General features: G+C 37.9%; 1 long non-coding RNA gene across 1 annotated transcript; it reads left to right on the top strand.

Moving 5' to 3' along the window:
* The first annotated feature begins 12,268 nt into the window (after positions 1-12,268).
* LOC130251144 (uncharacterized) lies at positions 12,269-70,552 on the top strand. The gene is made up of 3 exons (XR_008840106.1): positions 12,269-12,348; positions 12,867-12,965; positions 69,336-70,552. It is a non-coding gene; the product is annotated as an uncharacterized LOC130251144 (long non-coding RNA).
* The last annotated feature ends 1,537 nt before the right edge of the window (positions 70,553-72,089 follow it).

Here is a 72,089-nt window from a genome sequence, read left to right as displayed (position 1 = left end):
ATTGTTAGCATTTTGTCATTAGGATGAGTAAGTTTTCAGTTCAGGCAACTCCAGCTATCCTTATGTTGCCTCCAAATGACAACCTATGCTTGCACTGGTGATGCTTACAAGGTGAGGCAGTGTGTTTTCTGTAAGGTGGGATTTTTTCAAAGAGAATGTCCATCCAAATTTTAAGTTTCCCAAAGGGAAAACTGCAACAAAGAGAGCAGCTCTTGGGGTATTATTGCTTTAAACTGAAGCCATCTCTGTTGGTTGAAACAACTGACTCACCTTCACACATCTTTAAATGTTTATTTCAAGGTAACAAGGAGATCTTTCGTGGTGTTTGAGAGCCATGTTTGGTTATTTGTGTCTGACAATTAAATGGGCTGTGGGCTGATATGTCTTAATTAAGTCTGATTTTTTTATATCTTCTTGCCTGTTAGCCAGATGTGCTTCATCATCATATTTACTAACCAATTTTGTAAAGATAGTGCAATGGAATTGATTTTTCTAGCAAGAATCTATTTATACTGTGAAAGATACGTTTGGTCTTCCTTCATTGGCTCTCATTTTGCAAGGTGCTTCAGGTGTTTAGAAGCCTTGAGAGCTGAGCCTCTAATGATTTCAAGGCACCCCTAGAATTCACCTAAGTGAGTATTCTATGCACATCAAGGCATCAGACAAAATCCCTCTTGCTGCTTCCCAGTGGTAATAGAGCTCTGAAGCTTCAAAACTGGCTCTGCCAGGAGGAACTGGGTGCCTGGCCCTTTGGGTGATGGTGAGGCAAAGGTCAGTCTGCATCCAGTGGATTCCTCAGAGTTTTGACTGACTTCAGTGTGCTGCCAGAGTTCAGCACAGGTTTTCCAGGGCTGGTCAATGCACATTTTGAGCTGCCCACCCTCTGCACTGTGCACACAGCAGTCCCTGGAGCTCTATAACATGATAATCTACTGCTCTAACAATCTTTTGGGGTGTGAAAAATCTTTATGTTTAAGAAAAAAAAATTCAGGAGACTTTTTGCCATAACCAGAAGCAAAAAGGCCTTTTCTAAGGTCTCTCCTCAAAAAAGTATGTCCCTTTTTATTTTGTTAGATAAGAATATATCATATTTGATTAGAACAAATGAATGAATTTTATAGGATTTAATAACTGAGCCAGTGAGTCAAATACAAATTTTTTTTGACCCAAGGAGAAAAGAAGTTCCAGAGGAGCAATAACAATAAAACCAAAACAGCAGTAACACTACCTCTACCAATAACAACAGAAAATAAATAGGTAATAACTTTTACCTAAACCATATTAAAGATCATAAATATATTTGAACATTTTGTGCTCAATTTAATATTTAGTCTTACACAAAAGCATAAATTTCAATTGCTGGAATACACACCTTAGCAATATACTTTACCAGGGCATATGTTTGTTTTTCCACTCTGACATTTTTATTGGAAAGGTGGGTTTCTACTATTAGTCTGTAAACACAGGTGAGCAATTTGTCTACTTCTTACCCCTCAGTAATCGGTCAGTGTGGGACCAGCACAGCATTTTCTGTTTGCAGAATCACCTTGAGGTATTATCAATCAAGCATAATCAATCAATCATCAGGCAATACTTTCAAATTTTTACACAACCTCACTTTGTTCTTGTCTTCCTCCTGTGCTCACAGCAAACAAAACATAGTCAACAAGGGCCTTTTTGCAGAATAAACTGAAAGCTGGAAACTTTGCTTCTTTCAACCTTTCTAATCAGGGCAGAGCAGTGTGTTTATTAATAGCTGTTGACTTTTGAAGATAAGAAGCAGAAAACATTTTTCTGTGTGTCAATCTCTAATTGTCACTAAACCTTCAATAATTTCTGAAAAGCAATATAGCTTTCAAGTGTTCCCTTTTAAAATCTGAAAGAAAAGATTGCTTAACTTGGAAAAACACCCAGTAAATCCAGACTGACTCCCCCATTGTTTCTTGGCTTTATCTCTCCTGCTCTTTTAGATTTTACAGCAGAATGAGTAAAATTCTTCTCTTTCCAGGACTCTCATTAATTTTAGCTGCAGCTAGGGTCCATTTTCCAATGCTCTGCTTTTTGCAGAGAGGTAGTTTATGTGCTGATGCTTTATGCTAGACAGGATGTGTTCATGGCCACTCATGAGGTTTATCTTCTCCTTTCCAGGAACCTGATATGAGCCTGAGGCTGGTCTTGACAGTGTCTGTACCCATAGGAAAAAGTGCTTCCAGCTCTAAATGGGTGTATTTTTGGATGTCAAGTAAATGGCACATGTGGCACAAGGCAATAATCAGCCTTTCTTGGAACCTAGCTGTCTCCATTGGCTACTCTGCTACTTTTCCACAGAGCTTCATTTCACTTAGATTTAAGACCTTTATCTCTTTACTGTGTGCGTAACTTGAAAATTGTATAGTCACTTGTCTGGTCATGTCCACCAGTTTTCTCAAAATCAGAAAAAATGTTCACTAGGTGCTTCGTGCAGGGTTCTCATTGTTGGGTGTGCTGGATGTCTGCAAGTGAGAGTAGGTAATGTGCTGTCCCCTCCTCCAGTTTTCTCTGCTGTTCTTTGATGCTGCTACCATGGAGAGAAAGGGGGGCCAAAGTTTGCCTGGAAGCCTGCCCTGTGCCAGGGAGCCTCTGTCTCACAGGGAAATGCAGGCTCCAGACACAGGGACAGCATTTTTCTGGGTCTCTGCTGGTGCTTGAGGACACTGTCAAATCCAGACATGGGGAGAAGATGATGTGAAGCTTAATGTTTAGGGTGTTTTCCTGGGAGGAAAGTGACCCAAAGTTCCCATTTCTGTGTTTTATTTTTAGCTCAGTAGTGGATTAATGTTAAGTGTATGCAAATCTCAGGGAATGGGATGTGAAACCCCAGCTCCATCCCCTGTAATTGCTGTCCTCCTCACTGCATAATTTCTGCTCTCTTTGGATTCACAAAGACCTGTCAACAGCACAAAGAGCTGAGAACAACCATCCTCTTCCCTTTTCCCTATTTTCCTCTGTGTTCTTCCCCTTATACCTGCCAAAGTCCTGTTCAGAGTGCTTTTCTAGATGCATTTTCTAGATGCCCCTCATATATTTTCTTTTTTAACTCATCATTTATTTAAAGGGTTTTAATTTTTTTTTTTTGTTCACATGAACAAGTGGAAAGCTCAGTTAAGATCTTTGTAAGTCTTAATTCCTGGAAAGAAATGCTACTGCTAATTGAGGTTGCATCAGAATTCAGGCTGGGGATGCTTAGCCACAAAGCTGAGGAAAGACAAGTAACCTTCTGCACTACACATCACATGTGAAACTGAAGTTGTGTCTCTGTCTGCAAGGTTATGCCTACACTTATTAAAACCTGATGTTACACAACATTTCTACTTTTTGTACTTTTAACACAGGTGAGGAAATGGCACTTGAGGAAGAGTTTGAAAGGTCTCTTATTTAAACAACAAGTCACATAATAATGGAAGGGTTTGAGTTGAAGGGGAGTTTTAAAGATCACATAATTCCAGCCAACCTGCCACAGGCAGCAACACCTTCCACTGGACCAGATTGTTCAAAGCCCAATCCAGCTTGACCTTGAACCTTTCCAGGGGTGGGGCATCCACCACTTCTCTGGGCAACATTTTCCAGTGTCTTACCAGACTCATTGTATAAAATTTCTTCCTTGTGCCCTGTCTAAATCTACAATCTTTCAGTTTAGAAATGCTTCCAGTACAGAGGCACTAAGTATTTTTCTTGCAAAGTCTGAGTGAGTACTGTCCTTGTGGTATGACTTAATGCATGGTAGGAAGCCAGGTCCTCCTGGCTGGAGTGAGACATTTGTTCTGAGATGACTTTGACACTCTCTGGAAATGCCATCAACAATCCATAAAGAGTGGGGCATGGTGGTGGTGAGGAAGCCCTGGTGTGCCATGAGCTCTTGGCTGCTGAGCAGATGGCAGGGGCAAGGTTAGACACATGTGATGGTCGTAGAAGGAGCAAGATAGGTTTTTAGTTAGGGTATTAAGAGGGCTGGGCGAGGGTTTCAGAGAAGTTATGAGGTGGAAAGATATCTAAACCAAGGAACTTAAAGGTGAGCATTTCATCTGTCTCACTCAGAAAGGTCCCTACACCAGTGCATGCAGACAGAAAAACACAGATTAAAGCAAGATACTGGGGAAATTCTTGAGTGCATTCACCTTCCAAGGAGAGGCTTCTGAGCACTGAAGTTGGAAATACTTTTATAGAAATATGTTTAAGTTTTTCATCAGCTCTCTGTACAAAACTGAGTGTTGTGCACCAGTAAGTATGTTACACTTGTGCAGTGCCTTCTAAAGCAAAGGACCCTACATTTATTTGAAAACTGCATATAGAATGACTTTTAACTACCACTTAAAAAAGCTCAAGCTGTATCTGAAGTGTATTTTCAGTGAAGCTTTTCTGTACCTAAAAGAAATGCAGCAAGTATTGCCATATAAGCTTAATGATCTGTGCATTTAATGATAATATCCTGTAAATTTATAGTTGGCTACACATTGATTATGTTCTGTTTGATATCTAGAATTTATTGGCTAGCAGCAGAGGGTATGAAACAGAGTTACTGTGGTCTCGAGTCCAACTATTAAAGTCTTCTTAGTGTCTCAGATTACATCCCTACAGGAATGAAGAACATGACAGTGACTGCAATCACATTCTATCAACCAGTTAGGTACATGCCCTCAAAAGAAGAAAAGCTTTGCATTTTCTGTCATGAGTGGAAAAAGGATTTTACATGGACCAGTAAAGGTAGCAACAGTTGCCATAGGGTTTAAGTGATTTTTGCATAGGTTTTTCAATTGTTTGTGTTGGACTGTCAGGTGGAAGTCAATGTGTAACAATAATTCTAGCTCAGCTCCTAAGAACAAAACTCTTGAAGCACTTTAGCCAATAACAAATGCCCAGATACATTAAATGACAAAGTGACTTTTGCAGAAACATCAACTGCAGTAAAGGTGCTTGCTGAATTAGACAACCAGACTTTATCAGGTGTAGTCAGTGGAAGAGATCACTTGATTTTATCAACAAATTGAATAGTAATTTGTTCCAAGATAATGTATCCTAGTAGTTCAGAACTTTCATGCATTGTCAAAAATTTCTTGTCCACTGTACTAGCAGGGAAAAAAGATACAACTTTTATTTTCACATGATCTGTGATGTTTATACATTGCATGAAAACTTGCTGGAGATAATTTTTAAGTTCTTGAAAGATGATAAAGATAGGGATCATAGAGAGTCACTTTCAGTGTCTGAAGGCTAGTTATATTTCTTTCATAATCTGCTTTGTGGTACAGACTTGAAATTAAAACACTCTGATTTTCTATGAACTGAAATTTATTACATAATACATTAACTTAAGGGTCAGTGTCAATAAAAAAATGATGAAAAATCTGTAAAATGTAATCCTTATTTACCTAAAAAGATATCATGAACATGCAGAAAAGGTACTATTATGTTTCTCAGTAGTATACATCAGCTTCACTGTCTTGGTTTTGCTTTAACTGAAGAAGATTTGCTTCACTTGATTCAAACACTTCCCTGTTGACTTTTCAGGAAATTGCAAGCATTTTCAGTGATCAACAAGCTGGATATGGTGCTCTTTGGTAAGAATTAGTGTTTGCTAAGAGACTCAGGACAGAGTCTGCACTTGCTTCAGAAGTATAAGTAGTGTAATGGTCTATCTTCAAATCTTAGTTTTTATAGTCCTTTTAAAACTCACAGAATTTATTAAGTCCTTTCTTACCTTGTAATGGGCACTGTGAAAAATTTCTTCCTTTTCTAAACACAGTACAATCTGCCAAGCTTTCCAAGTATTGATTTTATTGAAGATAAGCTTCAAATTAAAGTTTGTCGGTTTTACACGTTAAGAGCTTCAAAACAGATTTCGAAAGAAAGACTGCCTCCTTCATCCTATTATGTTCTTACAGTCTTTACTTTCAGAGGTTTCTCAACTCCCTTTCAATGAATAAGTGTTGACAATGTCAAAATCTTTACAAAATTGGACCCTGAAAGGGCTTTGAGCTTTTTATTTTTATTTTTATTTTTAATTTTTTTTTGTCAGGTCCTAGATTTGCAGAGCCTATGGCATAGTGGAGACAGAATGACTCCTGGTGCTCTCTCTAAGGTGAAATAGCTTTGCCTCTCAAAATAATACTTTATAATAGCTCGATTGAAGTGATGTTGTTCAAGATACATCTAAACTGCTCAGAAGAGCTGACTTGCCTCCAGACCTTATTCTGACCCCAGGTGCCTGGAAGAGGTCACTAAGGACTTTTCCATCTTTGCAGTGCCCAGTGAAAAGCAGTTTTCTGCTACACAGATATTTCTGTGTGCATCCCAGACTCACAATGTGCAGGAGCTGGTCTCACAGTACAGCACTGCACCACAAAGGTAAAACAAAATCTTAATTTTAAGTTTTAGCTTTGTTGGGTTTCTACTGGCTAGTGTATAGGTGACAATTACTCATTATGCCCTTTTTATCTCAACTGTTCTTATGCCCTGAAGATTCATGTTAGATTTACTGCAGCCAAAGTATCAGATGCAGCTGAACCCTTATGAAAAGGGTTTGCTCTTTAAAAAACATTCTTTTTTAGACCATAAATTTTTCCCCTGCCACATTTTTCAAAATCCTTATGTTTCTTTTCTCTGGTTTTGTTTGGAGTAGTGTTTTGGTGCAGGATTTTAAAACAGATTTTGATCCCTGGCAAGACAAACTTTGACTCCTTTGGACCTGCTTCACCAAACAGAACAAATCCTGGTATTTACTGAACAGCTCTGCTTTGTACCTCTCTGGTGTATGCACTTTGCATTGCCAGGAAGACAATGCTTATTTAAATATTTAAATAATGTTTTATTCCCTTTTCAGCTAGGCAGTCAGTGTTATCTAAGACACTGCCATACACCTCCTGTCCTCCCTGTCTCTGTCTTACCCTACTATAGCAGCTAAAGCAGATATTTGATAAGTTTTTCAGAGAGTCTTGGAAATGCCTCTCTTTCTGTTTCTCTCCCTGATTACCATTAGTTGGAATAAAATTCTGGCCTCACTGGCTGCATCTGTGCTAAGTACCATTAGGCCAGGGAGCATTTCTTGGCTGTCAGGCCAAATGTCAGAAGCTGCATCCAAACTCTAAGGCACTTGACCTTCTGCCTCCACTGGGCCCCTTGTGGCTGCAGGGCAAAATTGTTATTTGTGTTTCTTTTCAGTTTAAAGGATTTGAAATAGTGTGGGGATTATGTAGCAGCCTTTTAGAATGGTGTTTTTATAGCAGGAACCTGAAATTATGCTGCATGCCTCTGGGTGTTGCACGAAGGCAACCAGAGAATGTGAAGGTGCAAAGCCAAAGAGTGTTGGAATTGTGCTCGGCTGGGATTTCATCCTGGTTAATGCAGGGAGTATTCTAAGGGAAACTGCAGCTGGACAAGTCTTGGAGATATTTTCAAAATGTGACTACCAGTTTAGCAGAAGCAAAAAAGACAGTCGTGCATTGAGCACAGACTGAAATACACTGATTTCAATTCCTAATCAAGGCTCAAAAGGATGCCAAACAATGAGAAAGAAATTGGAAGATATTTCTGGATGTGTTTCTAGCTTAGGATTTTGTTTGTTTGTTTGGTTTTGTGTTTGTTTGTTTTTTGTTTGTTTTTTGGTTTTGGGGTTTTTTTCTGCAGCCTACTGCCCTCAAAAATTTCCAGGGACTTGGAGAAAAGTCTGTCTATTCAACAATCAACATTAATAGGTACAGTTGACCTTTATTCATTTATTCCTTCTGCCCTAGACAGGGTGTAGTCTTTCTTAATAAGTTTGCATCTTTAATCTTCACCTGTAGACTACCTCCAGCCTGAGCTGTGAGGCCACAGATCTCATGATCCTTCACAGGTTACATTTCATTTTAGTATGAGCCATAAACCTTAATCGGGGCTAGGGAGAAATCTAAAACATTTGGATTGCCTCTGCACAAATCTGAATTTCATTTTTTTTGTCTTAATGAAGCTGAAAGCTTTATATCCCTGTATTTTTCCAGTCTCCTGAAAGCAAGTTCTAACGTTCCTCACATCTGTGCAGCTCAGTTAATTTCAGTGGAGTTGCAGGGTTTTTTTTTACAGTTATTCTTGCTTTCTTCTCCTTGGCTGTTTAATACCACAAAACAATCTGATCCATAACCCTCAGCTATAGGCTGGTCTGAAACAAAAAAATGGAGAACAGAACAAAAGGGAATGTCAGCCTGGAATGACACTAATTGCATTCTTTTCACTGGACTTTACTTGCAGCTCATTTTAACAACAACAAAAGTTTCTGCATTCAACATACTGAGCCTGACCCCTGTCTCTTACAGTACCCTAATGAAAATCAAGAGGAATTCTATTGATTCTGGTGCTGTTAAATCAACATAAGAGAAATTTAAATTAGGTCCATTGTAGGCAAGATATCAGGCTGCAACCAGCCAAGCATTTAGTCCAACAGCTTTCTGTATGGTAGTACAGAATAAATAAATGCAGAAGATTCCCTATCCCAACCTGTCAAAGCAGCTGCTCAGAAATTAGCATTGAAGAAATTCCTCATAGCCTGGAATCATTCAGAAACTGTACTGGGCTGAAGAAAAGATTACATGTATTGTTAACTCAGAGTACATTATCCCCAGTGTGGAAAGCCAAGACTACTTGTTATATTAGTCCAGAAAATGTGGTTTAAAATGAGTAATGAAATGCCTACAAAGAAATACATTTGAGATGAAACAGCGACTATGATTTTTATATTTTTCCCTTGTAACTACTCACTCTTTCATGTCAGTGAATTCTCACCATCCCTTGCTAGCAGGTAGAAATTAGATTAACATCTGGAAGGAAGAAAGCCTTGAAGGTGTCTCCTTCTGTCTGATACTGCTAATGAGATTCCTGGATTCAGCCATAGTGCTGGGGACTGCATGTATGGGGTGGAGGATGGTCTCAGTAGGGCTTTTTTAATCATCATCTGATCTCAAAACTGCAGTATGTTCTATGCAGAAATAGGTATTTTATATGCCACAAAATGGCCTCCTAAGACACCTGGCATGAGCTTAAAGATAGAGGATGAGTTTGTACAAGAATTGCCTTTTTTTTCATGGTAAAGAATCAGGAAAAAGGAAAAGAACTGGAAATAAAGTATGTGCCATTGAATACAGAATGGTGAGAAATTCCATCTAATTTGACAAAAGGAATGTAGCTTTTGTGACATTGGAGTATGTTTGAAATTCTTCTTTTATAACAACTCTTTCACATCAGTAAAAATCTGGTCCCCTTTCCTCAAAAAACCTGAAGCCTAATGGAGAGATTTTGTGCCAATAAAGGCTCAACTTTTCCAAATGTACCAGATGTTATATCAAGAAACACTGTATTTTCCTACTAAAATAATCTCTTAAAAAAAAAACCAAATAAACAAACAGCACCCTCCCCTTCTTTTTATTTCCTCAATTTGTAGAGAATGTTTTTCTTACTGAAATGAGTTTTCATTTTGAAATTTAACTCAGGTTTTAAGAGATGCAGAAACATTTTAAATGGTTGAAATTAAAAAAAAAACTTGAAATGAAATATTTACTTTTTTAAAGACATAAATAATATGTATTTTCTTGCCAACTCACCTGCAGTTCCAAAAACCTCCCTTTTTGCTTCACAGTTAATTTTAGTCTTAATTCCCCAATAAACAGAAAAATCTATAGTTTCCCCAAGAATTTTTTTCAACATGCTTTCCTATGTCTCTCTGTAGCTCTTCTGTGTTCAGAGGCTGGGAACTGAAGCTGTTTTCTGCAGGCTGTTTGCAAATCTCTGTGTGATGTGTATTCTGTCAGTGAACTCTGCAGCATTCAGTCACTGACACATGCAGAAGAGCTTTTTTTGTGAGATGCTTTTTAAAAATTTTGCTATATATCTGTTATGTTCACTGTTTCCATTAACTCACCCTGATGCCCTATTAAATTCAATACTAAACCTACCTTTGGTTTCAAAAGGATCAGGTTCTGGCTGATGGTTAACAGGATCTGATCAGCCTGGTGATGTGGAGCAATAAGGTGCTAAATGTGCAGGCTACAAATAAACTGCTGTTCAGTAGGATGGCATTGTGCATTGTCACTTCCATACCACCAAACAAAACTCATCAGGTAGGACCTGAATGTGTCAGCTTTTCCTCTGTTACCACTGCACTGTTAGATGTCAGTAGTGTCCTGCCTACCAGCTGTATAAATGCTGAAAAATGAGATCTGATGAAATCGTGGAGTTAAATGCAGATTTTCAGCCTTACCAGTGCTATTAATATCCATGGGTCTGCATAGCTGAATATCCATTATACCAGGCTGTAATGTAAGCCTTGAGTGACAGCTTCCATGCTCTTTTTGCTACCAGAATTAGACAAGGAATCCCAGGATTCTTCTGGATCAGGCTGTAACAGTTTGTGAGACCTGAGAGGAGACTGAGAAAGAAGGAACAGAGGTTTACACCTAACTCAGTGATGGGTCCTTATGAGATCTCAGACAACACTTGCAAATCTCTGTGCACCCCAGATTTTCTATCCAAACACATGCTTCTCTTTGCAGTACATTTTGAGGTACATGAGGCTACAGGGAGTGAGGTCTGTGGATAGAATGAGATGTCCCACTGCCATTAATTATAGAAATATAATGTGATAATTGGTGGTAGACCACACTCAGAAACAGAGGCATGAAGACAGTAATGGGGAAACAGAAGGAAATGGAGAAAACTGTTGGGGATAAAAAATTCCATGTGTTTTTAGGGAACAACATAAGTCTTGCAGACTCTCATTTTCCACATTCTAACTATCTTCAAAGAGACAATTTCAGCCTCAGAAGAACCTCTTTTTGATTCAAAGCATTCAATTGTCACTAGTTTTTAGTAAAACATGTCTTAGATTGTCTAGTAAATGCATTTTCTCTTTGTTCTGAATGAGCTTATATTTCAAGACAACCTTAGATCTTAAGGAGATGAGTGGTGTTAACTCCATTTATAAGTACTAAGAATCTAGTTCCATTCATTTTTATAAATGTTCTTCCAACATCACCAATGCTACTTACAATAGTGCTTAATGGCACCATCATAGCAGAAAAATACCTGTTATTTATTCCTAACTTCAAAAATTTTCCTTAATATGGCAAACATTTTCCTCTGTAAATCTTTTTTTTTTGCTTTGTAGTATGGTTTTGCAAGTGGGTATAATTTTTGGAAATATTATTAAAATATTAGAAGGTAATTTTTTGAATACTTATCAAAGTCTTGACACCTTAATTCAAGACTTTGTTGCAGTAAAATAGGAAAATTTGTATTAAACCTTAAGAGTTTAAGATGATCTGATCAATGCCACCTAGAAAAAGTCAGTCAACAGTTTTGCTTTTGGAAATGAGACTCATGAATCCTCCCTTTTTTCCTGGATGGAAGTTTAATGAAGTTAAATGGAAAAGAGCCAGAAAAGGAAATAAACTACCAGTTCTGTGGGTTAAAAAGGCTCTTGGTAGAGTCACTGAATTCAGAAAGAAAACTTTTTTTATTATTCACAATGTGTGTTAAGAAATTACTTAAAATTGCATTAGTGTGGTAGTGGTATCATCACCTATCATAGAAACCCTCTAAGAAATTTCTGTTTCTTCACTGAACTCCATACCCAAGGAAACATGTAATTATCAACATAATTTTCTTGCTGTGGGCAACATCATTACTGTATTGTCCTCCAAATGACAGGAAATTTTTGCATAGTGGGATAGCTCCTAGGCAGTTGCTCAACTTAGCAGAAGAGTGTACTCACTCACCTAGCACCAGCCTCCCAGCTTGTGCCTGCTGAGGCTCACACTCAAGGAAATGGGCTTGCTGGCTTAACAAAATTTACTCTCAATCTGGTGTTCAAGTTTGCAGGCAGGGTAGAGATTGTCTGGTGTTTCTCCAAGATCAAATCCTGAGAAATGAACTCAGAGAGCTTAAAAAGGGAAAGGAATCAAAAACACATCAGATGCAGATGCTTTAATGGAGCAGACAGTAAAATCTTCTGCATGTGAACAGGCTAAAATAGTGATCTAAGAGAGGAAATGCTCCTCTGTCTCTGCATGGGACTGAAGTGCAGTAGCCTGCTTTGGAAGTGGTAAAGTCATTTCTTTCCATTACCTGATATATCTGTACCCTCTGCAAATGATCCTGGTATTAACTGGGGGTATCCATAATGAGTCATTCTCATTCAAGTATTTTTTTTCTTTTTTTTTTTCCCTTCTTTCTTTTTTTTTTTTTTTTTTTTTTTTTTTTTTTCTCCAGGCAAACTGTGGAGCAGAAGGATTACACAGAACAGACTTTCAGACAAAATCTTAGTGAGATCTTTTTGTTTTGGGCATGGTGAGGACCTGTCTATCGCTAATCTTGAAACCAGAAGAGCAGCAAAAGAGAAATTATTATCCTACTCAATGTTATGTCTATCTAGGTCCTATAAGATGGTAATGCCTACTACTCATTAGCTCTGAGTTTTATTTTGGGGAAATGCTCCAAATGCTCCATTACTGAATTCTTGTTGTTAGACCCCAAATCTCACTTAAGAACCAATAAATGAAGGAATCTGGAGAACTTTAAATAGTTGTCATGACCACGAATAATATTTTTTTGTTTCTATTGTTAACATTTGTGTTATTTTGGTGATTAAGAATATTTAAAATCTGTAGTTATATTGGTTTGCAATTTTTATTACCCATAATCTAGTAAAAAATATCAGTACATTAGTTTTAAAACTAAAACTTGTATCAATATTGTATAACCACCTTGCAGGACTTTAATCAGTGTACTCTTAGAACTGCTTTGAAATTTGTCTGCTGAAAGAGATTTTTCTGCTTTTCTGTCTAATTTGTTTAATATCTCTTTAGAGTATCTTTTCCTACTATCTGAAGTTTTGTCCAGCAGCTTCATCTGTGCTAGTGTCATCCTTTCCTGGAATTCCCTGGAGTCTTTCCATCTTGAATTAGGTAAGATGGTAATTCATGGTGATACATTTTTTTGCCATGTCAATATGTAGCAGCTTCTTAGTTCTATTAATGATCAGAAGGTTTATTTATAATGGTGTAACATATTCCTGCAGTGGAAAATTTTTAAAAACACCTCAAATATTTATTTGTGAGAGAAGTCTGATGAGAAATCAGGGCAATACTGTATCAACATAAACTCTTACCTAGCAATCATTTGCTGATCACTAAATTAAATTCTCATTTAGTTTAACTGTCGACCAGCTTAAGTGTTTCTAAGTAAACATAGCATAGGCTTCTATTAATATATCAAAATTTAGCAGATTATGCAGATTCTAACCTTGTATTTTTCAACAAAATGTAGATGTATCAAATTCCTGAAATGTTTATTCATCTGTATTTCATGCCCAAAGGGAAAAGTAGAATTCCAGGTCCATACCATCCCTTAAACTATTACAAAATTTGCGCATTACAGATTAAAGATTTCAGTCAAATGATTTTGTTTTGCAGAATTTTTGGGACAGTTTACCAAAAATAATCACCTCAACCTTTCTCTCAGTTCAGTGAAAAAAATGCTGTTGTTTTCTCATTCCCTTGTCAAAGGGGTTGCTTTGTGTAATTGATTTAGGTGCCATTCCTTTTTATCCATCCACTTAATTTTTAAACTGCTTTGTCTGATAGGCATGACTGTAGGGGACTGGATCCTTCCAGCTGAATTACCCTCTTCAGGGAAGAAATGATGGATGAATTCCATGTCTGCTCTGTCTGTAGTAGTTGATCTTCTTGCAAAGTCATTTTGTCTCACATTCTGTTTTTCACTGAAAAAATTTATTCCTTTCAAGTGTGAATAACCCATCCTAGTTTTATGGACTACAACACTTTCCCCTCATGATCTCCTTGAAAACATTCTTATCCATATGTTCTTTAAGAGCATCCATGGTTATAATTTTGAAGGTCTTCAGTGGGAGTTAATAATTTTCTAATTAGATGTCTGGAAGAACCACATAAAAATCAAATAAATGACTTTTATTCTAATCCTCTCACTTGGGAAAAATCTTTAAAATTATTACTATGTGTTAGAATTCAACAAGAAAATTTCACCCAACCATCTAAATTGTAAACCAATTAACTAGTAAAGGGCTGTGCAAAAATGAACTGCAAAACTGAGGGACCTTTTCTAAGAAGCCTGTTCTGCAATTTTGCTAGTGATGGTTTTGTAATTATTCTGTCTGCAATTAAAATTTGCATTGATATAAGAAACTTACCACCTTGGTTAACCCCAAATTACCCAACTGACCTCATCAAGGGATAATGAAATCAGTTTTCTAGCTATGTGTTGATAGAAAGACTTCAGTATTTGCATAATTATATAAAAAAAAGTTTTATTCCTTTAGCCTGGGTTCAGCTGTAGATAAAGATGTTGAAAGCATAACATTTACAACACCCTTTTGTAGTTTTACATTATCTGTAAAGGTCAGGGGAAACTGTCACATTGTCACAGTCCTCTCTGCCATTAGCAGCATTATCATTTTTGTCATAATCCAGTAGCTCTGAACAAAATAGTAGAGTTAAAATCCCATTATAACCTGCGGTGTGCAGGCTTGCTCTAACAGGAAATCTTTGCTTCCACAACTTATAAAATGCTGCATTGTGATATCATGGCTTAGAGGGTGCTGAAAAAACAAGACAGAAACCATTTGAAAATATGTTCTCCTAGAAAGATCAACTTCCCTTGTAATTTGGGCTTCTGCCAAGATCCTCAAGATCTTACTTTCTTACTTACTTTCAAGAGAGCTTTTCAGGACACTGAAGTTAAACACACCCAAACACTTCTGAATCAGGATGTTGAGGGTGGGCGAAACAAAGAAAAGTGAGAGATTCATGCAGTGAGCTAATTCTTGCAAGAACAATTATTTGCATATTTCATATTTATGATTTTACACATATTATCTACGTATTCATGTATGTAGATTAACAGCCAATTGTATATTTTTCATCAGAGTTTGCTTGTAGTCTATTTATTTTCTGTGGAAGAGTGACATTACAGTTCTACTAACCTTAATTGCAACGCACACAAATATTGACAGGCAGACATTTATCAAGTGTATGAAATACACTTCAGGCTATCCTGAGGGAATTGCTTACTTAGGCATAGAGATCAGATTAAGCCTTTCTGGTCTGACTTCCTCTTTTTCTTTCATCCACCCTTGAAGTTAGCTGAATTTCGTGAATTTCATAGAATTTTTCTGGATTTATCCTGGTGAAAATATTTTTATTTATATTTTTAGTTAGAACAGAGTAGAATAGCCTTAATTCATTGAGGTGCTTATATATACTCATATCCTTGCTGGGTTTCTTTGATGGCAAGTGCCAGAGGGAAGATATAGTGGGAATACTCTAGAAATTACAGAAGAAGCAGCAGAAAACAAAAGAAGCATATAAACTCTGATGGAAATGATGAAGAGGGAAGGTTATTTATTGGCTGGAAAAAGATGTTCCTCCTCAGTTATAGTTTAAACATTATTTCCAGGAGTGGCTAAAAGATAGAGAGGATAAGTGATAACCACTGGACAGTCACAACTTCTTCTGAGGAGATAGGTGAAATGAGAGAATAGGATTTAGTTCTTGGCTGTTCTGGATTGAAAACCAATAAGGACTCAGGAACTTGTTTGGCAGCTCAACTCTGCCAATGCCCTTTACCAGCCTAAACATTCTGTAAAGGACAACATTTACTGTGTACTTTAACTGATGTTGTGCCAATTTCCCTGCAGTGTCATGTTTGCCTATTCTTATTATATTTACAATGCATAGTTCCATGACAGCAAACATTATACTGTGAGTAAGAGGAATTTCCTGGCCTTTCAAATTACAGTGTCTATGTAACTATAATAAAAAGCTGTCAGCTGAAGGATTAGTGCTTCAAAGTTGGGCCAACAGAGAAAATCAGGCAGGAGAGTAGAAGGGGGAAAAAGGATGTTTTTATAAATATGTTTAATAAAGTAAATTTAAGGTATTTTACAATAAAAATTACAGATGAACAAAACTAGCCAGGGAAGACTGTAGAAAGATGAAAGAGCAGGAGCTGCATTGTCAGCCTGAAGTTCTTTGAGCTCAAAGCATGTGTGCATTCTGCTGTGTAGGAGAAGAAAGGGAACTCTGCATTACCCCTGGAAGCAGATGTGTGAACCACAGTGCCCAGAAATGTCTACCTGTCAATGAAGGCTGCAGAGCCATCACTGTGGAAAGCTCTTAGGGTCCTTGTTGATAGCAAATATCCTCAACTTGTACAGTCTCCAAGCATCTGGGGAGTCATGGGAGCTCCTTGGACACCTCTGTGGAAGGGGCAGAGCAGACCTGGCCTCTCCACTGGCCATCCCCATGTATATTTGGTACAGGAGTTTGGAGTGAGTTGGCTGATAGGACCATGCATCTCAGAGCAATATTACCCTGGAATTTCCCACCAGTGCAGCACAATGGCTGGCTGAAATGCAGTCTTGCAGGAGACCAACCTCAGTGAGCCTGGTGAAAGCTTGCTAGCAGTCAGAAGCTGCCTGTGGCATTGTTTAAAGTTGTTCCTTTTAGTTAATTTTGGCTCATAGTCTCAGAAATGTGTCCATGCATAGGAGCTGCTACTGAGAGCAGCAGACCCCAGTTGTGAAATGGATGCACAGCCCTCTTTCTTATGCCCCATTCACTACAGTTTGCTTTGTTTGTCACTGTACTTGCTTTCAGTTCCTTAGCCTGTGATTTCCTGCTCTAGCAGGAGTAAACGATGTCTCCAGTTTGCCAAATGTCTGTGAGAAATTCAGGGTGATGTTTGCCTTTTCACTATAGTCTGTGGTTTGCAGTTTTGGAGTAATGCTAAGGGCTTCAAGAGTGACTCATCAACAGGATCAAGTAATGTTTGCTGTGTGCTGTCAGTCATGTGCTCTTCTCTCTATGAGCTAGTACCTCTCAGGAAAGAGGGATGCTGCTGTCTCTTGTCTTCTTACGTAAACATTGGTTCAATTAAAATATTTATGCAGACAGCAACTGTGATGTGAAAATGTAAAGCCCACCATAGAGACCACTGGAGTAAATGTCACTTAAATATCATCCACTGAATTTATTCTGCTATTTCATGAGAACAAGAAAGTGCCAAAAAGATGTTTGTGTCAGAAAAAAAATTTTGTTCAAAAGCTGGCAGGGAGGTTGATGATTCTCTTTCCAAAAAAAGATGTTCCATTGATAATGGTTTTATGTGCTTTATGCAAAGATTAATCATATTGCTGTGACAAATCAGAGTTTGGGAATGATAAGTCATGTAATTAGAGGAATACTGGAGAATTCAAAGATTCCATGAGAATTAGGGAGCTCTGACAGAGAAGGCTAGTGGCCTAATTGAGGGAAATGGGACACCTCCAAATGCCACATTGGCTTTAGTTCTCCATGAACAGTGTTTGCTTTTGAGGCAAGAATGAGGTGAACTAGGGACTTTCAAACTGGATTTCAAAAGGTGGCAGATTCATCCTCTAGAACACAGCGTTACATATCAACAACTGAGAAGAAAAAACCTTGGAAATAGGTGCCCTACTTTCTATGTCAGTGAGACATTAGTTCTGTGAATCCTGGGAAATTGCAGGTGCAACTTTGTCAGATTTCCAGTTTTTGGCTTTGTGTGCTTGCTTTGAGGAGAGATGTTTCTTTCATCCTTTGCCTTCTTGGTTGGTACTGGAGTAAGCTGGTATAAACAAATTTTCTTGGGAGAGTGAGTGCTATTATATTTATAGCACTGATCCAAAAGATTTTCTGGATATTCCATAAGCCCATAGTGCTTGTATCTCCCTGCATAATAGTTCATATATTTCCAAGAGCTCACATTCATCACATTGCACACTGAGCCTTTTTTCTCATCTCCTGCATGATCAAAGTAAAGACTTTTAATTACTTTCTGCACATTTGGGTCTGGCAACCAAAATTCAGCATCACAAGTGTGATATCTGTAACCACCAGATGGAAAAAACTTTGAACATTTAATTTTATTTCATGACTATTTCAGAGCATTAAGAACGCTCCTGAGTAAAGAAATGTTGTACACTAAAAGCAGCATATAAAATAAGGGCAAATGTGTAAATGATTTCTTAATTGAATCATAACAAACATTTTCCTTCTGCATGCCATGAGGAAAGCACTTTCCAATGTAGATGGGCTTTTAATACATATTGAGACATGTTTAACTCAAACCAATAATGCATGTTTTATTTTTCAGAATGATCATTTTATAAAAGGAATGCACATAAAAAAGGTGACTTGCCCATATTTGGAGGAAAAATGAAACCATGCAGGCTTGTTGGCATAACACATAAACCAGCACATTTTATATCATCAGGACTGGGTTGCTTTTACACATCTGTATAAGGGAGAGGAGGGAAAGGGGGGAGAAAACAAATGGGGATAGGTCAAGAAAAGGTCAAGGGTGAACCAGTACATTGGATTCAAATGACAGGGAGATAATGTTGTAATTCCAAGAATTAGCATCAAACAAAATCTCTTGCCTAGAACTGGTCTTTTTCTGCGTGCCATTATCTGATATTTCTGATTTTGGATATAGAGTATATATGCTTTTTGGTGCTTTAAAAATGATGAAAAACAGTAACTAGCACAGAAAACAGATTTGCTTTTATTCCAGATTCATGTTGCATTTACCTGCATGAAGAATACTTAAAAACTGAATTGAGGCAGCTGTGAGCACTTTTAGCGTAAATCATGTGAAAGCTAAAGGCTAAGGATGAAGGAAACTGTGGTTTTGGGTCTTCACAAGTCCAGGGAAAGCTTTCAGCCTTGAAAATTAAGCTGAAACCCAAAGATTTGATATGAAGTTCTGGCCTTCAGAGAAGTCAGTGTATTTTTTCCTGTTTACTTGGGTGGGACCTAGAATTTTATTTTCCTGGGGACTTAATGCATAGACTCCAATGTATGAAACAAGCAGATGTTTCCTGCTTTGAAAAAGTAATATAAAATGGAAGTGATTACAGAACTAAACATGACCAGCAGACTTTGCAAAAATAATTCATGAGACATGTGTTATTGATGTGTAGAGGAGAGAAAGCTTTTATATTTTTGATCTTATGCTGGTTATTGCTGTGTAAAGAGAAAGGGTGAATGAAAAACTACCCACCTCCATATCTCAACATCATTATTTTGTGCTCTGTTCCTTTGAAATGATTGTGATACTGTTCCTAAGATCCTTCCAAATTTTGAAATGATATCTTTCCATAATGTCTTTCAATGTCACAGATTTTTGTGAGCCTGTAACAAATGTATGAATTGAAGGTAATTAGACAAATCCATGACTTTTGGAACACTGCAGACATTATGTCCATAGTAGGGAGTAGTTCTGAATACAGGAGAAAAAATAAAGATATCTCAAAGTGTGTTTATGTTGAATATGCCATGATATACTTGTAAAAAAGATTTCCATTCTCAAAATTGATTTACTTAGCTGGGACCTGTAGGTTGACCTGAAAGGGCTGTTTCTGCGTTTTCTGCTTTGCCATTTCTTTGTTTTCATTGCAGTCCCAGAAGGGTTGTTTGATTCTGCTGACCAGTCTACATTTTTTTTCAGCCAGAGCCAGCAGACTGCCTTTCAGTAAAAATTCAGATTGATCCTCTCTGTGCTTGTAAGGGCTGTGCATTTTTGGGGTGTGGTGAAGGATACTGGATACTGGAGGGCACTGAAACAGCTCTTCTGAGGCAGCACTCTGGTTTTTTCTCTGAGAATATTAGTGCCCAGAAAGGCTGAAAAGCCAAGCAAGGGGAGGAAGAAAGCATCCTCAAATACATGTATTTCACAGAGATACTCAAACTCGCATGTCTTATGACTCTTATTCCTGTGGAAATCGTAGTCAAGAAGGAAATTTACAGCTTAGGGCAAACAGAGATTGTCACACAACAGGGATTGTTTTACTACCAGTTCTATAACAACTCTGTAAAATATTTTGGCATGATGAATGTCCAGGTCATGAACCTTTAACCACGTGATTTTCAGTAATACTTCCCTCCCACTGTGGTCTGTGATCCTACTGGATACCAGGATTAGGAGTGCCCACTACTGTCCCACCAATTCCTGAAAATCTGCTAAAGGGGTGAGGCAGCTGTTGAAGAAAGATGATTGATTATAGTAACAGCAAGAAACACAGTAAATGGTTTAGCAAGGGATCTCCTGAGTCTGGCATTACAGCAGCTCCCCATAACTGAAAGTGCAGCAATGCTAAAACTAGTGACATCCCTCTCTAACCTAAAATGTCCTCTAGCAGACTAAGCAAGGCAGGGGCAGCTGTCACTATTTCTTTTTCCATTCTGCCCCCTCTGGATGCCTGCTTGGGAGGACATGTTCCTGCTGAAATGCCTGATCCTCAGTTATGTTGACATAGAGGTCTGTAAACAACAGAAGAATTTCAAATGGTAGTGAAAATCTACTTCATCTGCAACCTTTGTATCAGGTCAGACCAGTACTGTCTTTGTAAATAAATCAGCATCACAGTCTGACATTCATCTGCATGTAAGTGTCTGCCTACACTGGCTGCCATCAGCTCTCTTCAAGCATTGTGGAAAGAAATAGGTACTTTTAGGATAAGATTAATCTGACTTGTTTTGGATGTTCTTTTCAAGATGAAATGGAATCCAAAAGTGCTTGTTTCACTTCAATGATTATAAGAAGAGGTGAGGTCACTACTTCATAAATTGGTATCTCTGTCTCAGCAGATGTATTCCACCCAATACTGGGTTTATTCTGACTGACAGCATAAAGATCAATGTGATTCTAATGGGAAGACAGAATTAGAAGTTTTCCTTATGACTTGTTAGGATTGCTAAAAAATTATTAGTTGAAATATCTGGATTCCCATTTCTGAGGGAATTTGTTCTCATGTTATTTTGCCTTCCCAGTATCCTTGGACTCAGTGGAGGGTGGAACTGGATGATAATGACAAAAGCAGAAGAGGAAATGAATATGTTACAAACATGGAGTGGCACTAAATAAATGCAGGAGAGCATTTCTCATTTATGCCAGCATCTCTTGAGACTCCCCATATCTTCTCCCCCTAGAACAGGCTCCCAGAGGACTTATTTTCATGGAATCATTGCTGGTATTAGACTGGTTTGTTGGACTTTCCACTGCACTTCTCTGTGTGCCTGCTCTGAAAGAAATATCCCTTTTGTCTTTGCAGTCTGGGAGTAGTCCATTGACCATGGATGGAAGCAGGGGATCCAGAGGTATCAGTCCTATCATTCCTCAAATGACCAAATGCCAGATCATCCTCAGAGCAAAAACATGTTTCCTGATGTTCTGATGGAGCCTTCTGTGTTTCTGTTTGTGTCCACTGCCTCTGATCCTGTCTGTGGCACCACTGAGAAGTGCCTGACCGTGTCTTTACACCCTTTTTCCAGGTATTGGTATACAGTGATGAGACCCCCCCTTATCCTTCCTTTCTACAGGCTGCAGTCCATCCCAGCTCTCTCAGCCTGTCCTCACACACTTAATAGTGTCAGTGGTAACTGTATGCAACTGGTGCATTCAGTGCTTTACACGTGTTGTCATAAGGATATTAGACATTTTTAAGTGCTCATATGAACATGCTTTGGCTTGAAATGTAGAATATGCACAGTAATACACCCCTATTAATCATATCCAGTGGAACTATATCTGTGCTTTGCTGCTAAATAAATTCTCAGAACATCAACCTAGGCTGTAGAGCAAGTGTCATTTATTTGAACTTGGTGTGAAATGCTTGGAGAGATTTTAAGACAGGAAGGTAAGTGTGGGATAAAAGCCTGATTGTTTTGCTTTTTATGATCACTTTATACCTGCCCAATACAAAAGAAACTGCTGCTACTGCTGACTGTGGCATTCCAATGATGCCCTTTTTGTCCATGGAATGACAAGAGAGGAAGGAAAATAAGCAAACTTGCAGCATCTGCTGCATATGTTATCTCTGTCCCTTTACTCATGGACCTCTGCTGGCATTCCTAATGACTTTAGTGCTTGAAAGAAGTGACCCTTCTTTGGGTACCCAGATTTCTTTAGGCAAAACCCCACATTTGGGTTCTTTATTTTTCAGATAGACTGGGCTTTCCCCCACTTTCTTTTTTTTTTTTTTTTTTTTTTTTTTTTTTTTTATATAGGATAGTGTATATATATATTCTGATGTGCTTTTTCAGCCAACAATGGTTTACATCATCTACAACTTGTTGGCTCTCCTGATAATATATTACTGTAAATAATGGTGCAATGGCAGCATTTTATATGTTATAAATATTGTATAGGAGTATTATGATGTATGAGAGTATTTCATAACCCTTCCAGGTATTTTAAAGTACATGAATTTAGTAGTTTCTGTGTAGTATTTTTACAGTACTATCAAAATGCTGTGTGGGCACTTCACCAGAAAGTCTATTTTTCTTGATATTTTAAACAGCTTGTTATTTATAAACAACTTTGGACACTGCTTGCCAATTAGAAGGCAACATACATATGGTCATCAGCAAAAAGATTATTTGTGTCTGTTATTTATTATGTAAAACTTTCACATGAATAGAAATTATTTTGTATTCTGTGTCTCAGATACTGCTTGTTGCCATTTATCAAAAATTTACACTGGAGTGGTTTGTAGTCTTATTGTATAAGCTTTTAGGCATTCTGAACTCCAGCATCTGTCTGTTCCAATGGCAAGTGACCTAAGAAGATCTTTACTATTGCTTCTGTTTTGGTACTTTTAATGATAATCATATTACCTACTTAGAAACAGGCCTAAAGCATCCAGAATGTTTGGATCTGCTTCAATCAGGTGTTAGCGAATGATCTACTGAAATCAATTTAGACTACTACATTCAGAAGTTCAGAAGACAAAATTTGTCTCTTAGATCTTCCTAAAAGTTGCTTTTAAGGAAGTAATGTCATTGTTTGTGCTTTATCAGCTGACAACAAACTTCATGTTTCAGTAGACATATGTCTTGACCTATGAAATCATAATTAGATTTTGAGGGTATTGCTCTCTCCTGCACAGACTTGGCACGTTCATCTTAGGCAAGTGAGATGAAAAAGGGGCAGAAGATAAAATGCAAAATATTTTTTAAACTTTCACACATTTGTTCCTGAGTGACTTTACTTATGTCAGTAGCAATTCAATTGCTTAAAATCTCACCATATGCCTTGTAATCAAATAATTTGCTTTTAAGCAAATATCTGTATAATCTAATAATATATGAAGGTAAATATTGGACTCAGGCTGCAGTAGAATGAGAACTAGTATCTGGAGTCAAGATAAATGCATAACTTCCCTTCAGGGTCATTCAGATTTCACTTTCTACTTATGTCTCTATGTTTTTGAACTTGTGTAAAATAAATTTGAACTGGTTGAGGATTTACTTTATCTGATAGACTTCATATAGATTGGAACTGTGGACATTTTCAAGGAAATCTGTGTCGTTTGCAGTGATAGAAGAGTTTTTCAGATTTCTTAGCAAATCATTAAATTAATGCAGTTTTTTCCTGCCTTAGGAGGAATGTTTTTAGTGCTTTAGGTGTATCTACATCTTTTTTGAGCAAAGCATTTTTTCCCATAGTGTTGTTAAGTCTAGCCTCAGAGAAGAGCATACTTCTGTTTGCAGAACAGCATAATCCATTTTCCAGCCTTCTTTAGCATTTGCTGTCTAGAATTGAAAAAACTTAGTTTTTATTACCTGTTGGCAAAGTGCTATTGCTATACAGGTCCTAGACAGGCCCTTTCATATGGTGGGAAGTACAAAACTGGCTCACTCCTCCAGGTTTTTCTCACCAGGGATGAGCAGAGAGGAGAGACCACCTCCCTCAACTTGCTGGCAATCCCAATGTAGTCCAGGATGCAGCCAGCCTCCTGTGCTGCAAGGACACACTGCTGGCTCATGGTCAGCTTGTTGTCCACCAGGACCATCAGGTCCTTTACTGAAAAGCTGCTTTCAGGGAGGATTAACATTGTAATGCCAAATTTGCTTGAAAACTGAGATTTAAATTCTAAAGCTGAGATCTGAAGAAAGGCTTAAATGTGTTAGTGATGAATGTAAGAGAACAGTCTTCAGTCACAGAGCTGCAGGATCTGGGATACCTTGCAGGGAGGTCTTCAGGGGAATACAGAAAGCAAAAAGCCTCTGAATACCACCAGCATGTATAGCTGGGATCTTGCTCATACTTGGTGTTTGAGCAGGAAGGTGCCTACTGCATCTGACAGTGAAATACTGAGGACCAGAATATGTCCTAAATCCCATTCTCCATCTACTCGAATTCCTGCCCCAGATCCTGCCAAGGGAGGCAGGTGCCTCCAGCAATTTTCTGTAAAACTTGGGTGATGACCAGTTTATCTTTTTTTTTTTTTTTTTTTTTTTTTCCTTTAGGAATATTGTTAGGGCCCTTATTCAGTGTTTTGAAGTATCAGCTGTAGGTTGTCAGTTGTTTGAGGGGGATCACTTCTCAGGACAGTCTCTGGAGTTATAATATGATATCCTTGCACTTCACACAAAAGAATTAAATATTCTCTGAGTGTGAGACAAGAGAGGATTCTTCAACTTTTTGAGTCCCCTTGGAGTCCGAGGCCTTCCCTGCAATCCTTCCCTCCCTTCTCACTCCCTCATCTTTAATTGTTTTATAACAAGTGTGAAAACTTTGTCAGAAAAAGTAGAAAAAACCCTTTCATCTTTCAGAAATTATGATACTTTACCCAACTAATGGATGTAGGTCACAGATACTCTGCAAATTTCATTCATAAATCTGTTTGAAGAAACAACTTTTAACCATTTGGACCATACATAGATATTTGACTCTGTATTACTTTAATTAGGAGTCCAAACTCTTCAGATTGCTGCAGTAATCCTAGTAGTGCCTACTGCTTATGAAACATTTTTATTATTTTTACTTGAGTTGTAATGGTGCATTTCTTCCTGCTGAATGGGAAATTGGGCCACCTGTCTCATGGTCAGGAGAGAAATGGTCAGGAAAACAGTCTTCTGCAAAAAAAAAAATAATATCAGGCAAAAAGAAAGATTGTCTGTAAAAGATCAGAAGTAACAACAAGAACAAGAATGGAAATAATAGAGTGAGGTGCACCATAGTTTAGATATAGACAGTTAAAATTGCCATCACTTAAAAGCCATCACTTAAACCCCAGACATTTTCTTAGCATTACCCTCAATGGTGTTTTGATATTGGACTAGTATAAAACACTAATTTTTTATGAGCTTGCTGCTGAAGTGTTTTTCTGAGTAACTTCATCCTTTTGTTTATAGCTATTATGGGTCAAATTGCAGATTAAATCACATTTTGCCTCCTCTAGGCCATCCATCACCTGCTTTTAATTATCCTGGAATGAAATTGTGTTTTCCATGTCCAGCACCAAGATGATTTCCTGAGGTCAGAGCAAAGTCTGTGCTGTGCAGAATGGAAGGGATGGGATGTGCAGCACTTCACAGGTCTGTCAGTGCCTGGGGCAGTGTTACAACACCTTGGAGTTCTTTCTTGAAGAACTTGTGAGATAACATAGGTATGGTGTTTGCAGTGACTGAGGTTTTACAGCCTACAATAGTTCCATTCTCATTTCCTCTTCCCTTATGCTTTGTTTGTCTGTCTTTCTCCTGTTGTGTTTCAGAGGAATTATTTCTTTTTTTTTTTTTTTTGCCAATCACATCAGCAATTAAAACTCTGACTGGCCTTTATTTTTCTTCACTGAATTAATTTTCCTTCAGTTTTATATGTGCAGATTCATTGTCTTCAAACCATAGCTGAGGTGCCATCTGAATAAACCCCTCAGGAATGTAAATATGATAATTATAGTCAATTAAGAGACTAAAAAGTGATGTGAATTCTGCATGTGAAGAATACACAGACTTTTAAAAAATAAATTAAGTGTTGTGGCTTTACACAGGTCATTCACTCCAAACTGCCTTCTTGAAGACTCTGTTTGCATGTGTTTTGAGGTTTAATCAGAGATTTGTCTGGTTCCCACCTGTGGACATGTTGTGTGTTAACTTGGCTTTACTTCTTATTTGTTTATTCTATTTATTTATGAGGTGTCTATTGCTATGGCTACATAGATTTCTGCAAGAGCAAGTTTAAGCCTTCATATATTTATTCCCTGGAGAGACTTTTGACATATGTTATGCCCATATATGCAATGAATCTTTAACTCCAAGTCAATTCCTTAGGCTTAGCATGAATCTCTATCTGTTCCAGTGTTCTTCAATTGCAGTTCATTGTCCTAGGCCTTGACAAAGCTATGAGACAGTAAAAATTAGAAGATTTAAAAATGTCTGTCATCTTGGTGGCTACTTCTGAGCATAGACTGCAAGAAATCCCACAAATAGTTGGGCCAGTCTGAAAATAACTAAAGGTGATAATTTTATATCTTAAGAATTATGACAAGAATATCAATCAGTGTACTCAGTGTGAAAAAAAAGAATAAAAAGACAAGCCCAACCAACACAGTATATTCAGGGAGTATGAACTAGAGTAGTCCCACTGTTTTTTATGAATATATGTCAGGTCAGAGTGAATGAGAACCACAGTCACAATTGATGTAAAGAAAAAGAAGTAAAAAATAAATGCTTATGCCAACCAGATCTCTGGAAGAAGTCCTCCAGTGCAGAATTATTTTGTGCTATCACCTTGAATGTAGCCTGAACACCCTGCAGGAAACCTTTCTCCAGATCTCCCCTCTCTGTTGGTGATAGCCTAGGCAGGGAGGAGCACAGGGAAGGTCAGGGCTGCTGTTCCTTGTTTTTATTGTTGGCCTGTTGTGTCTGTTACTGTCCTGTAGAAAGTAAGGAGGTGATTGTGTACTACTCTTACATGACATGAGAAGAATATTCCTCACCACTTCTAAGTTCATAGATGCACCCAGTTGTCCCAGCTAGAGGTGGATCCTCAGAAAAAGGTAAGAGAAGGTATTTATATAGCTTATTTTTATACAATTTAAATATATATATAATGAAAGTATTTATGTAATGTAGATCATCAGTAAGACTTGAGAGAAAGTATGACTAAAATGATTCACTTTGAAAACATACCTTTAAAAATATTGTCAAGGAAAATATGATCCCCAATGACCAAAGCTGCAAGCCAAATACTAAATTGTTGATGACATCTGTTCTTATGGTTGTGAATGCTGTACCACACTAACAGTATCCTGTTTAAAGTGGGGATTAGAGCTTGAGTAAGTGAAAACATTTCAGAAATTAGCAGTTCCATGAAAAGATTAACTGGGAGACTGAAGTGCTTGGGTGGGCATGAGTCTTAAGGCATTAAAATCTGGAAATACAGGTACATTCCATTTTATAATTAGCTGCATGGACTGCACAACCTAAGCCTGTTGCTGTACAGAGGACTAATGTAAGCCCAGGATGCTTTCCATTGAGACAAAGACACTGAATGAAGGGAAGCTATGCTGAAAATCTGGTCCTTGGCTAGTAAGGATGGCACAAAGATGCTAATTCTGCTTTTGCATTCTTTAGGTTTGTTTCTTGCATAATTAGTGATTGAATTTTGCATGTCCAGGTTCTTTGAGTTTTCATTCTTGGGGAACTCCAAATAAACTTGAATTGTAGTAAGTCCCACATCAGGCCCTATTGAACTATTTCAAGTGCAAATCCAGATGTGAGCCTTGGTTATTTCTGAAAATTTGGGCCACAAGTTATTTGACCTCTCAGACAATTAGAAACCTTGGGGTTGAAGGGAGTGTCTGGACTGCAGTGTGATTATAATCTACTGAGACTTTAACCTGGTTTATTGTGTTCTACTCAAACTCTACTTTTTCAGACAGAAAATACTTCAAAAGAGATGCCTTAGCATGAAACTCCTTCAAACACAGCTCAGAAGAGAAACTTCTCTAGCATGTCTGCTCTGCTCACTGGTCAGGACCTTGCTCTTTCTTACAGTTTCCCTTATTAGATCAAATCCAAAGTGCAGCTCATCTATGATTCTTCTTTCTCTAGGCAAGAACCAATAGTGTAAAATTAGCTGCTCGTACATATCAGTCCTACTCAGTCCAAACTCTTATTTGCTGTGAAATTCCATATTGATTTGGTTTTTTGCCTTGTTTTTCCCTCTGTGCTTCTTAAGGCATGAATTGATTATGATTCCCTGTCTCTGGTATCTGGGCTCTGCAGTTTCACAGCTTTTCATGATCATGTAAATTTTCAGCTGTGAGGCACACGCTCATTGCAAGGAGATGCACACTGAATGAGTGGGAGGAGCATTTTGAACTGATTTTTCCACTGATTTGTGGACCTCCTGAGTTTCTGTTTGAACTACCTGATCTTTCATGACTCTTCAATCAAACCATGAAGAGTATTTGCACCTCTTTTTGTTTTTATCCATTTTTAAACATATGCTGATAAATACATTTATATCTACCTAGAAGGTTTCTCAGCACTGCATTAAGAACAAAATATGAATATGATTTTCTGCTATTTCTAACATATATAAAGTTTTGAACTCAAAGACAATATTCTCACAAAACATTCCTTTGTCAGAAATGGTGTTTTGATGAATTGAAACAAAGGTCTGTCATTTCCTTCAAGACTCAGAGGAGATGCTGTCAATAATGATGCTTCTTAGGATTTTTCTTATTTTGTTTTTTTTCTGCTCCTTCTCTAGCTATCTTTGCTCCTTTCCTGGCAGGGACATTGGACAACTATATCCAATCTTTCTGGCTTACTGTATGCATACTCTGGACTTCTCAGCTCCTTGGGATGTCCTTATGAGCAAATGGCTCATTAGACAGGCTGTTTAATTGCCCCAGAGCTTCAGGCTTGTGAGCCAGGCCCTGTCTCTTTAATCAGGCTGGTTCTTCCATCCTCAAAGTGATTGTGATGGAGCTGGCCTGGCTCATGAGTTTGCTGTTGGTAGGACCTGGGGTTTCCATCTGCTGATGCAGCTTGTGAATAGGATGCCTGGATATTCAGTTTTTAGGAGGCAGGGGAGCTGGCTGACCCCAAGGATGTCTATGGTTATGGGGGAAGGGAAGAACAACAGTTTTCGTCTGTGGGAAATCTTATAGCTGTTTATCTGTTTTTATAATCTTAGAGTTATTTGGTTGGTTTTAAAATTAAGCAACAAGATTTATAAATACACAGAGTCAGAATTTACAGATGATTCTAGTCAGCTGTCTTGTTGGATGCTCTGGTGCTGTTGGTGCTTTTGAAGATCTGCAGGAATCCCTGTACAAGTGATAAATGCTTATAGGAGCTTGATATGAAAAGAGCTCAAAAAATATGAATCACATCTTAATCTTGTTCCTTGAAGAGATGCAAAATACAGTACTATGTCAAGCTGAAAACTGTATTTCTATGGTATAGAAATACAGTATATTAGTACAAAATCAATGCTCTGGATTGAATACCAGTGTAAATTAGCTACACTAATTCAATCCAGATTGATTTACACTAGATATGAATCAGTCCTGCAGAACAGAGATTTAGTAGAGAATGTGTGATACCTAAAGCTGATTGAATATGTGAAAAAAAGAGATATGTACCTTTCAAAGTAATTGTCATTTGCCATGCTTGTGTGAATGTCAAAATGTTAGCCAGTAGGCTCACATCAGGAACTATTCTTCATTAATTTTCAAACAGATGTCCAGTAAAAGACCTGCCTGAATGATCCAATCTTTTTGTAAATGTTGGACTGGCAACATGAGAAAATCTATTTCTTGGTGTACTGTTCTTATATTTTACCTTAACAGTAAAATATTTTCGTGTTGCTCTGAGTGACAAGTGCATGTCACAGGCAATGATGAGATACAGGGCTGCTCCAACATGGTGTTTCTTGCCTTACTGAGTGCATGTGGCAATGGCCTTTGCCATAATAATTGAAAAATATCTGATCCAGGATTCTAAAAGGTTCTCCTCATCCATTGGAGAAGAGATAATCTGGAAAACCTTTAAGTCTGAGGTAAGGCTCATGGTGAGTGAGGGATATTAGGAAAATATGAAGGATTTGAGATGCTGCTTTTTGCCCCTATCACTGGATTTAAAAAAAATACAATGGACACTTTACAGGTGCTCAACAGAAACAGCAGTGAATTAATAATAAAATGTCATTGTGAAAATGCTCATACCTGAGATAGGTTGCTTGCCTGGCAGGTGGGCTATGTGCAGAAGAAGTGGTAGATTATATTCTCATTGTTACAAGTTGCTTTAGTTCCTCACAACTTGGTGACCTTTAAGTTCAGGTTCCAGAGGTCTCTCTTAATGACAATTATTTTGCTTTGGGCATACTAGATACATTTTTTGGCTGCATAACAAACACTCATTTCCATTACTTAGTCTTCAGACTCCATGCTGTCAGTTTAATGGAGAATCGGAAACTTATTTTAAAGGTCCTATTTATTTCAACTCTTATGAGAAAAAAAATGTACAGATCTGACTTGCATTATACTAGCATTGATGTGTAGTAGAGGAAGGGTCAAATTTCGATTATTCCATTACCAGCATTCAAGTAGATAATCACAAGTGCTTAATTTTGATTGCAAGGTACTTGTATGTTTGGGATTTTTTAAGGAAAAGAAACTTTTTTTCCAAGCATGAAAATGATGAAATTGCAGTTAATTGAAGCTGTAATTGCTTTAGATGAACATCATTACAATGTTTAGAAAGTAGTTTACAGTTTGTTTTTTTTTTAAATGGCTTTTGAAAGAAACTGTGCATCATTTTTTATGCTATATTTTAAAAAGGTTCAAGACAGTAGATTTAATTCGCATTTAATAATTTAAAAGGACTCTAAGACTCTAGCTTGTTAAAATATTGAAGTCTTGAATGAAAGAAAGAGTTAGGGAGATTACCAAGAGTGTGAATGCTATACAAGCAAGTTAAATGAAATTAAATTAAATATTTCTATAATATAATGTCTTGATGCCTTTCGTTTGGTAGTGAGACAGAATTTTTCCCTCCCCATACTTGGGATCTAACATGCTGCTAATGATATTGTGTCATCTGCAGATGTAATTAACAATTACCTTAAGACTTTTCTTTTTTTTTTTTTTTTTATTTTTAAAAGGTGCTGTTTGCACAGAGCTGCTTCAGCTTGCACATACCCATGACACCCTCAGTGTTTTACTGACAGCTCAAAAGGAAATTGAATACAGATACACATATATATGTCTTAGGTTTGTGCTTCTCAGGTGGCTGCCAAGAAATCAGTGGAATTGTGGAAGACTGACAAGTTTGACCTCGTGGTGCTCCTCTTGTTTCAGTCTCTCAGTGTCTTGCATTGGGTTCCTTCTCCTGCCACATTCTCTCAGGGTGGATGGGACTTGGGAGCTGCTTTAGAGGCTGAACCCATTTCCTTGTGAGTAACTGCTGGGATGCTCTGCAGGCTGTGAGGTTTCCTGAGGCTGGCAACTTCCTATACTCACCTAACTTGACACTGGTAGGATTTCTTCTTCTTTAAATAATTTTCTTACTATGCTGTTTTGCAGAAATGCCACAGAATTACTCTCATCTTCTTCACCACAGAGGTGATCAGAGATGATAAATGTTTGTTATGGCTTAGCCTGGCAGACAGCTGAACAGCACACAGCTGCTAAATCACCATCCCACCCCCCATGGGATGGAGAGGGAAATGGATGAAAAAACCCAGCAACAATCATGAGTTGAAATAAAGCCAGTTAAATTGCACAAAAAAAAGGAAGGGCTAATAATAACAATAACAATAATAATAATAATAAAAAATAATTAGAACATACAAAACAAATGTTGCACAAAGCAATCACTCACTACCTGCCAAACTATGCCCAACCAGTTTCAAGGAAGTACTCCTGACCAGCTTTTCCCTACTTTATATTCTGAATATCTTGGCATACAGTATGGAATATCCCTTGGGTCACTTGGGGGTCAGCTGTCCTGGCTCTGTCCCCTCCCAAAATCTTGTGCACCCCAAGTCCACTCACTGGTGGCATGGTGTGAGAAGCAGGAAAGGTCCTGACTGTGTAAATGCTGCTCAGAGGTGTCTAAAACATCCCTGTGTTATTGACATTATTCTCATCCTAATTCCAAAACACAGCACTGTATCAGATACTAGGAAGAAAATTAGCTCTATCCCAGTTGAAAATGGGACATGTAAAACATTTTGTTTGCTGGCTTTCAGAGCTGTAGTTTATTGCTCTGCCAGCTACAGCAAATGGAAACTATAATAAAATAAAAGAGGTTACTACTAGTCTCAAATAATCATTTAACTTAATGAGCTAGTTACTGTATATTAATTAAATCTAAATATCTAATTGAGAGACTCTTTCTGAGATTGTTCCATGCCATCTGGTTAGCTTGTTTTAAGTGACAAAGGAAATAAGTAATTACATTTGTCTCAAGTATATTTTAATAGGCATTTTTCAAGGTGTAGTGAAAGAATAGAGATTTTACCATCTAAGAGTAATTAGTTGCATTAAGAGCTTATATCCAGACTGCTGTAGTAAACTAACTTTGGAGCTGTGTCATGCAGACAGGAGCAAAATGTCAGCATCTTCTTGTGTTGTGACAGCCTTAGAGTGAAAACCAGAGACTCAACAATATCTTCTAAAGCAGATTTCACATTTTTTCCTTAAAACTAAGTCTGCCTTGCAAGACTACAGCCTGTGAATTTCTTATCAAGAGATCTGCAATAGTGGAATATTAGAATAGGATAATTCTGGAGGCAGAGAAGGCTAACTGGCTCTTTCAACTTTGCCATCCCATAGTGTTCTTACTACAACTCACCTAAACATTGCCACTGCTGTCACCTCTCTCTGCACATGGGACATCTATATCTCCCAGCATGTGACAAAACCAGGGGTCCAATGGAAAAAAGAAAACCTATTTTCTTTTTAAATTAGGTTATATAAGGTGCATCTGAGAAGCAAATTACTGAAATGATGAGTTGGCAGAAAATAATGAAAGCACTCAAAGTCCACATTGTTTAGCAACTGGATAATGATATAATTACAGATTCAGTGGTGGAGTGCTTAGCAGCCAGCATGATTGTCTCATAAAGTCCCCATGCAGGGGGGATGGCACAGAGAATGTGCCTTCTCAAACCCATTTGAATACTCTTTGCTTTTCATTCTTCTGTGTACAGGGAGTAGAACCACTTTGGTAGAAAAGGAAGACTTTAGCACTAGTTTCTTAAGGCACAATTTGAATAATTGGGAATTAATACTAGATTTATGAGCTATAGTTTTAATATAATTGTAAAAACATAGCAGTTCTCTAAGTAATGTATTAACCACAAAGGTGCCAGAACACGTAACACAGAAATAAACTCTGTAGTGAAAAGCATATAATGTGAACCACAAATCTAATTTCTGTTTTTTCCTCTCTTTTTTTTTGCCTCATCCTTTGCCATTTCTCCCCTTGAACACTCTGCCTTTTATCTTTCAGCCTCATGATCCCTATTTTCAGAATGCTAAAGGCAGTAGAACCATTGCAGTTAGAGCATAGTAGCAAATCATCTATCAAATAATCTTATCCAGGCATCTTAAAATTCATTTTTCTGCCTGACCTCCCACTCTTCCTCCTTTTAAGAGGGGAACAGAAAGCCCCAGAGCTCTCACTTCAATTGCACCAGTTCCCTCTACTCTGCTGCTTATTAGTTTTAGAAGGCTCTAAATTTCCACCAATGAATCAGACTTGCTGGCTTTTCTTTAACCTCAGTCATGCAGCTGTCATACTGTAATTGCAGACTTCAAATTGAAGAGATGACAGTGAAGTAGCTGAAAGGTGATTCTTTACAGGGCAAGAAAGAAAATGTGTTCTTCAAATTAAACTAGCCAGGTGAAGACAAGACAGTATGCAAATGATGGGTAAGGTTAAGGATGAAGCTTGAGCAGAAGGAAACCTCTCTAACTCCTGTAAATCAGCCACAAAACCAGCTGGAGTGCCTATTTGAGTACTCAGTCTACTGGTAAGTTTGGAGGTTGGTTATATGGGCAGAGACAAGAAAGGAGGTTAGGAAATATCCCCATAGGAACTTAGGGCCCAAGCCTCTGAGGACTGGTACCAAGCAAAGTGGTACTTGTTTCCATTTAAGAACACACTAATTCATATCCTGAATCACCAGTTCCCAAGGGCTAAGATTACTTACTGTGTCCTGTTCTTGGAACTTGGAGCTGTGTTTTTCTCAACTTGGTATGACTGCAGCTGGGAATTGGGGCCAACTTTTAAGTCACAGCAGCCCAGTAAGTTCTTTTTTCAATCACTGTTATTATTATTACAGATTATTATTTTGTTTTTATTTCAGATGCTGTTAGTTCCTGTTAAACTGCAGCTCAGAAGCCTATATTTTCCCACAGCAGCTATAGCCCTAGAGAGCATGTAGAGCTCAGAGCAGCAGCCAGCAGTGTTTGTTTCTTGTGCATCACCCTCAGGGAAGGCAGTGCTGGTACACCTCCTGTCTTCCTAGGAAATGATTTCCCCTGCAGCAGAAAGGAGCTGTGCTAGCTATGGGAAGTGTAATTTGTAGCATGCTGAGCCATCTTCACTCAATGTTGCCCTAGATATGGAGTTGTTTCTGCAAGTTCACATCATTTTGGAATGGGAATTTATGTGACTGCCTAGTTCTTGGAAGAACTCAGCAGATATGTGCCATGTATGTCTATGTGGAGTGAAATGTGACTGAACTAGAAAGAGTATAAGGAGAAAAGCATGAGCAAGCAAAACAGCTCTTACAATCAGGATCCTTGATCACCTTAGAAACACTTCAGTGGCAATTCTGCAGCTCAAGAAATACTGAGTGCTCAGCAGTACCACCATAAAGTAGGGAATTTAAGTGGCTCCACAACACTGATATTGACTTACGAATTTCCAAGCAAAGCCATGTTATGCAGCATTGCCTGCATGAGAGTCTTCTTGAGGTAGTAATAATATGACAAAAAACAAGGATCACAGATGAATAAATCAAAATGGACTGAAGAACTTTATGTATTAATCAAAGACTGTCATATCCAAAGGAGTCTACAAATACTTCGGGAGAAACCAAAGACGAAGGAAAAAGGAGTCTTGTGTGAGCAGATAGCTCCTTGTAGGCTCTCCTCTCACCACCACAGGTTGTGGGTAGCTGTGCTTTCAAGCTCTCTGGTTGCCTCAGCAGGCTCAGGAAATGTGGTGTGCTTTAGCACAGCCAGAGTCAGATCAGCCTGAAATATTTCAAGGAACAAGAATCAGGAGATGTGAAGGATAAATGCTCAAAATACTGCTATAGAGCAGTGGACTCAGCAGAAGGTGACATGAGTGTAAAAGAGTCTTGAAAAATTCCACATGGAGAAAAAGTAGAGATAAGAAATCCTGCCATACATTATCCATTTTTAATGAGGGAATCTTTAGATGAGATCTGAGGTACCCTGAAAGGAAGCACTAAGATAATTATGTTAGGTGACTTTTAGCAGTTGTAATCAATAATTCCTTTATATAACACTTGTGAAATTCACAGTGAAATACTGAGCTACTCATGCCATCAGAATTAATAAAAAACCCACTTACAATGGACCTTCCTGGCTGGAGTACCTTAATTGAAGTCCATTTAAAAATCTATCTAGGAGTCCTTAGTTCTAAATTAAAGACTTTCTCAGTTGGTCTGGCTGCTTCTCACTGCCACATGCCAGAGGCATTTTTCATTTGCCTAGGTGATAATATGCCCATTATAATAAATATTCAATCATACAGTGAACTGCTTGGCACTTGAATTTTTTTTTTCTAGATTACTGTCTAGTCAGCCAGCTTGAAGGGGCAACAGGTTATTTTCAACAGCTGGCAAGTTCTGGCAATAAATAAATAGTCCTGTTTTATTTACATATTTTCCTGATTTATTTGCATATTTTCATTTTGTTGTCTTTTATTGACTTATACATGATGCATTTTATTTACAGCCTCTAGAGATAATAGTACCAAATAAAAAGAATGTACTACTATAAAGAGATAGAGGAGCTATATTACAATACTTTGAAATGTGCTATATTCTGTTGAGCATATATGAATGAGAATTGAACATGAGGAGAGGGGGAGAGTGAGGCATCTCTCTTTCTGTCTGTAGCTGTGTATAAAGCCACATGTGTTGTTCTGCATATGAAAATATGATTGCAACAGAAGTAAGGCTTTGATGTACCATATTTTTTTATTGAATTAGAAGAAATAACATGACCATGTTTTTTGCAATGGGAATATTTCAAAAAGGAGGCGGAAAAGCCTTGGAAGGTAATATCTGAGTGGTGGATAAACAAGAAGAAATAGCAGTGGGTAGAATAAAGCTGGTCACTCCTAGATGCTAGACATGCTATTTTGTGATTGTATGCCAGGATGCAGGCAATTTGCCATGGGTAACCATTTCTAAAACATTAACCTCCAGGACCTGAGTTCTGCTCACCTAATCCACTGAAATAATTCTACTCCAAAACACGATCTCTTGCAGACTGACTTGTCCCTTGAAAGACTGGACATACTTTTTTCTGCATTTGAAAGTAAAACTGTAAACATTGCAGTCACAAAGCTGGTGATAAGAAAAGTTATTGTTTCCTTGTTATCATCAGAAATTGCAATTAAAACAGACCTGTAAGAATGATTACAAATTCTGGTTTAGAGAAGCAGCCAGGGAGTTGCAATGATGCTATTTGGTTATAGAGATGCAGCCAGCAAATGCAGGACTGAGGTGTTGGGGTGGGATGGGGCAGTGAGCTGGGAAAGGAGCACAGAACTACTGATGGGGAGATGATATTAAATATTCTCTATAGGAAAGGTGCACAATGCCATCACTCCTGGGGCTGTCCTCCACAGCTCCTGTCAAGGCACTCTTCTTGAGCCAATGGACAGGGTTGTTTTTTCTCCCTCCACCTCTCCCTTGGACATAATACACAGCACTGAAATATGGCCTTCCCTTTCTTCTGGATGAGGAGGGATGGCATTAGAAAACAGCCCCAAACCAGGACCATGTTTTCTGCTGTGCTGTATGCAAATATGTGCAGCAGAGAAGCCATTTTCACCTTCCTACTCTGGAAGCCAGATGAAAGCCAGCTCAACATTTGACATAATTTGAAGTATCCTGGGGTCCTAACAATCCAGCATCTAAAGCAAGATGTGCATGCTGTGTGTGCAGCAGCCATCTGGTTCTTTACAGCATGCTGTGTATCTCTTCCTCCAGCACATGCAATACCCCAGTACTAAAAACCTGCTGCATAATAGCCTTGCTTTAGCCTGCTCATAGGCTCTACTGGACTTCCCAGTAGGGATGCAACACAGGGGTAGCTCAGCATGGCTGAGGACACTGTTGTCCAAGCTTCTGGCTTTCTGTGCCATGGGATAATGGAGGCAGAGTGAGCAGAAACTTGAAATGCAGCACATCCAAAACAGAAGCTGCCAAACCTCCACCTGTGCTTCTAGTGAGGAAACAGGAGACTTTTAGAAGGGGAAAAGAGTTGGTATTCAAAGATCAACAGCCTGCCAAGCAAGTATCTCTGTACTTTTCATTTAGCTAAATGACAACCACAAAAGGCTGACAAGCTTCTTTCTTCAACTTAGTGAAGCATTATGCTGGTACGTGGGAGTATTGGCTCTGGCAGGCATTGTGTGCTGCCTCATTTGTGAGTGAAAGAGGCTGTCTGCATTTTGAGGAATCACAGTGAAAACTATACTCAATTTGTGGCAGAATAATAAGGTGATCTATTGTACTGCTTATGGAAGTAGAAAATGAGCTGTGCTTTAGGTGTATAATTTTCTATCACGGAAGAAACAGAAATATCAGTAACACACAGATGCTCACATGTGCTGTGCCCTGCTCAAAGGGGGATGTTTGCTTGCTCATATATGAGCACATGAATATATACATGTATTGGGAGGGGATGTATTCATCTCTGGCATCATAGCCTGTAGCTGTGCAGGTCTTCTGCCTCTGGAGAAGAGGCTCTTGTGAGGTGTCAAAGGTCACGGTGGAGAGTTTATTTTGAAAGCTTCCTCCACCCAAATTTCAGTTATGTGGACCACAAAAACCTACTTTTTTTTTTTTTTTCTTTTTCATGGAATAGAAAAGTGGTCTTGGTTGTCACATTAAAACAGGATGTTTCAATATCTGTATTACAGTCCTCTGAGCCTGTGCTCTACCTATATTCCTCTAAAAAGTAGGAAGTGCCATTGATCAGGTTGTGATCTTAGTAGTCAGTCAATGTTGAGCAGAAAACTGCAGAAATATTTTTGTTATAACAGGTTGTGGAAAGGAATGTGAGAAGATACTCCTTTAAACAATAAAAAGTAACATAAGTTTTCTGCAAGAAAGGGAGCAAATATTCTTTAGAGGTGAAGAAAAAAGGTGTGTAGCTGGCAACATTAAATTTTTTTTCTTCACATACACCCATCCAATTTTGACTAATGACTCTGTTTGATCTGTAGAAACAGCTGCAGGTCTGAGCTCAGAAACTTATTTCTCTGCCTACACTGTGATAATGTGTCTTTGGACAAAGTAATACTCAGTTAAGAAAATTGCAAAAGAGAGAGATGGGGAAAGAAAGGAACAAAGATCCAGTGCAAAAACTGTGTGAAAGTAATGTTTATGTCTTCTCTGTGACATAAGGTAATGGCTCTGCCTGATGTAATGGGGCAGAAGTTGTCATCTTGAATTTGAGGGATCAGAGCAGTGAAAGTTAAAAAAGCCTATACTTACAGTATCAATAGCTAACAAACTCTTCCTGAATTTCTGCTGGTAGTTACCAGTATTTTCAAGATTGAATAGAGTTAATCCTGAGACAAAAAAGAAATAACCCTGGGTAGTAATGTAAAACCATATTGGTAAATATTTGATGAAACAGGGGTATAAATTACTGAGAACCAGAGCTTTCCTACCCAGTATTCAGAACCCCAAAACAATTAAACTTTCTGGTTTCCACTAAGCAAGATTTTCATCACAATCTTTCACAGTCACTGCTGATTCAGAATGGTCAAACTCTTTTAAGTCAGTAGTGCTTTCTTAATGCAAATAAAACAAAACATGCTGATCTATGTAAGGAGAAGTATGGCCAGGAGACCCAGAGAATTTACTGTTTGCTTTTCTCTAGTACTGTTGAGGCTGTACTTGAAGACTGTCCAAATCTGGGTTTCCAATTAAAAAGGAATGTTGAGAAAAGTGACAAGTTCTGGATAGGCTATCCAGAGAAGGAGCAGAATGTCAGGGACCTCAAGCTCATGACTTCTGAGGAGACAAAAGGGAGCTGCCTGTGAAGAAAAGGAAGCTCAGAAGATATGTGGTAGCCTGCAGATATCTCAGTGCCAAAGATGGCAAAGCTAAACTTTTCTCAGTGGTGACAGATTACACACAAGCCATCCCCAGACAGAGGATTTAGAGCTTCAATGACTGGGTCATAAAAAAACCTTTTACACAAGTAGGGGGTGGTGGAGGATTTCAAAAGTCAACTATATCAAGTCATGGCTGACCTGATTTCATATTGGTGATAGCTCTGAGTCTTCTTCAGGTTATCTCTGCAATGAATGTGAGATGAGAAATCTCTGTGACACAGGTTCTGCTGTGCCCTGGGAGCACCTGAGGCTGTTATGACATCTGTGTCAGGTACCCTCACCAAAAGCAGCCACACATTTTCCATTATAAGGTCATTATAACATGTAAGCCTATTAATGCCATCAGGACACGGATTTCCAGTTTAAGTTCTCAGTTCCCAGCTATGAAGAATCCTGCCAGAGGACATGTATTCAATTTACTTTGCCAGCATTCTTGCTTGCTTCATATATATGACACATTTACCAAAATACTATTAATGGGCTTTTTTTTTCTTTTCAAGAGCCAAATTTTAATACAAAGCAATTCCCTTGGATTTCAGCAAAAGTATGGGAAGCATTCAGTGAGAAATCCTAATAATTCTGTTTCTCAGTTGCTGATATCAGAGGGTATCTTGCTTTGCTCTGACAATTAAATCTTTTGGGTTTTTAAATAATTTATTCGATGCAGCTCTATGCTATCCTGCTACATGGTGAGAATTGTTTGTAATTGCTTGCAAGCTGACTGAGTGGCTGAATTTGTGATGAGCAACCATTCATAATTTACAACACTGAAAAAAAATACTAACTTTGCATTAATCTATTACACATTCACTGAAACCTAATTAAAACTCTATTAGATTAGAAAGCAAGAAATTGTACATGGGTTTGGAAGATTTTGGCGGATACAGTCCAATATTTCTTAAACAGCTGCATTATGGATTTCAATGGGACATTAATTATGTAAGGAAATTAACTTACAGAAGTAATTAACATAATCACTCTTTGAAAAATTTAACCAGAAGTCTAATCATTAAATTATTTCATACAAATACTCAGTGTTTGATGAAGACCAGGGAATTGAATCACTGGAGGGGTCCCCTTCCTAAGAGCTGACATTGAAAGCAGTGAAGGGTATGAAGGAGCACTTTCTGCCTCCTTTTTAAAGTGTTCTGTCTCCTTTTCTGTACTGACTTCAGTGGGTACAGTCCTGGTAGCAGGAAGCTGAACCTTGCCAACAATTAAACTCCATAGCAGCCTGTCTTAATGTGGTTCATGAGATTATCTGAATCTCAGCTTTATTTACATGATTTTTAACCTGGCTACTTTCTTAGCACAAAAAGACATGCCTAATCATCTGAATTTTAAAAAACAGGACACACAGTGTCTTGCCCTCATCTTGTACCTCTGCATTTTCAGACATGAAGGGGAGGTCTCCTGTGGGGAGGAATTGCAGCAGTGGCAAACTGTTAGATTTGTCCCCTCTGCTTTTCTCCTCTCACCATGGGACTGAAGGAGTGAAGGAATAGATGGTGGTGTCAGACTCGCGGCAGCTCCTGTGTCATCTCATATTCCTCTAGAATGGAAAAGAGCTAATCAAACCAAAGGAGGCTCACAGGATAGTGGCTTTTTAATTTATTAAGTCTCCAGCTCTGGAGGCAGTTTTTTAGAAGCTCACACAGGTGCAGGCTTGCTCTATGTAATAATTTTATTTTTAAACCATGACACAGTCACTCTATATCTCTGCTATCTTGTTTAAATGCATGTACTGAGTCAAATATGGGATACTGGGGAGAAAAAACCCAGCAGACAAGCAGAATAGCAAGGCAATAGTTTCAGGTGAGTCATTTCTCAAAAACCATGAAGGTGAGGTAGCAAAATGCTGGAACTGCCTAAAATAAAGGGGCCACCAAGGAGCTCTTGCTGGTTACAGTGGTTTTCTGAATAAGGCTTGAAAGCCTGAAAGTGCAGATCCTGGGCATAGGTAGCTCTGGGATGAGGACATGGTGTGGAGTTGGCAGGAAATTGCTTGTGATGAGTTCAAACAAAGATGAATTGGAGAGGAGCACCTGAGGCAGCTGGATCAGGTCTGCTTTGAGAGGATACCAAACCATGAGAAAGGCAGGCTTCTGTGGAGATGTGGTAAAAATCACCTTCAAAATTGTGAGGAATGGTCAGATGGCTTTCAGGCTATATCTGGAGCTGAAAGTGTATTATGGGGAGCAGGGACTAGATTAAATAATTCATAAATTCGCATTCCATGTGACCCTCTAAACCTAAACCCATGTTATGAAGGTAGAAAAGCTTGAATATCCAGTTTCCTATTTTGTGTATTTTGTTAGCAAAAATAAAATGAGTAAATAAATTAAACATGCAAACTAAGTGAATTAATATTATAAGACAATAAGAAACTAATTAGCCATCTGCTTAAAATGACCAGAATAAACTAACACTTTTTAATGTGCTTCATAGCACAAACTGGAAAACCAGAGGTTATGTTTACTTATCAGCCTGTCAGATCCAGCATTAACTTAACTTACAATGATGGTATCAGAATATTTTTATTCTGGCAGGTGTTTTGTGTGTATATGTATATACATAAATATATATACACAGAGTAATCTCTTGTGGAATTAATATAAAGATTACAGTGCTGATGGTGTGTAATGCAGAGTGCTCATCCCCTAAATTGTCAAAAGAAGTCAGTGTTTCATGACTGGCATAAATAAGGATACATGAAATATTCTGATGCAGTTCAAGGTAACAAAACAAAGAAAACCACCAGCAGCAATTTCACAACAATGTCTGTTGTGGTCTGCAAGGTTTATCTACTTGAAATTATGATATGTAGGGTTGAATTCCCAGGGTAGTCCTAGAATTTAGGATGCCTGAGTTTTTAAAATGACATTGTGGCATACTGGATGTGAAAGACACTTGACTGCTTCACTTCTGGGCAGTGTCTTGCCCAGTGCAGGGTCTTTAGATGTGTCAGTCATTACAAGGTGTTGGCAAAACCATTCACTTCAAAGCAGCTTTGAAGTACAGGATGGACCTTTGAATAAGCACTTTTTTGTTTTTTTATGACATAGAGAAAAAATAAGGAATTTGAGTGTCAAAACTGCAATATCCAGTGGAAATATCTTGAGAGATCTCTCTATATCTCTAATACTGCTGAACCACATGGTTTTTTTTTGTTTTCTTGCTCTTATTCTCTTTGGTAATCCAGAGCTGTATTTGATCTGCTGTTGGCTCAGTGACCAAGGGAGTGCCAAGATGTGCTGTCTCTTTTCACTAAAGAGGAAGGTGCAGTGCCTCTGGCAGAATGCAATCTAAATGGCAGAACAGAATGAATGTTGTCTAGTGCAACTCCCATCACTCAGCATGGCAACAGGTCTAATCTGAAATATTTAGGAGGGGGAAAAAAAATAATTTTGAAAGTAGTAATTTTTCAGTGGAAATTTTCGGTTACCTGAAACACTGTTTTCTGTTTTGATATCTACCTGACTTTAATTGGAGTAAAGCTTCCTTGAGGGAAAAGTCTAGAAAGTCACTACTTCAGGGTTCCCACAATCCAGTCACAGGTCTGAGGTGAGGTAACCAGTGATGCCTGGACTACCACAGGATCCCATCTTTATGCTATGCAGCCATCACCTCTGTGACTGCAGTGTGTACATATGCTAAACCTGGTATTAAACAAAAATAGGCATAGCCCTGCATAGGTCTTAGAGATATATTTTGATCTATATATTTCCATTACAAGCCCATTTAAGTGTTTTAGGGGCCTATTAAGCAAGCTACTATTCATACCATGAATAACCAAATAATATAATAAATTTTTACTCCGTTTCAATGCACGGGTAATTATCCAGGAGCAGGGCAGGAAATTCAAAGCCACTGAAAGAATAGATCAAATGGAATCTGTAACAACAAGATGCAGTAACTTTCCTCCAGGCTCTTCTCCAGTGGGATTGTTCTAGCTCTGTGTATTTCATATTTCAGGATGTGTCTCTTAAGTCTAGCTAGGTGAGGGTAACCATGTTTATCTCTATTTGGGTTTGCATTTGGTAGAAGGCTGATTGCTCTTTGCTACTGGGTTTTGATACATAAGGACCTCTTGCTTTCTATAAGAATTATTTTTTCTTCTGCACCCATTCAGATAGGTATTGTGCCAATATGTATTATGAGTTACAGTTATTTTTCCATTCATCTTTTTAGATGGTTTTTGGCCTTTAACAATACAAACTTAATAGGTTTTCACAAGCTGATATTACTTAATGGAGTGTTTGGGGAAAGAATGGTCTGGAAGTAAATAGATGATTGTAACAAAGATTTTCAGGGCCAAAAGTCAATATAAAAATTCCATGGGCTCTATTGAATAGACAGTAGACACAGAAATCTACTCATTTAAATTGTTTTGGATTTACCCATAGGAAGGTGGAAGATGTAGCCCTTTATAATGCATTAAGCAAAGAAGAGAGTTGTGTGTTACTGGCTGTTAATTTACTCCCTCATGGAAAATTTCTACCAGAACAGGAACCTGTAGAACATGTAGAGTATTGCTGCATGTTCCTAAAATGTGCAGGAGATCTCTGGGCTTACTAATTAAATGTTTTGACTGCCAGCTTCCATAAATTACATAAATCCAAATGGAATTATAAATAAATAGAGAAGGGCAACAGAGTCACCATTTTTTCTATTCAAAATTAATAGTGAACTCATAAATCCCCAGGCACTATCTTAATGGTGATTAGTTAGGATTTCAGTGGTGGTGGGCTCAAGTACCTGTGTAGTGGTTTGATGTTGGCTTGGTGCCTGGTGCCCACTTATGTTCTTCTATCACTGCCTTTTTCAAGTGGTCAAGGGGGAGAAAATATCACAAAAGGCTCTTGGGTTGAGATAAGGGCAGGGAGAGAGCAGTCACCAATTACCATCATGAGCAAAATAGACTCATATTGGGAAAATTAATTGAATTTATTAACAAGTAAGTCAGAGTAGAAAAACAACAAGTAAAAACAACTCTTAAAAACACCTTCCCCCCCTCCTTTCTGGGCTTTACTCTCTTCCTGAATCCCTACCTTCTTCCCTGAGCAGCACAGTGTGACAAGGAGTGGATGTTGCAATAATTTCATCACAATTGTTTCTGCTGCTCCTTCCTCCTCATGGGGAAAACTCTTCACACTCTTCCCTTGTTCAGTATGGGGTCACTCTCATGAGTTCAGCAGAAGTGAGTGCTTCCCAGAGGGTGCAGCTCTTCAGGAGCAGACTGCCCCAGCATGGAGCCAGCAGACCTGCTCTGGAGCGGGCTTCTCTGGTCTCCTGGCAGGAGCCTGCTCCAGCAGGGGCTTCCCATGGGGTCACAGCCTCCTTTGGGCATCCATCTGCTCCAGTGTGGGGTCCTCCACGGGCTGCAGGTGGATCTGGCCCTCCATGGGCTGCAGGGGCCATCCTGCCTCACCTGGGTCTGCACCATGGGCTGCAGGGGAACCTCTGCTCCAGTGCCAGGAGCATCTCCTGCCCCTCCTTCTGCACAGACCTTGGTGTCTGCAGAGCTGTTCCTCTCATCCATTCTCTCTCCTCTCTTCTCTGGCCACAATTTACTCCTGCACAAAGCTTTTTTTTCCCCTTCTTAAATCTGTTATCCCAGAGGAACCACCACCATTGCTGATGGGCTAAGACTTAGGAGCAGGTCCATCTTGGAGCCAGCTGGCATTGGCTCCTTTGGACATGGAGGAAGCTTCTAGCAGTTTCTCAGAAAAGCCACTCCTGTAGCCCCCTCTGCCACCAAAACCTTGCCCTGCAAACCCAGTGCAAAGTGCTTGCCATACAATTGATGTTTCAGAGTTGTCCTTTCATCAAGCCCCTTAGGCTTTTCTCTCAAATCATTGGTCCATGTATATCCACTAAGAGCAGTGTTTGCCTTTGCCTTGTGGATAGAGATTGTGAAGTGCAAGAAAATTCCTTTCAGTCAAGGCATTAAACAGAACTGACACATTTCCTGCAGTATTTGTTGTATTAGCTATACTTAGAAAGGGAAGAAGTGCAAATGAAGCAGTAAATTTGTGTACTGCAGTTGGTACATTTCCAGTGTCTCATGGGGCCCCTGTAGATTTGTGAAATGTTATTAATTTTTGAAATTTCATATTATTTTTTTCATTGCCTTATAGCTCTGAGACCATGATGTTAAAATAACAATAGTAATTTATATTAAAATGCAACAAAAGCTTTTTTATTTTCCCTCAGGACATCTGATCATGTCCTGCAAAATCTGAGTCTTTTGTAGGGACTCTTTTTCTGGAGACAATTTTATCAAATCAGATTTTTTGAATGGTCACAGCTGTTATCCTCCCCCAAAGAATGGATATTACCTTTGCCTTTTGTTTATAGCCCAATCTTACTGCCCTAAACAACTGAGATTTATTCCACCAGCTACTTCACTAGGTAAATATCACACAGCTACCCACAATGTCTCCATGAGCAGCTCCTCTGTCAGGTCTTGGTTTAGAATTAGAAGAATCTTGCATAAGAAGATGATTTGCAGGACTTTCATACCCCCATTTGTGTGCAGAGACCAGAGAAAGTATTTGCATTTTACCTTTGAAGTTAGGACTCCTGTTAATTTGTGTTTTTCCTGCAGGGCTTGACACGATTAGCCAAAAATCTTTGGTGCAGCTCATTACAAAATAAGACCAAGCTTCTGAATCACCAGGGAAATCTCTGTGGAGGAAGCTTAGGATTGGGTAAGGTGTGAGCATTTGAACAAATATCTCTCCTTTTGCACTCAGAAAAAAATCCCCTTGCTGGAATTTGAAGTGGTGAAACAAGTTCCTTTGATAAAAGGAAGGCAGCTACTCCTATTATTTTTTTAACTTCTCCTTATCAAAGACATTTTTGGTTTGCTTTTGTTTTTTATTAAAATACAAATACTATGATCAAGATCTCAATATTCATTGTTTTCATGCTGAACTGAAAATAACTCAGGGGTGATAATAATTCATTCAAATCTCCCTGAATTTGCAGGGAAGTTTTTTTCTTCCTGTCTACATGGGCTCTGAGTTAAGATTTAAGAGAAAAATACTTCATTTATTCTGGTAATGTAAAGTTTGATGTTGTTGCAGAAAAAATGGTAAAGCAGGTAGATTTTAGTGAGAGCTCTCTACATAGAATATTCTCCAAAAGAAAGCTGAAAAACCTCTAAAGAGATACTGTTCTGGGGGAAAAATGGTAGAAACATTTGTGAAATGGTCACAATGAATACATTTGTGCTATGTCTAAACTGCTAAAAATCTGAAATCCAATAGGGTTTACAATACCTTCACTGGAAACACAGTTAAAGATACTGCAAAAGAGATTGTGTAAAAACAGAGGTGTATTTAATTTAATTTCGTTTCAAAGGCTGTTGAAAAAAACAATAAAAATATCCATTCTTTTCATGTTAACTCCCAAATAAGGAATATCAAGCACAGGGCTGGAATACTTGCAAGGTGAAAGTCTGGACAGGTGTAAAGTAGCTTCAGCTCCATTTGCTTCTGAATGTCTATACTCCTACAGTGAAAGATGCCAAAAAGTGACAGTCCCTTACCTCAGCTGCTGTGTGCCTTTTCTGATGTGGGAAGCCTGTCAAAATTAAGCAGATTGACTATTTTCAGTGCAAAGTTTGCTATTTGAGCTACTGAATATTCAAAACTTAAATGATTCATAGGGAAATATCATTTTAGTTAATGAAGCAATATTTTTAAAATGTGATAAATTTAAATTTTCTATCATTAAGATATTGTATTATATATAGTTCAGCAATTAGATCATCAATTACTAAATGTATTTGTTACCAAAATAATTATTCTCAGTCAGTTTTCAGGTAGAATGGCAACTACTAGAGTGGGAGCAAATATCAGCCTTTATGTAAGCTTTGTCAATACTAAATCCTAGTTGGGAAAAAAAAAAAAAAAACAACAACAAAAAAACCCAAAAAAAACCAAACCAAACCCAAACATCGAAATTGAAATATATCTTTTCAAAAGGAAAATCCAAATCTAATATATTTTCAGTACTAAAATCCAAGAAAATATTTCCTGTTTTTCAGAGGTGACTGCATTGCTGAGCTTCTGTTTGTTGTTTTGAAGTTTTGATTTCTCATTATTAAAGCTGAACACATTAATGTCTGTTCCCAAGGTACGGACAGATATTTTTACTCAGCACATGTGGGTATGCAAACAGGACAAATTTGTTGCATTTATCTCTTTGGAGGGCATCAGGAATTACACACCTGGAAGAGGCTTAAGAATTTTGGTGGCAGTACCACCTCCAGCACTGCTGAGCACCATCCCACAAGGACCCACAGCTCATTGATCCTCCCAGTTCAGTCCTAGAGAGAATCTTTGGTTCTGTCCAGAGAAAAACACCCTCTGCTCTCAGTTTTCACCCCTCATCTCTTTCTGGCCCTCTCTCCTTATCCATGGATGGAAGAGGTACTTATGCTGCTGCTTTTCCCCCTCTCTTGCTGTGTCAGCTGCCCAAACATCCTAATTTTGTGCCCTTTGGTATTCTATTCTTCAGGCCTAGGTCCAGTTCCTTTATAAGTTTTTGCCAGTGCAAAAAGTCTACATCTTCTCAACCTTCTTGGCTCTGAGCTTCCTAACTGCCCCCAAGCTCTTGGGAATCTCCAGTTTTCTAAGTTCCAGTTCCTTCTGCTTTTGTGTCCATGGCTTGAGTGATGGTGCAGTGCTGGGAAGTGCAGACAGGGCTGGGTGGGGAACGTGGGCACTTGGAATGAGCTCCTGAGGCAGCAAGGGTCTTTAGGATCTTCAGGTTTTGATGTGTAAAGGATTGCCTGTAGATATCATTGCTCTTGTCTTCCATCTGACTTCCTTCATATATCTGCTGTGTGCTGTTGTCCAAGGCTTTTCCTCTTCCCATGTGGTCAATGGAAATGACTGAAGTTACTTCCCAGCTCTCTCTCTCTCACCTCATTAATGGCTGTAGATCCAGCTGTGTCCCCTGCAGAGCCTTCAGAGGTCTGTGTGTAGGGCTGCAGTTATGGAAAGGCCACCCAGGATGCTGGAAGCTGAGCAGTGTCATGTCTGGGAACGGTAGTGCCAATTACATGGACTAAGGAACAGAGTCATTCCTCTTGCAAGGACCAGGAGTACCTTCAACATCTGTAAAGAGCAGCTTGGTGTCCTTGAGCTGACAGGATGGCCCTGGAGGTGCCTGCCCTTCCATCATCCTGCATACATCAGCACAGCCCCTCCTTGCCCTAGTCCGGAGAAAGAGAAATCAAAAGTCCATCTGTGAAAGGGCAGGGTTTTGTGTGGCAGTAAAGCACAGGTGGCATTTTCTGTAATTGCTGTTTCTGTATAAACTTACTCAAGGGTATATATGTATTTCTCAAAATTTATTTCAGACTACTCAGCCCCAAACAGGACTTTTTATCCTTAATTTTAAAGCAATGTTTATATCTCTACTGGAGAAAAAAAAAGCTTAAATGAATTTATACTTATCTGGAAATGGAAAAAAAAAGGTGGTTCTGATCTGAATTACCATTTTGGTACCAAAATGTGTCTCTATTACTGGGTCCACTATTGAAAATCATGTTTCTTGGCCCTTGTCTCCAGTTTCCCACCCACCACTTTGCCCTGTTAGAGGGGCCATGTGCATGCAGTCGTGTTTAACTGCATCTTTGTTTGAAAAATGTGCTGGTTATGTGAAGGTTATTACGAGAGGCAGCTATGTGTTTGCCTTTCATTTAAAATAAATTGGAGGAAACTGCCCAGTTTCCATTTTTGCCACTAGAAACCTGGTACTGCTTCTTTGAGGATATGATCCCTTTCATGCCTCCTACCCTCACTTACAGAGTGATGAATGCCTGGAAACATGCCATTTTCCCTTTTTTAAGAGCAGGACTGGAGCCATGCTGTGCTTATGCACCTTCATTCTACAGGGGCTTTGATGGAGCACAGCATCCCTTTCCAGTGCAGGATCATGGAATAGGAGCACAAAATGCTACCAAGACAGAGAGAAGGGCAGTTCTTAAGGGAGTTAGTCTGCTTTGGGGAATTTGGTTCTGGGAATCTTTGCAAATGAACACAGAGATCATAAAAATTATTATGGTTGTTATCTCAGTTTTAGTCTTGCCTGTTCTTATTGCTGTGATACTTCATAGCCTCAGTCATGAGTGGGACTTCACTGTTTAAGTAAAGAATGTTTTGTTCCCCTGTAACTGGCAATCTAAGTTTGTGTTTGGCTTCCACCTTTATTCCATATTAAAACCTTTGGTTTTGAGTTTGAAAAAGCTTTGAGCACCATCGATAGTACTTTTTGAAGAGCCTTTTTTGAATTAAAAAAATGAGCTGTGACTTTTCTGTGTGCCCTACTTTACTGACAATTCAACTGTAGATTGAATTTAAGCCATGAAGATAGTTCCCAGGAGAGTATCAGCTGTGGTTTGACAATATGCTGTCTCTGGCAGTAGTATCAGCTTTAAGACTTTCTGCACTTACGATTTTCCTATGTCCTGCTTCTTCACCCCTTCTCTGCCTCCTGGCACATTGTAAATATGTACTAGCCTAGCTGTATTTTAGGGGTGGTCCACATCCTTGAGGGGCTTTTAAAGCTAGGTGACATATATCTGATTTAGACCACAGGATACAGTTGAATTTCCTTGTATGAAGGATTTGGAAATTGCTGTGGTAAAGGAGTAGGTTTTAGTGGCAGGAATCATAATATCATAAAAACTTAGTTTGAGAGGGATCTCAAAAGGCTACCATCAAAGGTACAACAGGGTGCTCCTGGCTTTATTCAATCACATTTTACATGTCTTTAAGTATACAAAATCTTTAACCTCAGCTCTACAATCTTAATGCAAATAAAGGAGTAAAATATAGAGGTTGCACGCCAGCTGTGTTATATTTTGGTAATTGAACAGGTCTTTGGGCTATCACCCTTCTGTTCTATTGTAGCTTTGGGAATAGTTTATGTCTCAGAGGAGTAATGGCAGCTCTGTAGAGTGGGTGCACTCTGGCTAATGAGCCTTTTTTCATAATGTGGCTGATAGTCTCAGGAGACATGAGCTGAAGGGTCTGCATTACCCAGTCTGAAACAAGCCCAGGTAATCCTTCTGTATGTATAGTGAGGTACTGTGCTGTATAGAAACCCATGATTGCTCTTGGGCAATGTGCACATAATAAAAAGGAGTGGAATTGGGAATGGGAGCCAGACTTCTCTGTTCATGTGTCAGTGCTTGGATCGAATTTCTAATCTGATCTCCAAAACAAAGAGAGCTGCAAAATCAGCTAAAGCTACTGCAGTGCTTGTATCAGTCCATTTGCTTGTGCATTAATTCTTTAGCCACATGTAAATGTCTGGTACATGAAGCACGAAGCAAGTGAAGGGTTTCTGTTTGTGCAACAGTGCTGCTAAATATTGACAGTTTTTTCAAGCTACTGGAAGCAGTTGAAAGGTAAGCATGCCAGGCAAACCAGGCCTGACAGTAAAACAGTAATTCATTCAGTCAATTTGCCACTTAGCTGAAATTTGTGTTCCATTTAAAGAAAAATGGAAAGAAGAAATAATGAACTCAGTGCATTAGCTTCTACTCATAGTCTTGAAGTTATCTGGCTTCACGTGAAGAAAAAGAAAAATAGGAATGAAATAATATTCACAGGATGTTTATTTAAGTTATAAATTAAATATAGGTACAAACTGCTGAAGAACTTTCTGCAGGCTTCTGAAATCTTTGAACACAGTCCCAGAGAAATTGATGTAAAATCTTACTTTTACCCACTGCTTGCAAAGGGAGCTAGAGAGCAAGAGCTCTGCTTTCTGGTGCAAACTGGAATGGAGCAATGTTGATTCATACTAGATTTAAAATGCATTTGGGATGCTGGAAGGTTGACCTCAGCAGGAGCTGACTGTCCTCTTCTCTGTGTCTTTTTAGGCACGAATAGCAATCTGTGTGCCTTTTCCTTATACCTTAGGAACAGAACTCTGAGGCCTGTGTTATTTGGTGGAAAATGTGCCTGTCCCCAGGGACTCAGGTGGAGAAGTGCCATGTGTCCAGGGACCAGACCAGCTGGAGGAAGACCAGAAGCAAATAGTGACAGCACAGCAGCAGCTTTCAACTGAACTGGAAGGTACTGCCATGAATGCTTCTGCCTCAATCTCTCTGCCTGATGCACTGTTGAGTACACATGGTTGCTTTTTGTAGTCTGATAAAAAGTTATTTTTGGTCAAAATCCTCTTTCTTTCAGTATACAATTATTTCTTGCCTTCAATTTAGTGTTAGACCAAATATGACTTAATAATGGTTCATATTTTGGGGCAAGCCACTTTCTAATTAAAAGAATGTTACCTGTATCTTTTGATTGAAAATTTATGCTGATTTTCCAGGATTGGAAGGTTCACAGCATGGAATGGACATTCTGCTCCCCACAAAGTGCATGGCCTTTGGGGCACTGATATTAGCATTGCTGAGGCTCACCTCCACAGAGAGAGGGTGGCTGATAGCAAGGTGATCACTTCACTTCTGCTGCACCACAGTTTACTTGGTAAAGTGATAAGCCAGAAGACTGGAGGAACACACTCTGTATCCAGGAATTTAGGAGTCAGACACTGCCTCTGACTACAGACCTGTCATTTGCAAAAAAAAAGTGTCTTAATTTTAATTGTCCTAGATATTAATTCAGTTTTGCATCACCACACTTCTTTGGCCCCTGTATTGTTACTCTTCCTAAACATTTTATTGTATACTAGATTTTAAGAGTAATAGTTTGCAAATAGGTATTTTACCAATTTGGGGCTAATATAACAACTGAAATAAAACTATCCCATCTTATTCACATAAGGGATGTGTGAAAAAGGACACAAAACAAAAGACAGGGGAAAAAAGAAAATTAAAAAAGTTAATAGGGGAGCAGACTATTAATCTGATGCCAAAATGAAACATGTGAAATGGCTACTAAAAACAGCAATATGGATTGCTAATGTATATGCATCCAGCAAAATAGGGAAAGGTACACACAGCAGATGAAAAGATCAGATCAGAGCCAGAGACACTAGACAGAATCATAAAGCAGAAAAGAGGGTGTCAGAGACTTCATAAACAGCTTTGAGAAAAGTAGATTCTCTATTTAGTAGACAATCCATGCAATATTTTTAACATGAAAGAACTATAATAATGTTTTTCAGGATCTAAATTCCACGAAGTAGATTCAAAATTCTGGTAACCCTAAATAATGTGTGGAACAAAGAGAAAGGATATTTATCAAAGTAACTTTTTGGACTTGGTTTGTACAGTGACAAATCCCTTTTGAATTATGGTGGAGTACATAATATTGAACTTATTTTTGTCTTGGAAGGCAAACAAAGTGTGTGAGTCCAGTTTCAGTGCAACTGGAGAAACCATGCACACACCAAGGTGAGGTGGGTGCACCTGCATGGTGAGTATAGGCAAGGTAGTACAAGAATTCATGGTTCCTTCAATATTTTGGTCTTAGCTGTCAAGGATGACACTGACTTAGCTTACAAGGCAGGCCTATAACTGATTGTAAAGTGCAAAGAAATTGCTTTACCTGTAAACTGTTCTTCAGCCTTCCTGAAATTGGTTTTCTCAACTGTGTTCGTGGTTTGCCTCTGTCATTACCACTACTGTAGTTTTGCCTCCACCTTAGTTTTCCCCCCTTATCTCTATGATTTGCTATAACATGAAGTTTGAGCAGGAAGATAAGTTGAAAAAATGTATTTTTTCTTCCATCTCATACTACTAATTTTGAGATCTTCTAAGCAAATAGACCCAATACTACTCTCCTCCCCTTTTATTTGTACAAGTGAAAGTAATAAGTTCATGTTGAAAAGAAATTACTGAAGATACTACAGTGAAGTAGAAGGAAGAAAAACATAAGAAGGCATTAACCTCAACTAGAAGCAGTAACTAGGTGGTTGTTTGGTCACTGCATAAACCAATGGATCACACAGCCTAGAGGAAGGACAAGTACTTTGGGAAACATTAAGTGCAGTAGAACTTCAGTCTGATTCTTGTTTGCAGAATACAGTTATTATTTTAAGTAAAGTTAGACAAATCTTAAACAACTGGATTTATTTCTTTGCATTTTCTGTATTCTTGCTGGCACAAAAGAGACAAAAGAAAGCTATTTTAATAAGGATTTAGGAAGAACTTGTTAGGAAGAACTTTTTTTCCTGTACAGGTAACCACAGAGTGGCAAAATTTGTTCAGAGAGGTTGTGGAATCTCCCTCATTGGAGCTATTCCAGAACTGTCAGGACACAATCCCATGCCATGTGCTCCAAAATGACCCTGCTAGAGAAGGGAGGTGGGACCAGATGAGCAGATGTAGTCCATTTCAACCTGGTAGTGCAATTCTGTGATATTTAGCATCTGTGATGCTAAACATCTATTATCATGGGAGGACAATTATTCCATAGGTGTGATAGTTTCAGTCTGAAAAGGTATCTACTCACTCTATATGCTGATGCTTTGAATCCAAAGCTAAATCTAATTTAGAGCTGGTTTTTTTTTTTTCTATGTAAGAGCAAACCCAATCAGCATTTTGCAAGAGCTGTATGGAAGTGAACATTAACATTTTTAGGACTTGTATTGTGAGGAATTGTGAGGCTAAAATAAAAATGCAATTATTAATTGTGATTTTCCTGTTAACAATGCTCTGAGTATTCACTTGAAAAGGAAAAATACAAATTAAAAATACCAGGAAAACACCTTATGACATATAGAGCTATATATCATAAATATTAACCAGGGCTTTGTCAAGGCCTAATTGCTGTACAGAAATATTGCTTTTCAGATTTTCAGGCATTTCTTACTAATAATATATTTGCAGAAAGTTAAGATCTCCTCACAGTAGTTCACTAACCAACATGAAGATTAAATTCCAGGAGTACTATTCATATATACCAGCTTGATTGGTACTTTTCTGCTTAGAGTTTATCAAGTCAAAGTCCCTCCAGTTCCTCTTTGCAGTCATGGAGAAAGAAGATTTTTAAATCCTCTTTGTTGAGTCACTGAAGAAAACCAGTTTGATTTTAAGATTGCCTGTAGGGAAGACTGTTAAAGTTTTCTGAAGAGCACTAGGTCCCTCTCTCTCTCCCTTCCCTTCCTTTTTTGGTTATTCTTTTAAACAATATAATCCTTATTTCCAGCCTGTGCCCCTATATTTCTTCAGCAGCAGCACAGGGTTTACCCCCATAGCCTCAATACTAGCTGCAGACCCCTCTAGCTAAACCAGCTGGACTATTTGGCACTTTCACAGATTTTATAACCTTATGTTGCCACAATACATATTCAAGAAATAAGGTCCATTCTGAAATTCAAACCAACCTGGCACATATTAATAAAATTCGTACCTGAGTTCCAAATGAATTTTCTCTCTTTGCATCTTAAAAAAATATGCAATCAACATTTGCTCAACCATAAAAAGGTGGAATGAATGCAATTAAGCCATTTAAATATCAATCATTTAGGCAAACAAAACACACAAGTGCCCAAGTGTTCAGCCAGTCAATTTTATAACCACACAGGAAAGAATAAACTAAGAGTATTTTAATGGAAAAGCAAGCTAATTTGTAGTCTGCTACAACACAGCACTAAGCTTCTTGGGTATACTGTGATTAGACATGGATTGCAGTAAAATAGCTACCAGGAAGCCACAAACTCTGATGGTATTAGTGAGAAGTCTAACTTTCCCACAGCCACATGTAGGAGAAACAATGGTCATGCAGGGGGAGTGGTGTTAATACTGAAGCTTAATAGGGTAAGACATGTTTATCAGAGAAGCTGGCAGAATTAGCTGGCAGAATTAGCTCCAAACCCATAAAAATCTGCCCCAGAACATGTGAAACCTGGCACAGAATATGTCTCCTTATTTAAAAAATGTAATGCCATCACTGCACAGTTGTTTGGGCATTTTTGTATCGAGGAATAACAGTAAAGAAACCAGGAAATGTGTTTGTTCAGAATCCCCTTGATGCCATCTGCAGCTAATGTACCAATTGCCATTTCTGACTGCTTTGCAGCCACAAGGTGACAAAGTAGCTATCAGTGAGATAAGGCTTGTTCTGCTCAGAGCCGTTCTTGCAGTCACAATAGGAAGTGATAAATTACAGACTTCAGTGATCTCTCTGGACGAAAGGAAAGGTTGGAGACAGTTACAGCTGAGATTAGCACTTTGGATAAGAGAGTGACAGGAGATGAAAGAAGACCAGAAGCCTGCAAGAAAGATCACAAAATGTAAAAGAAAAGACTCTAAAATATTCTGCTCATACAAATGCAAATGATCATGGAATAATGAACGGAGCACCTGCAGGACAAAATTAAAGCAAGGAAAAATTGTAAACTTGATAATTTAGCTGGCTTAAAATTACTTGAGTTTTTGATGTCGTCTGTGAATGAAACCTTTTGTTTTCAAACACCATGGAAAGTGAAAAGCAAAAGAAGGAACTTCAGGAATGGAGCTGATTTTTTTTCTTTCTCTAAGGATCTTGAACATATTCTAAGCAAAACCCACATGCTGTTAGATTTGAGAATATGTCAACCATGCCTGATTTCTGGAGAGATCCAGAGGCACAAATCAACTAAAATGAATATCAAGGAAATAGCTTCTGAAATAGCTGTGAAGTGTTTGCAAAGATAGATGCAAGTTTTTGGCAGTGGACAGTTCTGTCTGATACACTCTACTTGTTCACAGTAGCAGCCTCAATTGTCTGCACTGACATTTTGGGGAGAATCTGCCTTTCCCTTGCAATGTTTCTGCTTTCAATATGAAGCTAACTAAAGCCAGAAGCCAGCATTTTGAAACTGTGGGAGGTTTCCACTTGTGAAGGGTTGGTCTGCCAGCTACTTCAATGTAAATACTGTAAATGCTTTGTAACACATCACAGTGTTTAGTGCTACTGGTAGTATTCTCAAATGAGTGGTAGTAATCTCTCTTTTAATGAAGTGAAGTCTATCCTCAAATAAGAATATTGACTTGGAGATTTACCTTGAATCTGTGGCTACTGAGCTCTTGAAGTATTTCCTAATAAAATGATCAATTTTTCTATGCAGTAATACATTGAGGTTTTGTGTGGAAAATCAGATTTTGTAGATGTGCACTGGATGGAACAGTGGAAGCTTCAGAGACATAATCTGCCTGTGCTTCCAAGGGAGTCTTTTTCTGCTTTAAGGATGTCAATAGTTAAGGAGGAATGTAGGCAAAGAAAGAAACTTAGGGCCCAACTGCTTTCCTGGCAGGAAGAATGCATTAGATATTGTGCACAAACACAAGCTGTGTTGGTTGAGTGTACCAAGACAGCTTGCTACTTATTGGTAATAGAAAGTTATTCATTGCTTGGGTGGTTTTGGGGATATGTGAATTTGTGAGAAGCTTGCTGTATTTTTCCAGATCCCCAGGAATGCAAGAAAAAGCTGCCATTGAAAAATATACCCAATTCTCCCTGTTCCAGGGAAGACCTAGTAAATATGACAGTCTACATTCAAAACACAATGACAAAGAAAGAGACTTCCCCAGTTCTCATCACATGGTAAGTAGAAGAGTTAGAAATAGGTCATGATTTTTGGATATTGGAATTTGACAGTGTTAGGATGCCCAATACATCTGCTAAGTGGAGAAATACCAGTCCATTGGGGAAAGTCTTAGGCTTTGAGCCCAGATGTTGTACATCAGTCTCAAAATGAGTCTATGGCTGGAGAAATTTCAGGGATTATGAGTTCTAGAGGCATGCCTTAACCACAAAACTTAAAATGTATGGTCCTATGGCATCTCATCCCCTTGAATCACTGATTTTTCATCTGCTAAACTGGGCTATGAAGATATTGAAAATTCTCTTAATGCTAGCAACATGCTTTCAAAGGAAGGCTGTGACCTTCTAGTAGAGTTATAGTTGAGAATATCTCTTCTCCAGATTATTGCATTTAATTTGGTCAGTGTATGTTCAAACATAACTTGGTCAATATTCTATGAGTAGCTCTTGGAGATCCCATTTGTAATTGTTGCTCTGCTTAATTTTGTACCTCACAGCTACACAGAGATATTGAATGAAATAATGAAATTAAATAAATGAAATAATCTGGTTAATGGTAAAATAGTAAGTAATCATGAATGTGGCTGAGCCTGGGTTGAATAGTCAAGCAATCCTTTGAGTCAAGGCTTGGAAAAAGAAAGGTTTTGATAATTTTTACTAATCTTGTGGACTTCTGCTTGATTTACAATAAATGTCAGATGTTGCAAGAATAAAGAATAATCACTGGCACTTGCTCAAGGACCATCTTGGAAAATATTGATTGAATTATTGATTCCTTATTGACCTGCCAACAATACCTTTTCAATTTAGCTCTGCACAGAAAAAAAAAAAAAAATAAAGGGTGATAATTTCATGAACCTCATGTTAAGAAGACTCCAGATCTCAGACATTTAGACATAGGCTGGGCTTCAGAACGTTTATCAGTCTCTGGTTTTTCCTACACTGTTCCAGTAAAGAAATAATCTGTTGTGCCAGCTTCCTAAGTGGAGATTTCAATGATAGACACATTCATAGGATTACCTTCTCAAAATTCTTTCTTTTATTCATACTTGTCCATGTGTCAACTTGTGAATGTCATTTTTTTTCCACCTGAAATGTGTCATCTCCTTCTAAAGCTTCTTTAAACAATAGTTTGTAGATAATGTCTTCGAACTCTAAATCCAACTTCTTGGGAATCTTTAGCAAGATCTAGAAGACACAAGTGCAAATGGGGAAAAAGATAGGATTCCAGGAAGCTTTGCATCATTTAGTGGTATTTTGGGGCCTAAGCATTCCTGTTAGAAATACAATCTATTTCTTGTGTATTTGTGTCAGGATTAGTATTGAACTCAGAACTGATGGGAGTTGTTCTGTGCACAGGAGTCTGTAAGGTTATAAAATCAGAATGCTTGATTACAAAGAAATAAAGAATGCTCTTACATGACAAGGATTTTGTTTGCAGGCAGTGAAAAATGTAAGGTTTTCTTTAGCTCTGCACAGATTGTTGAGTATTTATCAGGTTTGCCTCCACGCTTATTTGTACGGAGACTTTGCAGCAGCAACTATTTAATTTATAGCAAAACATAATAGGAATGGTGAAAGAAGCTTTTGAAAACAAAAGTAACTCTGTGTGTGTTTTTATATGTCTCCCCAATTAGCTACAACCCAAATAAAGCAGCCACTGGAATTCTGCTTTGCTGCAATGAGGATGCTCTGGACTTTCTTCTCACTGTTGCTTCTGCACAAGATGATTTTGAGGTTTATTGACTTATTTGTATAATTTCATGCTGGGAATCGACTTTGTATCAGTGTTTGGGAATGTACTTGGTAGCTGTGGCAATATTCTTCCCACGCTGCTTCCTTGCTTGAATAGGTAACACCATGAGAGGCTGTAAAGCAGAGGGCTGTGCTAGACAGCAAGGACAGCTTTATGGAAAGGGAACAGCACCAGATACCAGCTGTGAAGGCTCCCTTGTATCTGTCTTCTGCTCCTGCTATAAAACTAACTGCCTTTTCCAAGAGTGACAAGTAACTCACAGTCCTTACAACAGACTCGTTTCTACTGACTCAAGAGTTTTCTTATAAAAGACATTTCTAAAAGAAATCATTACTATCTCACTGGGTGACATGATTTGTTCATAATCAGTATTTTGTGATACAAATAGGTGGATGTTCAGATATTCTTCTATATCCAGGAAGAAATTTCACAGTTAATGAATCACAAAACAAGTCATTCAACAAGAAAATTAGCCAGGTAATAATTACATTAATTTAAGTAAAATAGAAAGGGAATAGTAGCTTCAGCTAAACTGCAATTCACTTCCACAAACCAATTTCTGCACTGAGGAAAGAGCCAATATTTGCATTTGAACTCACTGGATAAAGGATCAGCTTATAATTACACTATTTAACATATGCAGATTAGACTACTGAAGATTCTTTATTGAAACTCAATGAGAAGAAATGAAAATTCCATGTCTGAATATACAATCTGACCTCATGATTACAGATAAGTTTCTCTGTATGACAAAAATTTGGCTTAATCACTTTAAAGCCTTGTATAATCTAAAGCATTGCTCCAATAGAAGGGCTAGCCAACAAATGATCACTTGTCTCAAAAAGATGTGGAGCACTCTTAGCCTCTTAACACTACTGAGAAATGTCATGAGATGAGAGCTTTTCCCTTTGAAAGTCAGAGGTAAAGCCCTAACTTTATTTATGTGCACTCCTCAGCTCTTAGGTGACAGACTGAGCACGAAGCATCTGAAGCTGATAGATTCTGACCCTGGTAGGATGGAGACTAAGCTAATGCCACTGAGCTCATCTAGAGAGCTGCAGCCAAGCTGATGAGAGCCGTGACAAGAGCATTGTGTTACCACTGTGAATCACTGAACAACGAATTTCCTCCACAGCCACAACAAAAGAGTGCTTAACGTAGAACTTGCCCAGGGATGAATTGGCAACATCCCCAAAAAGCAAGTGCTTGTGGGTCAGATTCCTGTATGCATAGCTCCACATCAGTGCTGGGCCTGTTCTTTGGAGTCTTCTCTTCCCAAAGAAACAGCAGCAAAGTCTTTAACACTTCTGTACTGTGTTCTGCATTCAGAGCTTAAAAATTCCCACAGGGTCAGATGTGATCAGGAAAGGCTTATCTTCTCTGTGCCTGGTTTGATACCTGCTGGCTTGCTAATTATCAGGGAACTAAATGCCCATTTGGACCCCTCTTTATTTACTTTAAATGCATTCAACATTATCTGGTATCTCCTGTGCCTACTCAAAAACACATTAATTGCAGCCATTTCATTTTTTTTCACCATCTGTTAATACTGCAAGGCTTTTATCCTAGGGCCTGTATTTTTGGCAACACAGTCAAGATGGCAGTGATGCCTGTTGCTGTCCTTCCCCTGCACATACCTCCAGCTGACTACACAAGGTGTAGAAAGGCCTCTTTTTTGTTGTATATGTGGTTTTTGGGCTCATATCCTTCATGCTATAACTTTTGATGTACTTTGTCTGTCTCAAGCTGGAACTTTCTTGAAAAACTCCGGAGGAAATTTTCAAAGCTGTGTGCAAGAGCAAAACTAGGAAACTATTATTTTGCTCAAGTTAAAAAAACCCCTTGTACTTTTTCCTTGAGCTGCTCTGGTTCACCTAGCCTTTGGAGAAGAACTTGAAAACTAGAGATGCAAAGGGCTTTTCTGTGTGAGAGAGCATGGACTAAACATGAATCACTTAAGTCTTTCCAATTCCCAATTTGCACATGTTGTGTATAGACCTGCCAGAACCTTGCAATCAAACCACTCTGTGCTTTGGGTATCCTGTTGGGGTCTCTTCTTGTCACATTTTCTCTGGCTGACCTTGGGCCAGGTCCTAGAGATGTTTTTGTGAGTTGCCAGAGACCCCTTTTCCAGGATCAGAGGTCTGGAAGTGTCCTCTTCTGTTATTGAGTTTTGCTTCAGTTGTTTCAGGTAACACCTTCATAGAAGTTCTTTAACAAACCATTATTAACCATCTTAAAAGCAACTTAAACCCAGGATTTTTTGGGCCTCTGATGCTGATATTTGTAGCAAAAATTTTGTTGTAAAAATCTCCTTTTTTTACCAACCTTACTTACATTTATAGCTGGTTTATTCACTACTTCTTTTTTTTTTTTTTTTTTTTTTTTTTTGTTTTTTTTTTTTTTGTTTATTTTGTTTTGTTTTGTTTTTTTGTTATATATGAAGTATGATTCAGTGTAAATCTCCATTTCCACCTTTTTTCTTTTCCATATGATAGATTCTCCATGTGTACTTTGTCTGAATAGCTCCTGTGCATCATTCCCAACCAAATTCATATTTCTTGCACATAGGTATAACAGAGGAGGACTTCAGATAGTCTGTCTGTGTCAGATAGAATTCAGCTTTTTTCTTAGGACTTGAATGATGAAAGAAGAAGTACACATATGAAGCAGAAATTTGGCAGCAGGAAAAGAAGAAGGTTCTGTAATACATTATCCAAGGAGAATGTGCCATCTTGAACTGTAGGAGATATCAAAAGAAATTTTTTTTTTAAATAGTTGCCAGGGATAATTTAGCACAGATCTGAATAGATTTGGGAGATGTGGGATTGACATGGGTTTCAGATAGCCATTGCTGGCCAATTAATAGTAATGTCTTTTTTTCTGTTCCTGAAAGAATATACTTTCTCTTAGTGTTAGGTGTCTTCATCTGATCCCTTTTATTCACTTATTGCCATTATTTTGGTTAATTTCCTAATATCCTTAGCTTATAAAAATATAATATATGATATAAAGATAATTTTGTGTCTTCCAATTTTGTGTGACTAGAAACTGTATTAGCACACTCCCTGCTTTTGCACTGAGATGACTAAGGAAAATATTAAATAAGATCAAACCAAGACAAAACATCAAGAAACTCTGCTTTATTAAAATACATCTAGTTTGAACACATGGTCTAGTTTTTTTTTTTGGTTTTTTTTTTGGTTGGTTGTTTCTTTTTTTTTTCTTAATATGTTTCTAACAGCATTAGAGTTTTTGTACAAGAGCTACATTTTCTCCCATATAACTGATAATTTCCCATGTGGTGCTGTACTTTGCTGTAATCCAAACAGACTGACAGGCTTCCTTCCCCCTGTGTAGAAAAGCAGTTATTTTATTAAGTCAAAGCATCAGGATAGTCTTACTAGATCTATTTGGTAAATCTACATAATACCTTGCCTTTTGCATTTTGATTTTCTACCTTTTCAAAGTTAATCTTTCCTCAGAAATCTGTATGGCTTCCTTTCTGCACCACTGAAGCAAGAATAACAAATCTCTCCTTCTGTATCTTTTAACTTTCCTCTGTAACTGTAGGGATTTCTATGTGATGGCTCTCCACTACTGACTCCAGCTTTTTGTATACATCAAGCCAAATTAGGCAACCTATTGTTTCATTTTCAGAACCCTCATAATGATGAACCTCTTCCATATTAAAGCCTTAGCCTCTGAGTTATCCTTCCATCTTGGATGCAGAAATCTCATTTTATTTTTGTCATTACTGCTAGGCAGTCTTTCTGTGTTATATTGATTTTGGTCTCTCTGTATCTTTACTCCACAGCTGCCAAGCTTTTTCTTCCTCTTCCCCTCCCTCCTTTTTTCTGTATGGCTGACAAGTCTTTTATTTATATTTTTCAAATCTAATTTGTAATGTGCATGTCAGTCTAAATTTTGTATCCTTTTATATTATTGCCTGTGCAATCTTAGCTCTGTCTTTGATGATCAGTGTTTTCTTCTTCATTCTTTGTCAGCCCTTCATTTTTTTCTTATTTTACTTGATGTTTTGCATACTGTGATGTTTTGCTCATCTGTTTTTTTTAGTCTTTTTATAATGTTCTCATTAATTACTGCTATGAAATCTGAAAAAATAGTACCAGCTGATAAAAAGGCATTTGTAAAAAAAGATATTACACTATGTACTCTGGAATTCTCAAAGTATCTTGAAAAGGTGCCCTAACAAAGCTGAAGTGCTTCATTTCTACATGTCATTGCAGAAGAGAAAAATATTTTAAAGTTTCTCACCTTCAGCTGTTTTACTTTAGAATACAGCTCCCTAGTTCATCAAAAAAGTGAATATTTTGCTTTTCAAAATTATATAGAAGGGCATCAAATTTTGTTCAAAGGAAAGAAGAAAGAAACAGAAATATTCTGAATTAATTTTTCATCTTTCCCCTCGCAGTCAGGAAATCTCACTTAGAAGTCTGTGTTGATTTTCTATTTCCTCTACAGATGAGCACTGTGGCTCTAAGTGGATGCATGACTCCTTAATGTTTACTGTGGACAGCTGACAACCTACAAGGCTCTAAATATTTGTTGGTATTTTAGAGATTTTTGCTGCTTGAACAGCAAGGCTCTGTATTATAATATGGACTTGTTTTCTGACCTGACTGGTGAGCCAGAAAATTCCAGAATGACTGCTTCAGAGCCAGAATGGCTGGTTCAGACTCTCAGTAGTGGACAGGCCAATATTAAATTAATAGTTAAAGATGCTAAATGAAATGCATTGCACTGGCAAGAAATGAATCTTGGGCTTAAAAGATACAAAATACTTTGAAAATGTGAAATGCTATAAGATTGTCAGAAATAAAAGCTGAAAACAAGTTTATTTCCCTGCCAGGTAATGTATAAGCTCAAAGTGTTTATAAACTTCTAAATCCATATGAAAAAATGCCTGAAAATGGTTAAAATTAGCAGTATTTCAAAACTATTGTTGTCTAAAAGTAACAACTCATAAATAAAATCACTATTGCATATTAAACTGAGATCATCTTTATAAACACAGAGGGTAACACTATTTCAGCTTAACCAACACTTTTTTTCTGTTTTCAGTATGCTGCTTAATTGCTTAATTAAAGCTTCTATTAGTATTTTGGAAAGACAGATAATTCACTAAATACTTGTGTAGTTGAGTATAAAATTAACAATTACATTCATTTTTTCTTTTAAAATGTTTTTGTTTTTTCTTTGCTTGATAAATACAGCAAAAATATGGCCTGTTTGGGAAAGATTTCACATTTGTCATCAGATTGACTTCACTGTGTTGTAAATATGCTCTTGAAAGTCAGTTCATGCAAAATATTTTGCTAATAGGGGGCTGAGAGAAGGTTGATACTGTGAATTAATCATCAAAGGGAGCATCTGACGATTTTGTGCCAGTGTTCAGTATTGCAGTTCCTGCTCACCTTCTACACCCAATTGATGGCAGGTCTGAAGGCTCAGGGTCCTGTTTAACACTGTCCTTTCAGGAATAAAGCTCTTGGGGTCATGGGCATTAGAGGTTTATTCTACTAAAGGAGCAATAAGTGAGTAATTTGGTTTGATTGTTGCTGATGTTGATTTATTGCTGCTGATTTATCTCTGTTGGCTGGATGGCTGGAGTTTTCCTGTAGGAGGAGTGTTAGTGCTCTGGGTATCATTGTTTTGAGAAGAGGACATAAAACAAGCACCTTCTCTGGTTGATTATACAACTCTTTCCAAGTCACTGGCTCTTTCTTATCCCTTGGTCAGTTCAGGCACAAAAGTGGATCGAACCAAATTCTTTTAAAATAAGTGGGTGTATTGAAGTTAAGCCATCATGGATAAATGGATAAAATGAAAAGGAGTATGTGAGTGCAGCATTATTTAATATGGATTCATTTCTGGGGCATGACTTTCAGAAGACACTTGAGGCTTCAGTGCTGCTTGGATGGGTTTTGTGTACTGCATAAAACCATCTATTTCCTCTTCTCATTCCTCAGGAGGCCATAAGGCCATACTGGAATGTCACAACAGCCATTTATTTCTTATTTTTCAGTGCACGTGTTCCTGTATTGAATCACATGTACTTTTATCTCATTTTGCAACTTAATTTTCGAGGTTCAGAAATAGACTTAGTGACTATTTACTGCTGCAGAATTCTTTGAGCTTTCCTATCCCAAGAGGCAAACAGAAGTGACATTAATTTGCATTCAGGAATAATATTACCTGTAATTTTCTAAAATGCTGTTTTAACATGGCCAAATTTCTGGGTGACTAACTGTGAAATTACTGCTTTTTTATAAATGCTTAATTTCAGACCATAATGGAAAATCATTATACAGTGCCCAAAGGCTTATATGGTAAGTGGCTTTCAGAGCTTTTCATTTCATAACAATTTTTGTTAAATTAGTTATAGGATATATAAAGAAATAGTATAGAGTTTACTCTAGTCTGCCAGAAACTTTGCTTATGTATCAGAAAATCCTGAAGGCTGTGCCTTCATAGCAATTGCCAGAGGATGTCTAGCCTAGACTGCCAACTGAATAAACAAATTTTTCCAGAAAATTAAATTGCTGATCGCTTATCTGAAAGATTATTTGGCCTTGGTGTCTTGCTACTCGCTAAGTGACATAGAAACAAATATCAGTGTGGAAAATTGCCTTGTTTTAAAACATGGAATAAAGTATTTTAGGATGGTGGCTTGCACAGTGAGGAAATGTACTTCAGGATGGGAGAGAGAGGCACTGTCAGCACTTAAGGAAAAAAGGATTCCATTCTTTTGCTTCTCTTTTCTGAAATTGTCTGGTTTTATGCCTACCAAGATCCTGAGCACCCTAGAGCTAGAGCTCCCACTTCCTCAAATATTTTGTGTACCTTTGTGTTGAAGACTGTTAGAAGCCAATATGCTTGCTTTACTCAAAGCTAAGCTGTATTTCTATACCAAAGCATCCTTGCAAGATGTGAGTGAATTGTATGACTGAACCAGCTCTAAAAACACTGGCAGGTTGAATCTCAAATTAGGAAAAAAAAGGTAATCGATTGTTCAATTGTAAAACACATTTTACATTTCAATCAATTGTAAAACCACATTCCTGGGATAAGAATATTCCTCATCTGATTTACTTTACCTTTGCATGCTTACCTGAGCTGAGTTCAGCAAAGGGTGGAATTTTCTTGCAAGATGATGTGTTTCTGTTAAATGTCAATTGCAAAATCCTGCTGTCAGTACATGCTAATGTCTCCAGGAACTCAGTATTACATTCATGGCATTTTAAAATCTGCTTCAACACATTAGGCTGAACAGTGTTAGCAGAAGCAACTATGGATTACATTTCTAAAAAATATATTAATACAAAATGTTAAAACTTGTTGCTGTATGATGAGCCAAACTGTGATTCCTCCAAGGTCAATGGGTAATTTTTATCAATTGCTTGGAGTTCACCAGACAGCACCATTAATGTTAAGACTTCCCTGTAACTACACCAGTATTACAAATCCTTCTTTTTATGTTAATTTACCAAAAACCATCACTCAAAATTAAAATTTAGAAGTTGGACTTTGTAGGTCCATCAACAGTCATTGCTTAAGTGAGTGTCTAAATATTGACTTATTTAACACAGCTAATTCCTCCCCCCTCCAGTATCAATGATTCAAAGAGCACACATGTTCTGCCTTCTGATAATGTTCCTTGGCCCATGGCTGGAATTGAGCCCAGCTCACATCCAAACTGCTTGGATCTAAGCCACCTAGAAAAGAGCAGCTATGTGGTGAGAAATGGTGACAAACCTTTGATTCTGTGCTCCCACCAGCAAGAACTGAAGCATCCTTATCCTGCATGAACCAAGCCTCTCACTGTACCTGCAGCATTGCTTCTATGGGGCATCAAATGCCCTCACACAGGAAGGGCTCTTCTTACCCCAAAGTGAAGCCCATAGGCTGCGAGCATCACTTATGCACATCTGGAGGGAAGCACTGCCATATGGTATGCAGATCAAATCTCCTGTCACACTGCAGTCCTCTTGTAACACCAAGAGCATTTAAATACAGGATTTTTTTGTCATGTTAGTCTTGAATTTTTTCATACTTTGTTACTTAGCAGTCAGCTGAGACCAGAAGTTCTTTAGGGATTCAGGAGGTGAAAAAAGTGTATTCTTCTGTTATTGCCAAGTGTCTCCTGACAGGAGAATACACTTTTTAGAGGAAAACATTTTTTTTTCTCCGTAGAGTTCTGGCCCTGAAATGCAGGAATGTTGCCTAAATACCATAAACACATGGAAAACCTCCATACCCAAAACTCTGCTGCAATAATTAAACCTAAATAAGCTTTTTTTTTTTTTTTTTTTTTTTTTTTCCTTTTATCTTGGCACATGGTCCCATCCAGGTTAAAACAGATATATTTGATATATTTACCAGAAGTGTGTGAATATAGGTTCAGTACTTTTCTTACATTATGTGTTCTGCCTCAAACAGTAACTAATTCAGCAAGTCCTGCTGTCCAGGAGTCAGACTGCAAGATCACTGGAGCCTCTTCTGGCCTTGTAATGAATGAATGTATGGTTTCATGCCAGGAATAAGCTATTAATTTAGACTACTTCTCTGAACATCCTTTGTCTCTTTACCTGACTAAAACACTGAAAATTTCTCTTTACTCTGAAGACCAGGAAAACACAGTCAGGATTGTAGAGTAGTAATCAAAATGGATGTGTATTATTACACTTTCCCCTTGGCAGGCTATATCAAATGCATTGAAGATGTTTAAAAATATTCCCAATTATTCCCCTAATAATTTATGAAAATTACTTCCTTGGAAAGTGCTGCTTTAAGCAGGGAAAACAATCTACACCATTGGAAGGTCAATGCTATGAAAACAGCATCAATTTTCTTGATGAATTGATAGTTCAGTAGCAATTTGGTGTGAGTCTTCAATTCTGACAGTACATGTGACTTTGGCTAGATGCCTGGATATAGGCAGTGAGTAAACACAAAGTGGTGGAAATCATCTTGATCTCTTATGTTCCATGTGCTAAGACAAATAATAGTAGCACTTAAATATAGCTGCCAAAGCTATCTGTAATAAAAGTACAGGACAGAAAAAAAAAACAAAAACAAAACCAAAAAACAAAACAGCAGTCCCTAAATTGAAGAATCATTGATCATTGTGGGCTGCAGTAAATCTACTGATATTAAAGTTTCCTGGAATGAGATGCCAAGGATTAAAACAAATAACTCTACATTTAGGCCTTCTTAGCCTTCTTTCTTTGAAGGGCTTGCCAACCATATAGCAGGATTAGAAAATATCTTAGGATGCACAGAAAATTTGTGTTTGCCTCAATACTAAATGCACATGAAAAGACACTGGATGTATATGAAGAGAGATAGGAGAGCAAATGTGAAGTTAGATCCTTGTAACCATTCTTCTGTCCTGAGGTGACTGTCAGGTAAAAAACCTGCTAAAAAAATAATGCAGATATACAGTAGCTGGTGCACAGGGTGACATAAAAACAAATATTAGAAGGGGTGCAAAAAGCCTCCTTAAAAGCTTTTCTATCTCCTGAGGTTTTAAGAAGAGAATCAATTCAAATGCCTCTCCACTCTGTAAACATAGGAAAAAGTAGTGGGAAATTGTTATATCTAATGCATTTTGGTATTGTACATCATGTTAGTGTCTTTCAAAAGGCTGATGGCAAATTTCAGAGATTTTTAGAACAGTACCTTTGGTTTTATGTGTGACTGAATTTAGGATTTTTTTTTAATACTTTGGATATTTTTGTTCTTTTTGTTTTTAAGGAAAGGACAAAGACTGTGTTCACTTATGTTCTACATTTTCTCCCCAAATACTGTACAAAATGTTGGTGTAATTTCTGTATCTGGTCTCATCAGGGAAATACATGTCAATAAATACAGACTCATTTTCTTACTTTGGAGGAGCTGATCTTTTCAGGGTAAAACATTTTTATATAATTGTAATTTTCTAGCTTTGAATGAAATCATTGCTTCCTTGCTGTGGACAGATTGTCAGCTTTATTTTATAGTCTACAATATCACTTTTTTCCTATGTGACTTCAATGACTTTCCCCTCACACAGCATCACATAACTCTATAGCTTTTCATATGCATTTAAAATGAAGACTCCATGGAAATCCGTCAGCATGTAGTAGGAGAAGAGGGATATAATGCCACAGAGACTTCAACTCTGCTAATTACAGTAGAAATCTGCATCTGTAGGAATTAGGTCCATACATTTGTTTGACAAGCAAAGGCTGCTTTAGGAATTTTTGGTCAAAATATGTGTGAGAAACACTCAAATGACAATCTTGAGTTTTCTATTGTCCAGCAGGAGTTGCCAAAGGCTACATTAATATGTGTTTTCATAGTCTATCCTGCAAAGCCTCAAGCTTAACTTTATGATGTTGAAAATCTTTCAAAATCCTTGAAAAAATTCTTGGAAGCCTTCAATTTATACCTAAAAGTACTTAATACACAGGGCTTGTAACCCTTACAATAATTTACCCTTCTTCTTCCCACTTGAATAAATCTATGCAATTTTCTTTAATTCCTGATATAACCTCAGTAGACAAACTCATTGATCTTTCACTCTAAAGGGATCTTGTTATCCCAGAGTTCATAAAACTTGAGAAACACAGGTTGGTTCAAGTTATGTCCTTATTAACATTCTCAGTCATTTTGTGGTGATACAGTACAGTCTCCCAATTCCATTCACTACATGTGGAGTGAATCATTATCCTGCATGAGTTTATATTAACTTTAATAGCAATGTTTTCCTCTCTTATTTCTTTGCAGGTTTTTAATTGCTTGTGCCTAGAATTTCTACTTCACACACGGCAATTCATGTATCCATAAAGATGTGCTGCATCCACTTCATGCTATTGCAAAAGGTATAGGATTCTTGGGTCTCTATTTTCCTGTTGATTTATCTAATTTTGATATCTGGTTGAGCCTTTCTTTTTGTGCATTAAGTTTTTCTTAAAAACCTCTTGCAGGGACTTTTTTCTACACCTTATATTTGAACTTCCAAATATAGCACATTATGTTCACTGACTCTTTTACCCACAACAGTATTCCTGCTTGCAAAGAAATGTGCTGACACAGGTGAAAATTGCCTCATATACAGGAAGAATGAGATGCTGCATTGCTCTTCCCTTATGCCTTTGTTTTGCACATGTATAATTGCATCTACCTTGAAAAACAGATTTTTTTTTTTTCAACGAGTATTTTAACTTTCACAAGATAAAAACAAAGAATGCTTAGAAAGAAATTGAAGTTGTAACATATGTCTTCAATTCTGTAATTCATTGTTGATCAAAACTTCCTATAGTACTAATAGAAGTTTGTAAATGATGATCTCATTATAGGTAAGGTTGAAATATTTAATGTCAGCCAGTGCATTTCTTTAAAAAGCACTGTACCTAGTAACTATTGTAATTATGCCAGGAGACATAAGAGAAGAGATTAGTGCAACAAGTGACCTAGCTTTAATAATGTCATAAGAATCTGTAATTACAAAATTATCCACTGTGTTATAATGTTAACTAACATAATATTCAGGTCACTCATCATTTGTAGCACTTCATGAAGTAAGCAATTATTTTTTCCAGTGTACAAATATCAAGTCCATTAATTTTAATAAGTCACTCGCAAAACTGAGAGCTGTATATTTAAGTATAGTAAAAAATGTCTTCAGCTGTGACTGAAAACTTGTATTATAACAGACAGTGTTTGACTGCCACCTTTCTAAATCTTGGTACTGGCCAAACCTAGGAAGATTTAGAGGTTAAGTTTGAGTTAAGAACTCAGAACTGCAAAAAAATGCCTACAACCTACTCCAAAATAGATATTGACAATATGTCCCAGATTTCTTTCTTTCCAGATAGATTATGTGCATCTATGTCCATCCATCCATCCATCCATCCATCCATCCCAATCTACCTCACAGTGTTTTAATATTGTATCTTCAAGACTTAGGTCAACCTGAAAATTAAAAAGAACCCCGAAACACAATAAACTGAATGACATGGAAAACCTGATCATAATCTGTGTGTGGGATTTTTTTATGTCCTGTAAGAAATGTTATTATTCAGAAGGATAAGGATAAGGAGCAGGTCTGGTTCTTTTGTTCTCTTAACTGCACTGAGCTATTGTTAGAATGAATAAAAACCCCACATTTGCCCTGTGAATAAATTAGCTGCAATAGCAGCTTTTCTTTCAGTCCCCTGATGTTTTCTGCCAGTGTCTAAATCTGGGGGAACCTGCTAGACTGACCCAAAAACACAGTGTGTGGTGCTTCTCCATATCCAATAATGGCTAAGCTGTTATTATAACAGAACGTCCCAAGTATTTTGTATTCCTTGTCTTTTTACTGTTTGGTGTTTACCTTCATATGTTGCTTGTTACTGTAATTTTCATTCAAAATCTTGAGAAGAGGGAATTTGTTAACACACATGAATGGAGCCAGGCACACTGAGAATCTTTCCTCTAGGTACCCTGTGAAGATAAGCAATAACAACTGTATTGTGAAATCTCAAATGAAAAAGGACTTAAAAATCAAAATATGCTAGGTCTGAGAACTGGAGATGCTTCAAGGTTGTATTGCCCAAGTATTATCCTATTAAAAACTACATTCAATGTGAGAAGAGAATAATTATGTGCAAATATTTTCCTTCACTGAAAACCCTCCACTACTGTCTTAGTCGATAAGGTGCAATTCCTTTTGCCCAATTTAGACTGTAATAGGTGTCTGATCTAAGAAAGTCACTTAGGCTCCCTGTAGAACTGAGAAAAGTTGAGATAGAAGAGAAACTTTAGAGAATCTCTCATGTACATTAGGCAGGTTGAAATGAATTGCTGCTGAAAACACATCTTTCTTTCAAGAAACTGTAATGGAAGCCTCAATTTCTCCTTATTGAGTCTGTATGGTCTTCCTGCTGACACTGGGCTTAGACTGGATGCCCAACTTCAGGTAGCTGCTCTGATGAATACCACCTGTATTGTCTTTAGCACAGAAATGCAGTATCCTCCATTGTACTTTTAGGGTAGCATCAGCCAGCAAGCAGACTAGAAATCTTGAATCTTACAAGGGAATTCACTAAATGGCTCCTTCCTAAATAGCTCCTTACCAAAACTCCAGCCATGAGTTTCAAAAATGTTTAAACAAAGGTATGAAATTTTCAATGATTTATGTGAAAACAGGGTTAGACAAAGACTGAACTTTGCTGAAAACATACTTCATGATGCTCATACTGCACATCTGCTGGCTTGCTTTGGAGACTGTTGAGGTGGTTTTTCAAACTCATCTGCTTACTTCTCACTTCCTAAATCTCCTGTAAATTCTGCCTGGTGGGATTTTCTAGGAGTGGAAAAATAAAACATGTTATCATACCAAGCATAGGCTTAAGCTTTCTCCAGTATTGTTAGCTGTTGAGAGCAATAAGAAAGATGCTCTGCACTGAATTGTCAGGAAAGACAGCTTTAGAAGCATTTCCTAGAACAGTGACTTGTCCTTTCCCAACTACTCTTGCCAAAGTTACTGTCTTAACT

This window comes from Oenanthe melanoleuca, chromosome 3 (assembly GCF_029582105.1).
Source record: "Oenanthe melanoleuca isolate GR-GAL-2019-014 chromosome 3, OMel1.0, whole genome shotgun sequence".
Classification (NCBI taxonomy): domain Eukaryota; kingdom Metazoa; phylum Chordata; class Aves; order Passeriformes; family Muscicapidae; genus Oenanthe; species Oenanthe melanoleuca.
Note: the sequence above shows the minus strand (reverse complement) of the source record. Positions and strands in the feature narration are given on the sequence as shown.